At 35.6% G+C, this 72,089-nt stretch overlaps 1 protein-coding gene across 1 annotated transcript; it reads right to left on the bottom strand.

The window, feature by feature from the left end:
• Positions 1-27,263: 27,263 nt before the first annotated feature.
• LOC131859899 (protein LURP-one-related 5-like) lies at positions 27,264-28,665 on the bottom strand. The gene is made up of 4 exons (XM_059214156.1): positions 28,423-28,665; positions 27,800-28,024; positions 27,622-27,723; positions 27,264-27,293 (listed from the first exon to the last, which is right to left on the bottom strand). The coding sequence occupies exons 1-4, from the start codon at positions 28,663-28,665 to the stop codon at positions 27,264-27,266; spliced, it is 600 nt and encodes a 199-aa protein (XP_059070139.1).
• Between the last annotated feature and the right edge of the window lie 43,424 nt (positions 28,666-72,089).

Here is a 72,089-nt window from a genome sequence, read left to right as displayed (position 1 = left end):
TTCCTCTTTGCAATACCATTCTGCTGTGGTGTCCTCGATGTAGAAAGTTGCCACTTAATTCCATTGTCTTCACAATATCTAGTGAATTCATCTAAAGTAAATTCACCACCTTGATCAGTCCTCAGACACTTTATCTTCTTACCACTTTCCTTTTCAGCTAAGGCCCTGAATGTCTTGAACTTACTAAAGGATTATGCTTTGTCCTTCAAGAACGTGACCCACATCATTCTTGAGAAATCATCAGTGAAGATCATAAAATATCTATCACCTTGAATACTTTTAGTCCTTATTGGTCCACAAAGATCTGTATGAATCAAATCTAACAAATGTTCTGCTGAGAAAGATTTGCTCTTAAAAGTTGAGGATGTCATCTTACCTAACTAACAGTCCTTACATAGAGCATTCACCAGTTTGTCCAACTGAGGCAAACCTCTTACCGACTAGGACTTACTGACTTTGACAATGTTATCAAAATTTATATGACAAAATCTTTGATTCGAAAGACAACTATCATCTACTTTAGCAATTAAATAGTTGTTGACTTTAGGATTTAGGTGAAATAGGTTACCTTTTGTCTGTTTTCTGGTTGCAATTAGTTCACCTTTTCTCCCATATATTTTGCACATTCCATTCTTAAATTCCAATGGATAACCTCTGTCATTGAGTTGAGCTAGACAAAAAAGATTGTTCTTTAATCCTTCAACCCAGTAGACATCATCTCCACTGCCCTTTCCATTAAGAGAAATGGTTCCCTTTCCTTTTACCATACAGGGTGATTCATTTCCAAATGTCACAACTCCTCCATCAAATTCCTTCAAAGTAAGAAATTTACTCCGGTCACCGGTCATATGGTGTGAACAATCACTATCTATAATGCAATCATCAGAACTATCCATACGAGAAACTAATGCCTTCTGATCAGGTGACTCCTCTTTAATGGAAATAGAGACAATGTCTTCATTAGCATCTCCCTCAGATTCCTCATCAGTGATACCACCATCAACTGCAATGAGACAATCTCTTTTGCCTTTTCCTTTGTACTTCTTGTACTTCTCATGCTTATTCTCATTGTCACCATTAGGACAGTTAGCTGCAATGTGTCCAATCTTGTTACATGTAAAATAATTCAAAGGTAATTTACCTATTTACTTACTAGTACCTCTAGGCAACCACTTGGCCAACAATGCTTCAAGCTCAATCAGACTGTCTTCATCATCAACTTCTCTGTTGGACCTAGACTCATAACTGTGACTAACATCTCTCCTTTTCCTCATAGGTGGATTAGAAACTGAAGCTCTAAATACAGATGCGAATTTCTGAGCACTACCATCATAGCCATTTAATTCAAATGCAATAGGTTTACCAATGATGGAGTGAAGAGTTACCTTAGTTTTATCAATAGACTTTAGCTCCTAAATGGCTGCAACTCAGATAGAGTAGATCGGTAGAAGGGTTCTCAACACCTTACTAACCACTTTGGTATCCTCCACTTTATCACCAACACTCTTGATCTCACCAACTATCTCCTTGATCCTCTGACCATACAATTGAATATTCTCTCCTTCAGCCATATGCATGTCATCAAATTTACCTCTCAGACTCTCTTCTTTGGAAATCTTCACATGCTCATCACCACTATAGATTTACTCAAGTTTCTTCCACACATCATAAGCAGTCTCCAGACCATGGGCATCAACATACTCTGAATCAGACAAAGAACTGATAATGGCCTCCAATTCTTGATTATTTTCTTGGGTCTCTTTCTTTTGATCATCAGACATAGTCCCATTAGGTACAACATATTGAGTAACAACATGTTCCCAGTATTGACTTCCTAGACTCTTGATATAGATTTTTATCCTATCACTCTATATTTTGTAGTTTTCCCTATTAAACTTCGGACCTTCTTTCTTCATCATGTACTTCAAGATATTTACCTCAAGCTGTGAGGTTTAGACACTAGATGACTTGAAATGATCTGATACCAATTGATGGTATGATGAATCAATAAGGATCCGAATAACTACTGAGAGGGGGAGGTGAATTAGTAGATGGAAAACTAACTAAAATTTCACCAAACTCAATAAAAATCTCACAAGTCAATCTCATAACCAACTCGTTCAAACACTAACTACAAATTGCAATATCACTTTCAAGTATACCGGTTGACTGTCATAATAGAATAACAGTATAACAGCTCTGAAACTCTCAAACCTTATAACAAAAACATTCAAATAATTTACTAACAATAGTAAAAGCACATTTCAGATTACTACCGGTCATCTTATCATATCAAAGTGGATTTAGCAGTTAAGAAAATTAACCATAGCAAACATAACCACAAAAACCATTCACCACTTGACATAATGATTTTGACATGAAAACCCAAATGGGAAAAACCACAATGGGGATGAATACCCACAAGTATTCTGAACTCTTCTAAAGTTCACCCTGTTAGGAGCCAACCCTGTTAAAGCTTTACAAAAAGTCCTATTAGGAACAGGTCCTGTTAGGGACCGCCCAATTAAGGGATTGACTATAATGCCCTATTAGAAGAAATACCCTATTAGGAGTAACCTCGGTAGAGGATTTGAAATACAAGATAATGGATCACTTGGTTAGAGAATTTAGATAGCACTAAGCCTGTTAGAGCTTACCCGATTAAGGGATTTGACTGTTGTAATTGTTAGAGAACAACAGGGGTTTGCTGATCTGGTGAATAACACTACTGTGCTTGATCATATCCTTTTCATGCTTCTATTTTCCTTCACACATACTACAAATACACCTTTTGGTTCAGCAACCAATCACACTTACACTTAACCAAAATTGCCAACACTACAACAAAACAATTCATCGACCTTATAAGCAAAACAATAAGTCAATAACACATCACAAACCTAAGATCTCATAGAGATTACAAATAAATCAGTTCAAGTATGACCATTGGATTACATAGAAATCATTGCACATTATTCAAGACAACCTCAATCGCTCCTAGATCACCGCTTCATCGATTCCTGTAACTCATCACGTGGTTTCCACTTCATGCAATGTACTTGCTCATTCCCAAGATAAAACTGTTATCTCTATGCGCCAACAACCATTTGAAACTCTTCACATACAACATGCATATGTGGCATAATCATTACCACTCATCATTTGATCATAAACCAATACAACCGATTCACCAATCTCCATCAATTAGGGTTTAGCACATCAATAGGTAGGGTTACCGGTTGATCTCACTACTTCTCAAGTAATACTGGTTTCCTTCACTAGCTCACCTATCAGTTACAAAACAACATCATTACCAGTTATAATTGACATTAATGACAACACAATAGTTCATCAGTACAAATCTTCATGCAAATGCCAATAGGAAGTGATGGTTATATTACAATTCATTGAATAAACGAGACCTATTTAATAAGAAGACACGGTAAATGTAAAGATATAACTCACTATGATCTCAAGTAGTTCTAGGAAAAAAGTTGGTATTTGAATACAATTAAAAAATAAGTCACAAATTTTGGTTTCTCCAACTAACTGCTTGAAATATTCTAACCAATCATCAAAGACTTTAAGTAGTTGGCTAATTTATAAGTGATAGACTCACAACTATCCTCCTCTACACTTTATTATTTGTAAGATCTAGAGGGTTACCCTATTCTCAATATCACTAATTTACCAATAATTATAGTAGGATAATAGAAGAACATATATGTTTTCATCTATTGATAATATCTTTCCCTCCTACTACAAATCTATCCTATTGAGCTCGAGGTGTCTTCTATTGAGGTGGAGATGTGGTTTGCAGGAGATGGTGGGTGTTATCGTGGGAGTTGTTGCTTCCAGGTTGTGGTTGCTCTCCCTTTGTTCATCAGTCTTCATTTCCTTTTGAGGTGGACTTCGAGGGTGTATCTGTTTTGTTTGTTGTAGGCCTTTCTTATTGGTGGAGTTGTCTTCTATTGAGGTGGAGACTTGGTTTGCAGGAGATGGTGGCAATTGTTGTAAGGAGAATATGGTTGCCCTTCTTTTTGGCAACACTCCCCCTTTCCTATCAAGGTCAATGTTGAGGGTGTTTTTTCTTGTTCCTTGTGTTTTGGATTTCAAGGTTGATAATATTTGTTTGGACTTTCTTTGTAAAGTTATGGGATTCCTTTCAAAACCCATTTATGAAGGTTTGGGGAGCCTATTAAAACCCTCTTTTATTTTTATTCCAAAGGATTTGGGAGCCTTTTTAAAACCTAGTTACCCAGGGAGTTCCATCAAAATATGCATCTATTCTTCTAAGCCTTATGATTGTGGGAGCCATGTCAAAACCCATGGTCTAGGTTTAGGGAGCCTTGTAGAACCCTATGTCTATGTTTCTTTGAGGATGCCTATTTGATGGCTTTGGCCTTTTGGGTATTTCAACTAGATCTTGGATGTCTACTATATTGTGTTTGGTTCTTGGTTGTTGTTTTTAGTCTAAGTTTTATCTAGTTGCAACATTTTATCTGCGGGTTTAGGATCCTTGTAAAATCCTTGGTTTGGAGTTTTTGGTCCCTTCAAAACCTATTTTACCTAATGAAAAACATATATGTTCTCATGTTAAAAAAGGATATATAAGATTAATGAAAAAATGGCTAAATTTCTTGATTATTATCAAATACAAACAATGAGAATAGAGAATAATTATTAATAACTTAGAAAAATTAATGATTTTAAAATTTTAAGTTAACCAAACTGATTATTTAGATTGTTGTGTTACTTTCACTATAGAGTTATACAAATTATATAAATGTTCTTTAATAAATAAATAAACCTCATTACAATGGGGTTTGTATTATTTTCTTATAGTATTGCATCCTAGTTAACAATCTTTAAGATAACACAACATCCCCAATATTTCATTAAGACCAGTTAATCCATTACTTCAATAAAATAAATAAATGAAATTTTAATGGATAAACATGCATAAATGAGATCCAATGTCCCTGATCATTTCATTCACTATCAATGGTGTGTTTTAAAGAAGAGAAAGTTGCAACAAATACATGTTTTTCATATACGTACAATGGAAATAAGATTTGTTGCTACAAAAAATTTATTTACAAAACTTGAATCCTCTATTCACTAAACAAGACTTGACTTCTCTAAGAAAAAATATTGCACTCTTATTATTTTTTAAATCTTGTACAATGATGTAGAATTCCCCTTAAATAGAAAAGTTGAACATGCACGCTCCCTAGTTGAGTTACATATCTCATGTGACTCTTTAGAATCAACACATTATGTGATCTATTGAAAAAGCATTGGAAAAATCTAATTTCAAAATGATATTCACTTTTTCACATGGTAGAATGAATCTGTTGATTAGAGCATTCTTTTCGTAGTAGGAAATGTAGTCACGCATGTCCATGCCCAAAGAAAATTTTAGAATAGAGAAGGAACAAGAAAGGCATTTAAATTCCAAAGGGGAAGATGGGAAAGATGAGAGTTTTGTAAATCAGATTTGGAAATTAATTATTGAGGGGAGAGTTCACCAAAGCACAACCCTCCATGGGAACCAGTTGGGAGAGTTTCTAAGGGATGGATTACAATTATCAAACAAAATATTGCAAAAAAGGGATTTGTCAGTAGTGGATATTTTGTGAGAAGGGTAGCTAGAGTGAGTAGGGCAACCATTGCATGCATTCATGGGCAGCAACAAAGATTTTTAAAATTGAATATTGGAGGTCATGGATGAGAGTCCTTGATGAGAAAAAGAAGAAACATAAGGACAAAGCTAGAATGTTGTTCATGATATTATATTTATTCTGCAAACATGTCTACCAAACAATTGTGAAATCCAAAAAAATATATCTTTTTATATACTTTCATGAATGTCCATGTGCCCTTTTCCATGGCTATAATATTTCCACAAACTAGAAGAATGTTGGGAAGTTTGAAGTCAATCTTCACAACCATATATGGTATGTCTCTAGCCTCTAGAAGAACTAGAGCTTTGGATTAAGCTTCGGATATCCATCATAACATCATCAAAATAACATTTTTGTTCAATTTTGTGGTCACAACCATCCCGACGCACATATTTACAAAATGTAGAAGCATATAGTGCACACAAATTATTTCACAAAATTATTAAATAAATTGTAACTACATAAAACATAATGGTTGTAACATATGCACAAATTTTGTTTGAGTATTTTGTTGCAAAAAATCTCTAACTTCTACACAAATACAACTTAAAGCTATAGTGTTCTAGGCCTAGTTAAACTAGTAAAGGTATTGTACATTATGTTTGCAAGAGAATTGGAAGGTTTAAATGGTTTTGAGAGCCAATTTTGGAAATTAGTATAGTTCTTATAAACTTAGAAAACCCTACCATTCTTTTAAAAATATAAACATTTGAATTTGATACATGGGTTTTAGAAGTTAAATGAGGTTTCAAAATCTTAATTAGCCTTGATAAGGTTTTTCAAAGCCCAATATATGTTTAGAAAGTCTATGTAAGAATCATGTGAGAAAACTCTATCTGAGAATCATCCACCAAAGAGGGATTTTTTTGGATTCCAATTACTTTGGTTGGTCTAATGCAAAATGTGGAAGTACAAGTGCATAACTATTCATAGGATATACATTAGATGGATTTGTTAAGAATGCGATTGACATTTTCTAATGAAGGACTAATTAGTTTTCAGTGTGAGATTTATGTCCAACTCTTGTGACTAATCTATATAGCAAAGATACTATAAAACAAGGGTAAAAAATAATTTAATTTCAAATGGCAAGCCCTTTAGGGCTTTAACTAGGTTTTTTTGTTGCAACTATGCTAGTAGGCATGCATGCCAAATTTAATATTTTTTTTTGAATAAGGGTTTTGAAATAGCTTAGATGATACGAGCATGCCTGCCATTGCAATTGCATAAACACAAATGGAATTTGAAACCCCTATTATAGAGAGGGAAAGAAATCATTGATTAAACATAAGCATCCAAAGGCCTTCATGGGCCTAACAGGTCATATAGGGCTCAAGTTGAAGATTCTTTCAGGTGGGCCAACAATAGGAAAAATAAACACTGGGTAAAAACTAGACATACCAAGTGACGTACCTCAATATTTCGTACAAATTGTGTCATGTTTTCAATAATGCTAATATCTATAATTTATTCATTCTACTCACAATAAACAAATGGAGGCTTTCCAACTACTAAGCATTGAACAAGTTTCTAGAATAACCAAAATAAAATGTGGAAGCATAATCTAAAATCCTCACAAATTGCCCAGCTACTATGCTACAAATGACATGCAAGTAAATTGTAGAATCACATAAAAGTTATGAAAACTATTTTTAGAATGCCACCTGCACTCTAAATAAAAAATATTGTGAAACAACCTTTAATTTTCCCTTCTCCTTCCTTTTGATTGATTGGAGATTTGTTTTTCCTCAAAAACTTTCCCGAAAACCCTTGTAAACTATTGCTAGCCAATTAGGAAAAATAAAAAAGTTAGTAGAAAATAGTTTTAATGAAGAAATATCGCCAGACCATAGGTTAAATTGGTTGGCAGGATTTCCAGGGCATTAATTTAATTATAAATGGTGTGGTGAAAACATTAGTCTTTGCCTTATATAAGGTAGGAGCTAACAAATCAATTCAGTTGTTTGATTATTTTATGTATTTTTTTACCATCAATTTTACTTTTAGTATTAATAAATATTTAACAAATACATTAATGAAGCAAAAAATCTATTCTCTCTTAAAATAAAGTCATCAATATTTATCAACTATAAGCACCACAGTCTCCCCCAACATTGGTTCGTTAAAATTAAATTTTGATAGGCCTTCTAAAGGGAACCCAAGTCAAGCGGATGGGGATGGGGTCATTAGAGATCTGGGTGGCAAGGTCGTGGTGGCCTACATGGCTAAGCTAGGCATTCAAACTTCTAATGTGGAAGTGATGGTAGCTTCTTTTGTCATTTCTATTCCCAAGGAAGGGGGCCACTGAAATATCACCATTGAAGGTAATTCAAAATTTATGTCATCATGATGCTACAAGGAAAGGTGAAACCTAGATGGTGTGTGGTGGACCTTATCACAAAGTGCGAAGTTGTCATAGCCACCTTCGGCCACGTAAGTCTTCAAAACACCTTTTGGGAAGGTAATAGGTCTACAAACATGTTGGAAAATATTGGTCTTTTTTTCTAAGGGGCTTAGAATTTGGACAATGTAGCACAAGTTATCTAAAGATATTCATTCCATGATACTTGAAGACATTAATCCCAATGAAAACTAAAGATTTTAATATCGTTGTTTCCTTCATTATATTTTCCACATTGTACTTTAATCATTTATTGATATGGACTTGCCTTGTTAAATCTAGTGAAAGCTACGCTTTCTTCAATACCACCTTTTTCTATGATTTTCCCATAGTTGGTTTTAGCAACACTTTTTAGGTCCTTTTTATTGGCTCTATTGTGGAAACCATGGGATGAGGCAGAATTCCAAGTGGATGGGGTCCAATTCATGATGTCTATGGAAACAATTATAGTTGTTATGGGTTTGGTGGTGGAGGGAATGACCTTCCCAAAGAAACCTAAGGGTAATTACAAGGAGGATTTCAAGAGGTTCCTAAAGCTGAGCGAGAAAGATGCTTGTCTATAGAGTTGTTTCAATAGAAATTGAAAGATCCTCAAGAAGCTCATCAGTACAACTAAATATAGAAAAAAAAATTAACAAATTGGAGGACCTCGCAAAAGTATTTTCTAGAGCTTCAAGCTAGGCAATTGATAAGATGGGAAAGAATGGAGGAGGAATCAGAGGGGCTCTAATAGGGAGATTGCTAGGTAAGTGCTCAATAAGGATTTTTAATTCTAAAGGTTCAATTTGTTTCCCAATGACTTGTTTGAGGTTGTTGTGTGTGTTTACAAAATCATTCTTGTGGTTATAGTGCTAAGCACTTCATGTATCACTTTCCTAACAAACTCCCCTTTTTGGTGATACCTCATGCCCATGGTCAAACCTACTCAAATTGCTCATTCCACCCATCTACACATCCTCAATCTATGTTCTTTTGGCATTCAGGGTTTCAGAGTGAATTAGGAGTCTTCAACATGGAAATGTAGAGGAAGAAAGGTTTTGTTCAAGTTTGACACCCAACTTAGTTTAAGGCTCATAGCCCTTAGCTTACTCAAAACACCAACCAAAAGTCAAAATCTCCAAAAGGATTACACACTATCCAAGGGCATATTTAATGCTAATTTCATTTTTTTGGAGAGATCTCATAAGGTTTCAAAAACCCCAAACTCCTCCTTATAACCAGGTTTATGCATTTTGGCAAAAACAGTCAATTGTGTGTTATGCAGTCAAAAGGGCTACTAGCCCGTGGAGGCCTAATTGGTACTTTTTTGCTTATCCTGCTCTACGATGGGTATTTCCTCCCTCAAAATTGATTTGGATGATGTCTTAGGGGTATATAATCAAAGATTTTTAGGTTTTAGACCATTGTTAATGTAGATTGAGGACTGTCCACTTTTTGTGGCACTTTTGTAAGGTTTGGTAGGGTTTAGACCCAAACACAATTGGGAAATCATTGAATCTCCACTAGTCAAGCCTCCAAACTAGGTTAGAACCTCTGTCACATCAAAATGAAGCCTTCCCTTGCTACTGACCTACAAACAAAATGCCAAACACTTGGCAAACAATTGAAAACATCAATGTCACTGTTAAAACTGCCCCTTTACCAGTCAATCTGTTGCTATATCTTTGGGCCTACTTCAAAAGGTGTTTGAACTACAAATATACCTCAAGGAGGTCTAAAAAACACTAATCAACTTTCCTATTACATTTCCTTCTTAGTTACAAGGCTTGGATGATGCTTTTGAAGCATTCCATGAGCATTTGACAAATATAATTCACAAAAACAGTGAACTCACTATTTTGTTTACAAAATGAGAATGTCTAATAGGAACAAGATATACTAACAAGCTAAGGTGATCTTTGACACCCTTGGCCATATGTCCAGACCTCTGCCTCATACATTTGTTCACTCCAAATTACTTTTGGGTGCAAATCTTGAGTTTTGAACATGCTACTAGTCAAGTAATCAATACTTGCCTAGAATTCACTCAGGTCCTCCTTCCAAACACAATTTTGGCATAAATTAAAGCATATGTACATTATATACATGAATTACAACTTGACTAAATCCATTTTGTGGGATCCCAGACCTGGTTTAGTCAAGTTGTGGCATTTTCCTACTTCAAACCCTTAACAGGGCAGTGAGCACACAAGAGTGAAAATAAATTTGTACAAACAAATTGCCAAAGGAATCCAGTAATACAATCAATTAGAAAGAATTGTACAACCAATTTACACACTTTCCCAAAGGTACAGTATGGACTATGAAGCTATAGTATGAACTGTTACACCAAAAGAGGAAAAACCAATGAATAAAGCCAAAATATCATGATTTTTATTAGGAAACTCTTTCTCATACAATAACCAACCATCTCCAAGGAAAAGGAAGGACTTTTATAGTTTTTATAGTTGGTTATCAAGCCTTAGTATGGACATGAGGCTTCCATAACTTCATTTTGCAAGAAAATGACAATTTTGACAATTTTACAAGCCCAAATGGCAACTTTTCTTGCTCCAAAAGATATTTTTGACACTGTAACCTTATCAACTTGTCTAAACAGCTTTTATATGCCTAAAAACACTTATCAAACATATTTCAATACTTTGGAAAGCATTAGAAGACCTTTTTGGCAATCTTACATATTTTTGCCAAAAATTGTCAACTCAAAGCTTGAAAGGCAAAACATGATCTCTTGAGCCCAAAATGAGATCAAAACCACTAAAAAAGACACATAAAAACCTAAAACAACATAAAAAACATAACACAAGACCTTACAAACATGAAAGTATTAAATACTCAAAAATGGGAGTTTTACTCAACTAGGTGCTCATGCACCATACTCCCCCAAAAACAAAGAAGTCATGTGACTCCTTGAGGCAGAAAAGAAGAAGAGATGTCAAAATTCTATAAGTCAGATTTAGGTATCCATGTTGCCTCTAATATAGGCTTATCCTTCCATTTGATTAGATGCTCCATGTAGGTGTGATTCCTTGTTTTTTTGAGAATCCTGGAGTCTAGAACCTGTTCTGCGTGGGGAATAGAAATAGAAGGGAGAGATAGATCAGAAAGGGATTTTGCAACATTTGAAACTCTTTGAATCTCCTCAGGTGGCTACCCTTTGAAAGCAATCAGATCTGCAACATTAAAAATGGGGGACAAAGAAACATTAGTAGGCAAATCAACTTTGTAAGCATTAGACCCATACTTAGCGAAGATTTTGCAAGGGCATATTCTCCTCATCTAAAGTTTGCTTGGAACTCCCTTTTTTAGCCTTTCCTCGTTCAAATGAACCATCACATAATCACCTATGGAAAACTGAACATCTCTCTTTGTAGCATCCACTCTTGCCTTGACTTTTTGGGAGGTATCTTGAAGAGCTTTTCTCACTTGCTCATGAACCTCCTTCATGGACTAAGCCATGTCATCTATTGTTCCACTCTTACACTGAAAGTTAGTGATATCCCTCAACTCCATTATACCCCTTGGATGCATACCATAAACAACTTCAAAAGGGCTTTTACCTGTAGACCGGTTAACACTATCATTGTAGGCAAATTTTGCTTGATGAATGAGTTGATCCCAACTTTGCCCATATTCCTTTGTCAAGCACCTAAGCATGTTGCCAAGAGACCTATTCACAACTTTGGTTTGACCATCTGTTTGTGGATGATAAGCTGAACCAAAAGAGAGATTAGTACCCAATCTCTTCCACAATGTTTTCCAGAAATGACCAAGAAACTTAACATCCCTATCTAAAACAATGCTAGTAGGCAATCCATGTATTCTAACAACTTCTTTGAAAAATAACTAAGCAATATGACTTGCATCATGTGTTGTCTTGCAAGGAATAAAATGAGCCATTTTGCTAAATCTGTCGACTACTACAAAGATGCTATCAAATCCTGCTTGATTTCTAGGTAATCCTACCAATCCATACTAATGCAATCTCAAGGCCTATGTGGAATGGGAAGAGGCTGATATAAACCAGCATTGGAGGAATTCCCTTTTTCCTTATGACATACCAAAAACTGCACAACATACCTCCTGATGTCTCTCTGCATCTTAGGCCAAAACCTTTGAACCAACTCTAAGGTCTTGTTGAGACCGAAATGTCCACTTAAGCACCCATTGTGCTTCTCCTGAATGAGGTTCTCTCTCATAGAACCCTTTGGAACACACAATTGTCCACCCCTGAATAACAAACCATCCTGCAAAGTGAAATTAGCATATGCACCATGGAAATTATTCTCCAAATCTTGACAAACTTTATAAGCTTCAGCAAAATCATCATCAGTAGGATACATCTCTTTAAAACTATCAATACCAATGCTCTGAACTTGAATCTCATGAATAGTTAACAACCTTCTACTCAAAGCATCTGCTACTCTATTCAACTGGCCCTTCTTATGCTTAAGAGTAAAATTATAATCTTGCAAGTATTCTACCCATTTAACATGCCTATGATTCAGTTTATCCTGTGACTTCAAGAAACTTGGTGCCTGATTATCTGTGTATACAACAAACTCTTTAGGAAGAAGATAGTGTCTCAATTTCCTAAGTGCTTGTACTAATGCATAAAGTTATAAATCATAGGAAGAATACTTTTTCTTGGCATCATTCAACTTCTCACTAAAGAATGCAACTAGTTTATTTTCCTGACCTAAAATAGCTCCTACAACAATATTACTAGCATCACATTCGATAGTAAAAAGCTTATCAAAACTAGGTAAAATGAGCACTGGTTGAGTAGCTACTTTAGTTTTCAATAATTCAAACCCCTTATTGGCTGCACTTGTCCACTGAAATTTTACCTTTACACCCCCTTTGATGGTGTCTAACATTGGATCACAAATCTCACTGAATCCCTTGATGAATTTTCTGTAAAATTGTGCCAAACCATGGAAGCTTCTGACATCACTGGCTGTCTTAGGAGTTGGCCAACTAGTTATAGCTGCAACTTTAGATTGATCCATTTTTCATATTGCCTCCTGATACAACAAAACCAAGATAGACCAATTCTTGCTTCAAGAAATCACATTTTTCTAAATTAACGATTAGTTGTTCATCAGATAATTGTCTCAAAACAATAGCTAAATGCTTCAAATGCTCTTCCTTAGTCTTACTAAAAATAAGAATATCATCTAAATACACAACAACAAACTTGCCAATGAAATCATGTAAAACTTCATTCACGAGTCTCATGAATGTGCTAGGAGCATTAGAGAGTCCAAAAGGCATGACAAGCCACTCATAAAGACCCTCATTTTTTTTGAAAGTTGTCTTCCATTCATCCCCCTCTTTGATTCTTATCTGATGGTAACCACTCTTCAAGTCAATCTTACTGAAATACTGTGCACCCCCCAAACAATCTATCAAATCCTCTATCCTGGGTATGGGAAATATGTATCTGATGGTGATCTTGTTTATGGCTCTAGAATCTGTACAAAGTATCCATGTTCCACCCTTCTTAGGTGCCAACACTATAGGGACTGCACAAGGACTAATGATTTTCCTAATCAGCCCTTGCTCTAAGAGTTCTTGTATTTGTCTTGCTACCTCTTCATTTTGTTTAGGGGTCATCTTATAGGCTGCCTTATTTAGTAAAGAGGCTCCAGGTATGAAATCAATTTGATGGCTAATGGCTCTAGGAGGTGATTATTGCTTTGAAGTTATCAAGGATTTGTTGCACCTCATATGGTATCTCAACTTTCTTTTCTACCTTTTCTTCCTTGGGCTTCACTATGAGTGCAAATCCTACTCCTTCACCTTCTTCTAGTGTTTTTATGAACTCTTTCTCATTCACTAACAAGATGTTAGGCACTTTATTGATGCTCTCTCCTTCTTCATTGAGGGATTGAATTTGATAGGTTACTCCATCTTTCTGAAATGAGTAGGAGTTTCTTTCCCCATCATGGTGTGCTTTTCGGTCAAATTACCATGGTCTACCCAATAGTATGTGGCAAGCATCCATAGGAAGGATGTCACATAGGATCCTATCTATATATCCACCTATGTGGAAATCTACCCAAGCTTGCTCATTTGCTAACACATGTTATCCCTTATTTAACCATGTGACTTTGTATGGCTCCTTGTGTTGTATCCTAGGTAGTTTCAATTTACTCACTGCTTCCTCTGATATGATGTTATCTGTGGACCTTGAGTCTATGATAACCTTACACACCTTTCCCATGATTTTACACTTAATCCTGAACAATGCTCTTCTCTGTGAGACCTTTGTATTGTGTGGCTTCTTCATTAACACTCTCTTGATCATTAAACTCTCACCATCTTCTGAAGCTAGGTGGTTCAATGTTGAAGTTCTAGTATTACCTCCATCTTCCTGAACATAGTTTACCCTCTTTTCACCACCATAGGATGAACTAGGCTTCTCTGGGCATCTATAAGCCAGGTGGCCCAACTTTTGACAGTTATAGCAAGTACGACCCTCTCCCTGGTCCATTAGATCTACCCCTACTCGGGTTGCTTGATCCCCTACCCCTATAGTTGGGTTTGCTCTGAGAATCCCCACTTTGCTCTACAAGTTTAGACTCTCCCTGGGATCATTGATCTATGCTCCTTCCCCCAAAACTGCCTCTATGGCCTCTTCCATCTCTTCCCCTACCTCTACCTCTGTTGTTTTGTTCTTGCTTTCTCCTACCTTTCTCTTCCACCTTAAGTGCTAGTTGATAACACTTGTGTACTATTTGTGGGATAACAAGCTCATCTCTTCCTGGATGTTCCATCTTAACCCATTCAAGTACCTTGCCACTTTTATACTCTCATCCTCTACTACTCTAGATCTCATGCACAGTTTTTGAAACTCCTCAGTGTAGCTACTGACATCTAGGTCTTTTTGTCTCAAATTCTGTCTTTTCCTGTGAAGTTGTACTTCATAGTCTTCAGGAAGGTAGGTTTCTTTTATTTTGGCTACCATTGCTTTCCAGGTGGCTATTGGTTGCTTACCTCCTTTCACCCTTTCCTCTTGGATGAACTTCCACCAAGTTAAGGCTACCCCTCTCAGCCTTGATTTTGCTACTTTAACCTTTTGTGCTTCAATTACCCCATCACATTCAAAATGGTTTTCTAGACCTTTGATCCACTCTATAAGAGCATCTGGATCCATCTTCCCATTGAAAAGAGCCACTCCCTCTAAGGTTTTACAACTCATATCTCTCAAGGATTTCAAGAATGGTTCTTGCTTAATGGCAAGGTCAGGCATGGGGACCTCATCCTCTATTGCCATCATTTTACCCTGATGTCCAACCTTATCATGGACTTCTTTAGTTTTGACTTCTACTTCAGCCAGTTTCATTGCTAGTTGATCTAATCTTTCTCTGAGTGCCCTACTTTCCTCTTCTTGGTCCTCAACCTTCTTGGCTAACTCTGCATTAGTCACCATGTTTTCCCTAATGTTCCTTTCCTCCTAAATATTTTGTTGGCTCTGATACCACTATGATAGGGAGATTGCTAGGTAAGTGCTCAATAAGGATGTTTAAGTCTAAAAGTTCAATTTGTTTCCAAAAGACTTGTTTGAGGCTGATGTATGTGTTTGCAAAATCACTCTTGTGGTTATAGTGCCAAGCACTTCATGTATCACTTTCCTAACAAATTCCCCTTTTTGGTGATAGCTCACACCCATGCTCAAACCTACTCAAATTGCTCATTCCATCCATCTACACATCCTTAATCTCTATTCTTTTAGCATTCAACCCTCTGTTTCAGAGTGCATTAGGAGTCTTCAACATGGACATGTAGGGGCAGCAAGGTTTTGTTCAAGTTTGACACCCAACTTAGGTTAATGCTCATAGCCCTTAGCTTACTCAAAACACCAACCAAAAGTCAAAACCTCCAAAAGGATTACACACTGTCCAAGGGCCTATTTGATCCTCATTTCATTGTTTTGGAGATATCTCATAAGGTTTCAAAAATCCCAAACTCCTCCTTATAACAGGGTTTATGCATTTTGACAAAAATGGTCAATTGTGTGTTATGCAGTCAAAAGGGCTACTAGCCCGTGGAGGCCTAATTGGCACTTTTTTGCTTATCTTGCTCTACGATGGGTATTTCCTCCTTCAAACTTGATTTGGATGGTGTCTTAGGGGTATATGCTCAAAGATTTTTAGGTTTTAGACCACTATTAATGCAAATTGAGAACTGTCCACTTTTTGTGGCACTTTTGTAGGGTTTGGTAGGGTTTAGACCCAAACATAATTGGGAAATCATTGCATCTCCACCAATCAAGCCTCCAAACTAGCTTAGAACCTTTTCCACATCAAAATGAATCCTTCCCTTGCTACTGCCCTACAAACAAAATACCAAACACTTGGCAAACAACTGAAAACATCACTGTCACTGTTAAAACTGCCCCTTTACCAGTCAATTTGTTGCTATATCTTTGGGCCTGCTTCACAAAGTGTTTGAATTGCAAATATACCTCAAGGAGGTCTGAAAAACACTAATCAAATTTCCTATTACATTGCCTTCTTAGTTACAAGGCTTGGATGGTGCTTTTGAAGCATTCCATGAGCATTTGACAAATATAATTCACAAAAACAGTGAACTCACTATTTTGTTTACAAAATGAGAATGTCTAATAGGAAAAAGCTATACTAACAAGCCAAGATGATCTTCAACACCCTTGGCCATATGTCCAGACCTCTGCCTCATACATTTGTTCACTCCAAATTACTTTTGGGTGCAAAACTTGAGTTTTCAACATGCTACTAGCCGAGTAATCAATACTTGCCTAGTATTCACTCAAGTCCTCCTTCCAAACACAATTTTGGCATAAAGTAAATCATATGTACATTATATACATGAATGAAAACTTGACTAATTCCATTTTGTGGGATCCGAGACCTGGTTTAGTCAAGTTGTGACATTTTCCCACTTCAAACCCTTAACAGGGTAGTGAGCACACAAGAGTGAAAATAAATTTGTACAAACAAACTACCAAAGGAAACCAGTACTACAATCAATTAGAAATCATTTTACAACCAATTTACACACTTTCCCAAAGGTACAGTAGGGACTGTTACACCAAAAGAGGAAAAACCAGTGAATAAAGCCAAAATATCATGATTTTTATTAGGAAACTCTTGCTCATACAATCACCAACCCTTTCCAAGGAAAATGGATGCCTTTTATAGTTTTTCCATTTTTTTATCAAGCCTTAGTATGGACATGAGTTTTCCATAACTTCATTTTGCAAGAAAATGACAATTTTGACAATTTTACAAGCCCAAATTATAACTTTTCTTCCTCCAAAAGACATTTTTGACACTCTAACCTTATCAAATTGTCTAAACAACTTTTATATGCCTAAAATCACTTATCAAACATGTTTCAATGCTTTGGAAAGCATTTGAAGACCTTTTTGGCAATTTTGCACATTTTTGCCAAAAATTGTCAACTCAAAGCCTGAAAGGAAAAACTTGATCTCTTGAGCCCAAAATGAGATCAAAACCACTAAACAAGACACATAAAAACCTAAAACAACATTAAAAACCTAACACAAGACCTTACAAACATGAAAGCGTTAAATACTCAAAAATGGGAGTTTTACTCAACTAGGTGCTCCTGCACCAGGCTCTATGATAAGATGGAACATAAGGAGGACAAGAAGGAGATAATGAAGGAAAATGAGGTTCTATAGGACAACTAGGTGTCCTTAAAAAGTAAAATGGAGGAAACAATTGCCCAAAATAATGAAATGTCTAGGAATAATTATGCATTTCTATAGGCTATTCAAGAAGAAATCAACATGAAGCAAGCAAGAAAGAAGCATAATTTATATTCCACCCTTGCTACTAGTTTAAAGATATAAGGGTCTAAGGTCAAAGATACCCTAAATTTCCCTACTATTTCTTTGAATAAAGGTTCAAACAAAAGGCTCTCCTTCTCTGATAAAGTGAAAGCGATGAGCTAAGATTGGAAAATTGAGAAGTCCCCCACTAGATAGGACATTCCTTCATTGCTTCAGTGGGGATGTGTTTGTTATTTTTTATTTTCTTTATTTATTTAGTCTAGTCTAATCTTTGGGTCTTTCGGTATCTAATTCTAGGTGTCTATTGGGTTTTGTTCTTTTTTATAGTTGCCACTCTATTTTTGGTATCTCACTCCTCGCGAGTCCCTGGGTTTCTTTACAGTAGTGGCTATTTAATGGTTCGAGCCTCTCTTGGTTTAATCTAATTAGAACTATAAACTCATCAATCTACAAATCAAATCCCACTTAATATAAACTCATCAATATTTTAACAAATTTTTATTCTATCATTCGTGATTTAGTCTCAATTGGTATGCATTTAACCTTAAAATAAATATGGAAGGAGCATGCGTAGGAGATGGAGGCATTAAAATTATATACTAGAGTGATGGTGATGGTGGTTTGGATGATGAAGACCCTAGAGGTGGTGTTTAAGTCTTGCATTCTAGAGACCCTTTCTCTAGCATTTCCATGGGCTCCTTCTCTCCAATTGGCAAGATAATATTTTTTGTAGGGAGTCCTTTCCGACCCTACTCTTCCATGAGTGGTCAAATGTTTGATTCTAGTGATTATATTGGATAATAACCCTTATCTACGGTGTATAGTGTGGAAGATGATGCAGATACCTTAAGTTGATCCTTGGATGTTAATAATTCTAGTACAAGGTTTTCCAAGGGATTTGTTGTGGAAATTTTTGTCATTGTCTCCTCTATCGACAATGCAGATTCAAATTTGGTGGAGCTTGCCATGGTGGATTATTCCTCTAAGACATCTAAGTTGGTGAATGGGGTTTATTCTAGTATTGATAGTATGGTTGAAGGTGTGGATGGGTTTTGTGGGGAGAGGAAAAATATCTTCCTTCCTCCATGTTCCCTATGTATTTTTCTCCCTTTGATGAGGAAGACCTAAATGAGGATGAGCTCCTCATGAATATCCACTTGGAGGTCCATTCAAAATAAAAAGAAGGATGTTTGAGGTGTCTTTGGTGGAGGACGAGGAAAGTGATAAGTTTTTTGGTATGTGAAAGGGTCCCTTTCCCCTTCTCATGGTCCTTTGTCTTCCTTGATGGATCATAAAGTTAAAGGTCCTCCAAAAATCCTTAATCCTATCTAGAATGTAAGGGGTTTTCTTGGAATTTGAGAATATTGTTTCTCCTTTTAACAAGACGGGAAATTGCTCTACAAAGGTTTCTAAGGTGGTTACTCCTCTAGAGAGTGCGAAGTTGGTTTCTTGTTCTTTATTCTTAGAAAGTGTTTCTAGTTTGTTTGTAGTTCTTGAGCCCACTCATATTGTGGGTTTTTTCCCCTTATGGTTGTTTCTCTTAACCCAACCCCTAACATTAGCTATGTTGGTTTGTTAGCTAAGGCTTCTTCTCTTCTTTATATTCCTCCCACTCTTAGCATTAAGGATGTGGCCAAATGCTATACTATTGGAAGTTTAGTATGGGACATCTCTCCTATGGATATGGAGAATGCACAAATCTAATTTGGTGTTATTGATTCTTTTCTTGTTGATTTGATGGTTTGGATGAGGAGTTCTCTTGTTGGGAGATTTTGTAGGAATCAATCCAAAATTCATAGCATTAGTAGATGGATCCATCAAGTTTGGAAACTTTGTGTTGGGATTGAGGTATTTACTATGATAAATGGTTTGTTCCTTTTTTCCTTTTCTCGCCATGAGGAAAACTCTTGGATTCTTAATGATGGCACTTGGTTTTTTGGTTTAACCTTTCTTACTCTTAAAATTTGGTCTCTTGGTTTCAAACTATGGAAGGAAATATTCTTGTTTAGGAAATATTAGTGTTTTCTATTTGGGTTCATTTTCCTGGGTTGCCATTGGAATTCTATAATAAATTTCTTTTCATGATTATTGCCAATTGTTTTGGGAAATATAGTTCTACTGATAAGATTACAGAATTTATGAAATGCTTGTTATTTTCTATATTTTGTGTCCTTGTAAAAATAATTAGGTTCTACCTACCCAAATCACCCTATGCTCAAAATTTGGGAATTGGGTGCACCACATAGAGTATCAAGACTCTCCAATTATTTTTCATACATGCAATATAGTGGGTCATGCCCATAATTCATTCTTGAAAAATGATAAACTGCACTTTGTCTCAAAGAAGAAGGACCAAATTCCAGTTCATAAGGATAAGCCTATTCCTATCTTTCAAGAAGTTAAAAAAAAACTGACCTTATTAAATGGAATTCCCCTTTAGATTGTTCAAGGAAAGAAAATGCTTTGGGGTTGATAGAAGGATGTGTTTGTGATTTTATGTCTCCTCCTTGTCTTAAGAAACTAAGATTGGGGAGAAGGATCATACTACTACAATCAAGCAAAGAGCTTTAGATCATTTTTTAAACCTCCTTGATTTAGGTTATTTATTGTTTGTTGTAGTGTTTTTGTGTCTTTTTGTTGTTGTTGTTGTTGTTGTTATATTTTTGTTGCTATGTGATTTGTTGTGCTTTATTCTTAATCTTTCTCTTTGTACAAGGGATCAGAGCCCTTTCAAAATCACAAATATTTATTCTAAAGCACTAACAACTTCAATTTACTAATAATTGTAAGATTTGTTCTCCTTATAAGATTTTCGCCTCTAGACAAAATAGCAATATCTGAACACTCACTTTTGGACCATCTACACCATCTACACTACACACAGTAACATCAAAGACAACACCAGAAAAGTTGACATCAATGACAATATAAGCAGTGCAACTCAAGTTTCAAATAGAGTTGTCTAGTAATGATGATTTTTTTATGGTAGATGAAGCCATTCATCTCAGGAGAATCATCCTTTGTGACTCCTAAAACATCTCCTTGGCAAAGATTAGTCAACACAATTTATGTTTTTGGTGTACCACAAACTAAACATGTTATTAATATTTGAGGTATTTGAAACTCATAGATCTCAACCTCGTGGTTACATCCTAAAGTTTGCAAATTAACTTACTCAAAACAATAACATTAGTCTAAATTGACAAAAGAATAAATCAATGGAAATGCACAAAAAAAGTCACACATACAACACTTTAAAGATGCTACCACTTGCAAAATAGTATGTTAGAGCTTCTTCTATTCCTTGCAATAGGAAATTCAAAGCTAGAAATAGATAATTTATATGATATGCATCTAAAGATATATAAAATATATTATGTTTGTCATGGATAAACAATATAATTTAATGAAAGAAATAGAAGGTATAAGAGAGTTCATAGATAAATTTAGTAACAAGAAGGTATAAGAGAACCTAGACAAAATTAAAAAAAAATCTTGCACAAGTGGCCGAAACCCCCATAGCTTAAGAATGACACTTTTATGCGACACAATAAAAAGATTAGAAAGGTTGAATTTGGGATCCTTGGGATTCCAAATAAGAGACCACAAACCACAAGAAGATCAATAGATTGTAAAGAAGAAAAAAGAAAAGATTCTAATAACCCCACCTAAAAATGTAATACAAGAGGAACCCATTATCAAAGAAGACACTAAAAAAGTCATGCAACTTAATTTATAGAAGAGAAGGAAGAAAGAAACTAGGAAAAATAACAGAAACTTATCAATGTATTAGATAAAAAGTCTTATAAGGAGGAGCGAGAAGAATAATTCATAAATATAAATAACTAGAAAGAAAGAAAACAAAATATGACAAGCAAGTGCCATCAAAACCACAACTAAGAAGAGAAAGAAGAAACATTGAAAGAAGATATTATGGATTTTTTTTATTATATAATATTGAGTGCTAAGCAATGTAGGTCGAATTCCATTTAATGAATTTTTTAGATAATCTCTCAGTTACCTGCAGTTTTCTAATGGCTTTCATCCAACTCTTTGTTTGTCTAGTCAATAATGTCTAGTGCTAAGGAATGTATGTCAGATTTAGAATTGATTATTCAAATGCTACACACACTTTTTTCTTGGACCAATATATATTTAATCAAAGAATATCATTTTACCAATATGCTTGAATCTCCCAATAACAAATGGTTCTCTGCAAGAAATTTTCTATTCAATTCTCCATTTCTTATTTCATTAAATTGTTAGCTCTTATGTTTTTTATATATATTTTACAAGCAAGTTAAAATAGTACATTTTAAGTTTTGACTTCTTTAGATTATTCATATTAACTTTCCTAGTAGGACCCCTCTATATGATTCTAGATGAGCCATTACTCATATATATTACCATGATAGCTAGTGTTGATATGAATTTTATTCAAAAATCTTAAGTTCTTTTAAGATAAATGTGTGAAGGTTACAAAATTGTGTATAGTGATATAAACTACAAACAATAAACTTATGTATCTATTATTCACTAGAATTTCCTTGCTGATAGTTATTATTTTTATAAATCAATAACTTGTATAAATATTAAAGTTTAAAGTTATATACAGAGTGGTGGTTCGTTTTGGCATGTGAGAACGGGTCGTAGGGATCGAGTTGTATCTCAACAAAATGACACTTTGAACAACATTCCCTCACCATTTTTCAACTTCTCACAACTCCAAGAATCTTTTGCAAGCAAAGGACTCGGCATCAAAGACCTTGTTGTTCTCTCTCGTACACAACAAATGAAAAAAATAAAAATTATTGAACTATTGATTGATCCTCAACTAATATTGTAACATTATTATCATTGCTATTGTGAATAGGTGGGCATACAATTGGAGTTGGTCATTGCAATTTATTTAGAAATGGACTTTACAACTTTACAGGGAAAGGAAACACGGACCCTTCACTTGACCCCACATATGCCCAATTTTTGAAGAGCAAATGCACTAGTCTGGCAGACACTACAACTACTGTTGAAATGGATCCCAATAGCTCCGTCACCTTTGATAGTCATTGTTTTTCTAATATTCAAGAAAAGAAAGGCCTCTTCCAGTTTGATGTTGCCCTACTCACAAATTCTATTGCCAAAAAGCAAGTTGAGAAGCAAATGAAGGGTAATAGCTTTTGTGAAAACTTCAAGAATTTCATGCAACAAATGTCAAAAATCCAAGTTCTCACTGGAACAATAGGACAAATAAGGCATAAATGTGAATTCATCAACTAAATTCATATGAAGTGTAATAGATTCTATATTATTATTTTTTGAGGGGCATGGCAATTCTATTGTAGGAAAATAAAATAGCCATCAACCAATAAAACTAAGAAAATTTAGACTAGGCTAATCGATGTAACGCTAAGCTGGGTGGGTTGGTAGTTACAATTGTGACTATATTTGAATTTTATTTTAATAAAACATAATGAAGTTTTTCATTATTTATGTTGTGTATTTCACAAGGAAAGTAAATAAGCTAGTGTAAAACTATCAGTTAAAGAAATTTTGGTTATTAAATGACAGCGTAAAAATGAAGACTAGATTAATTATTGATTTGGTTGATGATTCAACTAAGATGATATTACCATCCATAGAATTGGATTTATAAACCCTTATTTTATCTAGCCATAGGAGCGTTACTTCCCAACTGCCTAGCTATGAGTTTTGTAAACTAATATTTATTTTATTTAGTATAATTTAGTTATTCTAAAACTAACCTAATTAATGTAAAAATCCACTGGTAAGAAATTTTTATTTGTTAATCTATTTAAATAAAAAAATTTATATAAATCAATAAAAAATCATATCAATAATTAAAAAATTAATGTAGATCTTATTTTTTCAAATGTCACGAATTGATTTGTGATGCAGGAGCATCCCCAGTTCTTGGCAATCTTCCATCAACCAGAAATATTTATTTTTTACTTGTTTTATGTTTTGTAGCTTCAACATTTCTTTTTGTATTTTGTTGCATTGGCCAACCAGATCTTGTGGAGCTGGGTTTTTCTTGAGGACATGATCATCTTCCTTATTCCTAAACCATGGAGCATTTGGATCATTTTTCGACAAGTTATCGATTCTGGATTCCAAGACAATGTTTTGGAACCGGAACCGCTTGAACCTATTTGCATTGGTGAATCTACTTAATCCTTTTCATAGCTTACGGACCCTAGTTCGTTGATTCCGATGTTCCTTGGTGTGTGGCCCACCTTCCCTTTGATTCGCACTTCATCCTTTGGATTTTTCGGAGGAATCTCTTTGGCAAGGGCCAACCTGTTGGTTTTACAGTCTCGATCTTGTTCTTCAGCATTTCATCCCTTTTGGCCAATCGGATCCCCTTGGATCGTATAAATCAATGTAATTAAGCATCATAATTTAGTGAGGGGAACATATTGATAGATCCTAAGATTTAGAGGTCTAGAGGACCAATTCTGTAATTGAGAATGTATGTAGCAAGCCAGTGAGATGAATCTTGTAATCCGAATGTTACCAGTTATCTATAATCAGTTTTCATGATCTAATTCATTTAGTCCTGCATTGCCTCCATCATATCCTCTTGTTTCCATTGTGTTTACTCTTGCGGCCCGGTCTGGATTGATCTCTTTGAGGTCCCTCCTAACCAGTGACTGTACCAAGTGGTATCAGAGCAAGATTTTATTCCAGAGATTGTGTTGTCTTGAGAATATTGTTGTGGGGTAGAAAATTGTGGATCCGACCTATAGCTGCAAAGGACTGGTGTGAAGATGATGCGAAGAGGAAATAGGAATGGTTGAGCACATGGGAATATAGACCTTGTTGTGATAGAAATGTTGCAAGGAATTGCAGCCTGATTGGAAGCCGTTGAGATAGCCCAGAGAAGAGGCCGACCTATTGAAGATGTGAGTGAAGATGAAGAAGAAGCACTAGCAGAACAAGTAGAAAACCCACCAGTGATTGATCCAGATGAAGAAAGGTTCTTGAGGGTTTTAAGTAGGGCGAACACTAAACCATATTTTACCCCACCGGAGTATGATGGAAAGTTGGATTTGAATGAATTAATGGATTGGATCTCGGAGATGGAAAAGTATTTTGATTTTAAGAACACTGCAGAGGAAAGGAATGTGAAATATGCACGTACTTGGTTGAAAGGTCATGCATGTCTTTGGTGGGAATATTTGCAGGTTGATAGACAAAGAAGAGGTAAAAAGAAGATCAAATCATGGGAGCGGATAGTTGCTAAGTTAAAATCAAAGTTTATGCTAGTTGATTATCAAGTAAATTTGTTTTGGAAGTTCCAGAACTTGAAGCAGAAGGAATCTAGTGTGAAGAGTATACTGAAGCATTCTACAAGTTGAATATCAAATCTAGACATGTCGATGATGAAATTGAACAAGTTGCAAGATATTTGAATGGATTGCGGATGTCTATATAGGATGAACTTAGGTTGATAAAGTTGCAGAGTGTTGAAGAATCTTACTAATATGCCTTGAAAGAAGAAGAGAAGCTGAACAAAAAATATGATCAAATACAAAGAGGTAGAGGTAGAAGATTTTCTAGAGGAAGATTTCAAGGTGGCAGAGGAAGAGGAACCTATATAGATCAAAACAAGGACAAGGAAGTAGGCAAAGAAGGTAATTCATACTAGAAGGATGACAGAAACTTCTACCGAAGGAGAGAACCTAATGGTTACTAGAATGAGGGTTTTGGAAAATAAGACATAAGACAAGATAAGAGAGTGTTTAGGGGTACCTTATATAAGTGTGGAGGAGAAGGACATCATGCTTTCGAATGTAAGAAGACATAGAACACTGGAGAACAGCGTTGGTGGAAGAAAGCCCCACTAGATCAACTAACAAACTGGAAGATGAAGAATTGTTTATGATGAGGAGAGCCCTGTTCCATATCGAAGAAGATGAAGAGCCCTTGTAGAGGAGGAATTTATTCAGGACCAGGTGTAAGGTATTCAGTAAGTGTTGTAAAGTTGTTATTGATAGTGGTAGTTTGGATAATCTTGTTTTAGAAGAGATGGTGAATAAATTGTAGTTGGAAAGATTGAAACACCCCAATCCTTATTAGATAGCATGGATTCAGGATGATCATAAGTTGTCAGTAAGTGAGTAGTGTTTGGTAAAATTGAAAATTGGGAACTATCATGATGAAGTCTTGTGTGATATTATGCCTATGGATATTTGTCACCTTTTGTTGGGTAGACCTTGGTAGTTTGATACACAAGCAATACATGATAGGAGAAGAAACATATACACTATTGTAGCGAATGGAATGAAACAGACCTTGTTACCCTTAGAGGATCCTTTGAAGAGTGAAGTCTGTACGAATGCCAAAATCTATTTGGTGGATGGAAGGAAATTCGTGGATGGGATGAGACATGAGAGTGTGTGCTTTGCCTTAGTTCCTAAGAAAACCGAGAATCTAGAGCATGAGGAAGAACAACCAGAGGAGATAAAGGGATTGCTAACAGAGTATGAAGACATAATTTTAGATAATGTGTCTAATGGATTACCACCTGTGAGAAGTATCAATCACTGCATGGACCCGATTCTTGGAGCTAGTTTCCCTAACAAAGTTGCACACCGGATGACACCGAAAGAGAATGAAGAGTTGAACACACAAGTGCAGGAATTGTTGAAGAGAGGTTTGACCAAAGAAAGTTTGAGTCTTTGTGCAGTACCAACAGTGTTTGCATCTAAGAAGAATGCAGAATGGAGGATGTGTATTGATTCCATAGCAATAAACAAGATCGCAGTGAAGTATTAGTTTCCTTTACCTAGAATAGATGACATAATGGATTGTTTGAGTGGAGCCAAATACTACACAAAGATAGACCTAAAGAATGGATATCATTAGATCCGAATCAGAGAAGGAGATGAGTGGAAGACAACGTTCAAGACAAATGAAGAATTGTATGTAGAATAAATACTCACTCGTAAATGTTTGCCTCTAAATCAAAAGATATTGATTATTCATATGACTTATATCCCCCTACCAACAAATTAAAGATGAAAAAATTAATAATGGGAGAGGACTTGGTAATTAGTTGAGTATGTTCCAACAGAACATTGTGACAATATTTGTTGATTTAATACATATTATTTTTAATAATATAACACTAGTAGTTGTGACTTTAAAGTTGTTAGTGTTGATTATGAATACTTATAATTGAAGGAAATGTGTTCTTTAGATCTGAAAAGCTATATATCATGTGATGCTACATCAGCAACTTAGCGCACAACTATCACCGAGCTTTTTCTCTTACCTTTCTATACACCTCAACAAAAAAGCATGTTGATTGAGCATTATATTTGATGGTTTGAACCTAAAACTTTGATTATAAACAAGAAAGTTGCCGCATAAATTGCTGTAAAAATTTAAGAATAATTTAAAATTGTCATATAAAATTTTGAAAGAACATAAAATTAAGAACTCAACTAATGAATCCTCTCCTTAACCTATTTGAAAAATCATGTTGATAGATATGTACGCACTGCAAGTCGTGCATTTGTGTACTACATCACTAAAAGTTTCCAAACCATGATCAGGATGGCTTATAATGTTCTATATGTCAGATCTCCAAACTTAAACTAGGCACACAATAATCTAGCACCAGCCCAACGTGCTGCTTGCAGATAATTCACCCACATACTTTTCTGATTGTTACCCAATCAGCGGATTTGATAAAAAATTACAATCAATCCCATAATAAACGCTTGATCTACTTGAGGCTGCACAAGCAGGGTGAAGACATCGTTGCCCAACATCAAATCAGATTTTGCTTCCTTCTGTTTAAACTGCAAACAAAGTTGTCCATGTTTTAAGATCTCATCGAGATTTTCCTGATAACTCGAATCAAATATTTGATCTTACCTGTGCAATAATGTCTCGAGATGCACTGAATATTGTACATGAAGACTTGCACGACCATCCCTCCATCTGGTAATCACAACGCTTGATTTGCCTCGCAAAATCTAAAAACACATTAGCCCTGATTTTGTTTGAGAAGAAAGAGGACTTTGTAACGGTAAATATGGGCTTCTCACGTTGAACTGTGTCTCCTCTGAACCCATCCCATCTTCTGTGAAGGTTCCATCTCTACAAAATCAAAACAAGATGACAGACATTATTGATAAACAGTCTGTGTATTGGAGTCAATTCATTAGCATTTCAGATCTTTTCTTATCAAAAATAGTCTGTGCATTGGAGTCAACGAGCTAGTGTGTGAGACTCTTTCCTACCATAAATAATGTGTGCACCGGAAACAATACAGTGCCGTGTGAGACCTTGTCTTACCATAAATAGTTTGTGTATCAGAATCAAAACACTAATGTCAGAGACATTTTCCTACCGTAAAAGGTCGTTCATGCATTTGAATAAACAGTACACTAGGTGTGAGACGCTTTCCTAACACAAATAGTTCATACATAATATGTTGATCAATTCCTATATAAATAAATAACTGATATGTTAACCAAAATGATAGATGGAAATACCTTGCGAAGCAATGTAATTAGAACGTTTCCTACATCATCCATAAGAAGTATTTCGCTTTTGGCATTGGATGCATAGTTATCCACTCTGAAAGCCAGATTTCCAGCTGAATCAAAGACGGTGAAGCCTTTGCCATTGAATATGAGGGATTTCTTCCAGACTGTGAAGGTGGTGGACTTGATTGAACAAAATTTATCATCGATGACAATGTGGGCCGGAGAGGAGAGTGAAGGCTGGTTATGCATTCTTTCTTCCACCAAAGCAATCCCACCAAATAAAGAAAACAACATGATGATGAGGTAAGAGCATATGAAAGGCCTGTAGAAAGCTTCTCAATGGGTTGAATTATATCCTGATTCTGGCTCATTACTCGTCACTCAAAAGCATGGATTACCTTGAATGGGCCCCGCTTATGTAGATGATTTGTAGAACATGGTGATTACAGAGTTTCCATCGCTGTTGTTCAAATCACATGCCCTTCCATGATGATTACAGAGTTTCTGCAAATAGTATGAACAAGGACAACATACTACCAGACCCGAAATATAAATTTCACTGAATTAATTTTCAGGTACGTACTACGGGGACTGCAATTGGCGTCGCTCATAGCTGTATCCTGATCAACTTTAATGAACATTTGTACTTTCATTATTTTCCTTTTAAAGCGTTCTGTAATTACAATTTAAAGCTGTATCAGAATTCTTTCGCTCGAGTTTTTCGTTGTTCTAACATTAGTTCAATATTTTTATCCGATTAAACATTTAAATCCACGAGTTGCACGAAAGATTCGATTGCCCTTTAAACAAATCCCAAGCCTTTCATTTATTGCTTCATCATTATTTTAAAAGTTCTGACGAATCAGACGAATTAAATGTTGGTACCCTGCATTTATACAAGGAATTCCACTTGGTACCTGAGTATTAGTTTTGAGATTCATCTCCATTCGCATAACGTGACTTCTCTCAACTTGCGTACTAGTTTTGAGATTCATCCCCATTCGCATAATGTTGCTTCTCAAAACTTGCGTATTTAAACTTTTGCCCTTTTTGTTTTGGATTTATTGTGATTTGTTTGTTTTTAATATAATGTTTGTCTATATTTTATGTATTTATCATCTTAATTTAGACTTGTAAATTGTGGAGTGATTTATACCAATCTCATTTTTTAAATATCCAGTTTAAATTGTGAGATCAAATATTTCCTTCCATTTGATCATTATGAGTTAATTTGTGCAAAACATGCAAGTTATATTCTATGATATTATATTTAAGCATGAGTCATAATTCAATGCGACCATTAAAATAGCTCACACATCTAACATTTAGCAAGAAGCTTTATTATAAATACACTATCTTTAGCACCCATATCTATATACCATCCTTAAATATTGTATGATGGATTATTGTATTTAATTGGTGTGCCATGTAATTAAATTGTTATCCAATAGGTAAATGAAAGATAGATTCTCAGTCATTTGCAAACTCCTTTGTGCACACCAAAGTTTGTACACAAGTTATCGGGATCAAGAAAAACAAGTTTTAAATTAAAGAGTCAAAAAATATATATCTACAATTGAAATTTAGATCGATAGTTTATGTTATCGATTCCATGGTTGCAAGTGGTTTTGCATATCATGGAAGTTGACTACATAATTAGACATAAAATTTACAAATTGACATATAATTGATTAATGTCTCCTTATTTTCTAATACAAGTGCAAGTAGATTGGGAACATCAAGTAGAGCTAAACCATCATTGAACTAAAAGCTAAGTATCATTTATTGTTTATTTAAATTTAATAATTATTTGAATACAATATTCAAAATAGTTAGTCTTATCATGCGTTCTTATAGTTTATTATTATTCATGTTTAGTTAATTATTTTAGATTAGGACATTTATGTAAGACTGCCTATATTTAATTGCATTCCCACACCCTTAGGGTTTTTCCCTTATGGTTTATTTATTCTCCTTTAATGTTTTCAAATCTAAAATTTCTATGATACATTTTTACATTAAATTTGATCATCATGGATCTTCCTTTTTCTTCAATGGTTCTCCCTTTTCTTTCATAATAATGTAGCAAACAATGACTACCTTTCTTACATCGGATCCATGTGTGATCTTTTACATAGGGTTCTTTGATACCAATATATTTTAATTGATGCATATATGATTTCTTAAATATATTCAATCTATGTGCTATGGTTTTTACATGTGGATATAGTTTTAGGCGTAGCTTTCATTTGCATATATATGATGCTTGAAGATTTACTATCAATGTGATGATTTTCTTTATTATGCTATAATATATTAGTACATAACTCTATTTTCATATGGCCTAGGATGATGTGTGTTGCACTAGTTTTCGTCCCCCATTTCTTAAAATCTCATTTTACCCATCATATTTTTTAGTCTAATTTTAGGAGCTTTTTTTAAACCTCTCTATGTCTCTATAATTTCACTAAAAATCTCCCTTAGTCGTAAAAAAATTAGCCTTTTTTCTTAACTTCATCTTTTTGAGATGGTTTTGAAACCATCGTCAAGCTCTGAAAAGGCTCTCACAACCCATCTCAACTCCTTTCATCAAGTGTGAGCCTAGAATTTGTTTTTCATCTCTTTCACGATTCATCGAGGTTTTCAAAACCTTGTGCCCTTCTAAAAATTTATCTTTGAAAAATAATGCCTTCTTCAAAAATTCAAGTTTCTATCATAAGGTGACTTCTTCACTCAGTTCTAAACCCATTGTTGAGAGCCAACAAGGTTCACACAACCTTGTCAGCATTCAACACCAAACTCTAAAACTTCAAAATCTTTGGCCACCAAAGAGAAGAAATAAAAAATTTAAAACCTTCAAAGAGTTGTTAGTGAGTTTTGAAAACTACTATGGGGCCTTCAATGAGGTTTCCACTACATTGTTGCCACCCGATGCCAAACTCAGAACCTTCTCTCTACTTCAAGTTATAAAAGTTTCTCAAAGTCTCTCAAACATAAAAAGAAAGAAAGAAACAAAAGAGAAGAAAACATATAAAGGAGAATAGAGTGAAGATAAAATGAGGTTTCAAAGCCTCTATTGGAATTCGACAAGGTTTTGAGAACCTAACCAAAGTTTGCTTCTTTGTTCCAAAAGGCTTTTTTTTAAAATTTGGCACCTACATTGAATGTTGTCAAGGCCAAATAGATGAATTAACTCCATAGTATAATAAGGCAAAAAGTGATCAAATTAAATCATTTCAAAGAATTTGCAAGGAAGTGTTAAGGGTTTTGGAGCATACACGAGTAAAATTGTGAAGAAGGGATCAACTACAATAGAAATTGAATTTGACTCAAATGTTTTATTAAAGACTATAAAACTATTAATCTCATTATCTAAGCACTCCAATAGTCACATTGTTCACTCAACTTGAGAAATTTTCAAGTGATTTCTAGAGCAAAAGTAGTGTACCCTGGTTGTTACTCTACTAAAATTTTCCTTGAGTCCAAGAACATAAATTTGAGATGCAATTTATTCAAGATGAAGTAATTGAATATGTTGGATATGTGTGCATGTTCGGTTTAACTAGTATGTTGCCATAAATTGGTGACACAAGATTACAACATATAAATTGAGGTAAGTTTTAGAAAAGGTTGAAAAGACAAAGTAGAGCACCAAAAATCCAAATCTTAGTACAAAATGGCCTACTTAGAGTAATTGTCTTCCCTATGGTTGTGCAACACATAGACCTAGTCCCCATTTACCTTAATAAAAAATACATAGACTTAGTCTTTGAGTGCAAAAAGTCCTTGAGTGCAAAAACCACTACAATCTTGGCACTAGGGAGATAAGAACAAAATCACAACAATTTTGTCAGCACCTTGGATAGAGAAGTATTTGCAAATTTTGATTTCAGCTCATCCCAAGTGCAATTCAATAGAAATACGGGATATTATAAGAACAACATTACTAGGAAAAGGTTTGTTATTAGGTAAATCTCAATTACCAAAAAATATCTACAAGTCATATTTTAAAGATGAAATTTTAGATATGATAGTACTACTACATAAAATAAGGGGCAATATGAATGCACATGACTTTGGCAAGTGGATGTTCCTCTTTGTGCAAATTATTATTATAGGACAGTATCATTTGTATTGGCCAACCCTTATCAGTGATAGGTTACAATACATGATTTCAAACTTTTATTTGAAAACAAACATTTCTATATGTATTCCTACCTCTTCTATTCCCTAACATGCACAAGGCATTGGATAGGTTTTTGTCCCATAGAATTGTTTAATGATCATATTTAAAAATATGATTATTAAATAGACCTATAGATAGAAAGGAACCACCATAAGTTTAGGAGGGTGAATGATGCATTCACCATGGAAATAGTTAGAGAACTATAGGGAGATTCGAGCAAAGCATTCCTCCTCAGGCAATTCATTTGTAAACAAGTATGAAATAAATTTCATCCAGTTTAAAAGATTCACTTATATCAAAGTTGGAGTTTATGATGGACTTCCTCATAAGCTACACCAATATGTAATGGATAAATTTGTACACATTGAAATTTGTAGACAAGATGTTGAGGTCAAGAAGAGGTGTGATTAAAGGAAAATGGTAGGTATCCAATTTCCCATTAGACATGGACATTACTCATGCCAATCTCAGTTAGATGCTCTCAACATTGAGAAACATATTGTTACTTGTATACTACTTCAACATATGAAATGAGATTATTTTTTGAGCGTGAATACTTTGTTAAGGATAATCTACAACTAGATCCCAATTTTCATTATATTCCTCACATGAAAACTAATGGGAAGAATGTATTGATGTTTGTGAGGTCAATAAAAGGAATTAGATGAGGATGAACCAGAGGTAGATTGTAAATTTTAGAATGAGCTAGATTATTCATGATGTTGAATATGATGAACCTAACCTAATTGACTCAATCTAAAATTGTCACACTCAAATGCAATCCATTGTGTGAATAGATTGGAATGTTGATGATTGAAGGCATTGAATAAGCAAGTGTTTGGCTGAAATTGCTATAGCAATTGAACGAAGGTTTTTAGTTGTTGTGTAGAAGATCCCAAGGATTCTAAAAACGATGATTTATAAATCACAAAAGTCAAAGCTATTTACAAAAGTTTGCGACTTAGTTTCAAGGGAGAACAAGAGATTGAAGGGTGTAATTTTTTATTTTTTTGAGCTTGGTTGAGATTGGGCATATCGTGGGAGAGAAGTTTTTGCTGGTGGATGTGAAACTGCGACTAGACCCGCCGAGTCATTATTTGGTTGAGGGAGAGAAAAAGAATCTAAGGGAATGTTAATAGTCATTGAAGAAATACGATAAATCCACCAGAGATTACTGTTAAAAAAAAAGGTTTATAGAGGTCAAAGTCCCCTAGGTAGTGATAGCTACAGTTATTAATTTTTGAAAGGAAAGTCACCCAAACAAAGCAGCCCATAGATTTGAGGTGTAAGATTGTTAGTTTTGCTAGATTATGAAAGCGGATAAAGTATAAGTCACGGTCAAAGCTAATCTGAAAATTCTGCTAGTCGATTCCAGTCTAGGGTGAGAATAAGGTCAGTGTTAACAAAAGTTGAGTCTAGTTGGATTTGAGGCCCGGGTATTGGTCTAAGTTAATTCTAGTCATTGTCATTGTAGAAGTTGTTGCATTGTCAATTGAAAAAATTTGTTAATATTTTATTTAAAGAAGATCATTGATTTTAAACGAAGCCAAGGAAAGAGAGTTTAAATCAGCTACAATTGATCAAGGAGATCTCAAAGCTAGGGTACGAGCAAAGAAGATCTTAATACCTTCGTTTGTCACTGGAGGATCGGAGTCTATATCTTTGAGGTTGTCAAAGGAGAGAAGGCAAGTTGTGTGATCTGAATGGCATTTGTATAAAAGATTAGTGATGGTGTAAGAAGCTTGAAGAGGAGATTTACCTGTTGTTGAAGAATATGCCACTTAGAAGATTTGCAAAGAAATACCCAAGGTTGTCCACTGTCTAAATAAAGAAATTTACCTGTCGTTGAAGAATATGTCAAGACAAAAAGATATCACTTCACTTGAAGTGTACAAATTAAAAGATAGAATAGAGTTGGAGCTGCCTGTTGTAAGTTGCGGATAATGCTAACAATATTTGACTGAAGGCAAATAAGAGTGCAAAGTATTGGATTGGAGGGAAGTTAAATTTTAGATTTACCATGGTGCCTGGACTAGAGGCCAACGATGATAGTTAAAGGGAAAGTATTTTTTTCCACAAACTACGTGGTAGATTTATAAAGTAAGTCATTATATATTTTTTAAAAGAGAAGTCGCCCACACTTATAAAGATGTCCAAAAGTCAGTGCTGCAACACAGTATGTTTTGTGATTGTTATTTTTATCAGTCTTCTAGTTGGTTATGTAGAGTGTAGAATGTTTGAAAATATGTGTGGTTATTTGTCTAGGTTGTGAGAGAATGAAAAATGGTGAAGAAAAGAAATTTTGATCATATTTAATGTAGAACAAAGAAAGATGATTAAATAAAAGAGATCAAGATTAGAGAAGGATAGAAGTTGTCTAGGTTGTGAAAATACAATTGAAGTTGTCAATAAATTAAGGAGGTAATATTATTGAATGCTGCAACATTAAATTTATAGATGTAAGAAATATTTGAGACTAGCAGAGTCTATTGAAATTGAGATCCATGAGCATGTTGGCAAAAGACACTATTCCAATGACGCTCCGGTGGAGATTGATAATGTTAGATGCATGGAGATTACTTAGGGGTTTTCATTGATGGCAACTCAGCCTAGTAATCCTATCTAGTATATGGAGATTGGGATCACCTGAAGCCTTAAGTAATTTTGCTTACTCATGAAGCATAAGTCTGGTTGGTGGAATACAGTGTATGGATCCGGTAAGCATTATTTATTTCCAGTGACTATGTTCTTGTTGCAGTAATTGGATTAGTTGATTGGATGTGTGAGGCATCTTATCATTCAATTCTAGCCTCTGGTGTTGATTCTTGAGCATGTTTCTTGGTCTGGTATCTGTTATTGCAAGAAGAATAGGGTTATCCTCATGTTTGATGGTGTAGCGTGTGGTCTGGATTATTTAGGATGATTCTAGTGGATGTTTATGAGTTCGAGGTGATTGGGCCATCTTATGGCAATCTTTTGATAACATGTTTTAGGTCTGGTATATGGATTTATACAAGGTTTGAGCTGACATGAGACTATATGTTTCATGTTTTGCAGTTTTGTGAGACCGACTTGATGAAGATCTATTTTGGTTATGCAGATATATAAGATCAACTTGAATGATGATTTTGAGTGAGTGAGAGCATGCAATATTGCATTGGAAGCGATTGAGCACGGTTTTGCATGCACATCTTTTAAGTTTTCATGATCTGGTACATGGTAGCAGAGTAGAACAAAATAGTCCTTTAGAAAAGTGACATTGGATCATTCTTGAGCCTAACCGAAACTAATTCCTGGAATTTGTAGATGCTATATTTCATTTCAGACATTGTATTTTCTTATAAATCTCATTTGTAGGACAGTGAATTCTTCAGGGTTGCAGCCCTATTTTGTAATTGAACAGTGAGCTCTAGGCAGTGTGCCTGAATGCAAGTGCATTCCACTTTTGTAATATTGTGGGTATTCAATCCCATAGTGGTTTTTTCCTTTTCGGGTTTCCACATAAAAATCTGGTGGTATGGATATGTGGTTATTTGCTTTGTGTTTCTTCATAATATTTGTTGTTCTTTGCATCTGGTGGTTAAAGAATCAGTGTAAATTAATAAGTTGCAGAACACTCATTAACCCCCCCTCTCAATGTTCATTGATTCCAACAATTTGTATCAGAGCCTTGTGCCTCAGAAGAAGCCTAACAACTTGAGGAAGATCCAGAAGATTGAATCAATGGACTCTGGTTTGCAAAGACCGATTAGTGTGAACTTGAAGATCTTGATACAATGATGAAGGAAAAGAGTAGCCTGAAAAGAAATTTGAATGCAATTGAAGACTTCATTAAGACATTGAAGGATCAATTCAACACCTCTAGAGAAAAGAGAAAGGAGCTGATGGATAAGATGAACAAGAAAGAAGAACAAAGTGTTGACAATCAAATCCTACAAGATAAGACAAATGAATGTGAGAAGTTGGCCATAGAGAACGTAGTTTTAAAGAATGAGATGTAATCCATTGTGATGAAGCTGACAAAGGAGATTGAAGACAGGAAGAAGAATGAAGAAACTCTAACTCAGACATTGAAGGACAGATCTGATGAATGTTAAAGATTGACATATGAGAATGATTAGTTGAATCTTGAATTGGTGAAAGCAAAGAATGATAGACAAGAACTTGAAAGACATATCATAATTCTGAGAGATGAGATTACTACTACTAATGAGTACAATGAAAAGTTCAAATCTAGTTCAGCTCGGTTGGATGAGTTGCTAGAAATTCATAGACATGGGAAAGACATGTGAGGACTTGGATTTGAGAAAGAAAAATACTTTGATTCAAAGAAATCATCAGCAGAAGAACAAGAAACCTCTAGTAAGACAGCCTAATGCTTATAAATTCAAAGGTAAATATTTTGTTTGTGGTAAATTTTTGTTATATGGTAAATCAATGCAGAAGTAGGATGAATAATGGAATGATGAATGGGTAAATGCACAAAAATGGGGGACCAAAAATGGGTCTTAAGATGCCACCTTTTTTTTTGAAATCAATAAAGTTTGAACTTTGATGAGAAATTGAAGATAGGTACACTCAAAATTTGAAGATGCAACAAGAACAAAAGTTAAAGTGCTCTGAATCTACTTTCTAAACTACAATTTTTTTTTTTAAATCGAGGAGATTAAGGGTTTCAAAAAGAGGCACCACATTTTTTGGTCCTATTTTTCAGAAAAAATAACATAGCACGAAATATGGTGCCCCTAAAATGTCAACTTTTTTTTAGAATTTTGCAAATCACCCTAGTGAGAATGTATCTAACACATTGAAGTTTATGCCAGATTTTTTGGCTATTTTTTTAATGAATATTTGAATTTTTACGAATTCCCAAAGTGGACACATCCTAAAACACAAAAATTTGAGTGTGCTCCCCCCCCAAAATTTGTGAAAACTAATCAAAAATCAGATATTTGTTTTCTAAATTGTGTAGAATGGAGTCTAGTTTCCAAAAATGTAATTTTTTTCAAAATTCGATAAACAAGTAAAAATCTATGGCCAAAATACAACATGTTGGTTTTTGACAAAAATCGCACACATTAACAAAAGAAATTATGGATGAAGACCTAAACATTATCAAAATTTGAAAAGAATTATATGGTTGGATATCTAAGAGAGAGCTTGATGATTGTATGGTGTGTTTTTTAATTACATTTAAACACGTGCAAACCTGATGGAGAGAGAGAAGAAAAAAGAATTTTCAATATTTGTTGGAAAACATGTCTCAGGCCTGAGAAGGGCGTCCAAGCCTTTGGCTTAGATTCCCAAGGAAAATCCAAGCCTTTGGCTTGGTGTTTTCCAAGGCAACATGTTTGGCGTGCGCCAAATGAAAAAAAATTAAAAATCATTTGGCGCATGCCAAATGTATTTCATGCAATTTTTTCATCGTTGAAAGCACAAAGTTTTCTCTCTTCATATATATACATTATATATATATTGTCAAGATGTTTGAGAGTGGTTCCAAATCTCTAAGAGCTATAATGCAAACTCTAGTTTTTAGGGTATTCATATAAATTTCAGACGTAGTCAAATTTTAGTAATCATCATGCTCATATCAGCATTATCTCTCTGGTCTCTTTCCTGCATTCCCCCTCTCTTTCTAACCCTTTCCTCTCTCTCTCTTAGGTCTCTCCCTCTCTGCTTCCTTCCCTCTCAGGTATCTCTCCCTGTCTTTCCCATCTCCCTCACCCACTCTCTCTTTGGTCTATCCCTCTCCTTCCCTCTTTCACTTGATATCTCTCTTTCTCTCCCTCTCTCAAGTATCTCTATCTCTCACTCTCTCCCCCTCTCTTGGGTCTTTCTCTCTCCCATTAGCTCCCTCTCGCTCCCCCTCCCCGTCTCTTCCTCTCTCAAGTCTCTCTTTCTTTCCCTCTATCACTCTTTCTCTCTCTCCCTCTTGTTCCCTCTCTTTCTCTCAATTCTCTCTCCCTCTCTCTCAAGTCTCTCTCCCTTATCCTTTATCTCTCTATCTCTCTCCCCTCTCTCAAGTGTCTCTTCCATTATTTCTCTCTTTCCCTTTAACTTTAAATTCCCTCTATTCATCTCATTCCCTCTCTCCCTCTCTCTATTTCTCTCTCTAACTTTGTTTCCCTCTCTCTTTCTCTCGCATTCTTTCTCTTTAAAGTCTCCCTCTCACTTATCCTCTATCTCTCTATCTCTGTCCTCCTTTCTCAAGTGTACCTCTCTCCCATTCTCTCCCTCTGCCTCCCTCTCTTCCTCCCCCTAACTTTCTCTTTTTATCTAAGTCTCTCTCTTTCCTTCTAACTCTCTTTCCCTCTCTCCCTCCCATTCTCTCTCTCTAACTCTCTTTCTCTCCCATTCTTTATCTCTTGGATCTCTCCCTCTTAGCCTCTATCTCTCTATCTCACTCTCCTCTCTTAGGTGTATCTCTCTACCATTCTCTCCCTCTCTCCTTCCCCTCCCTCTCTCCCTTTCTCATCATCATCACTCTTTCTCCCTCTCTCCCTCTCTCCATCTCTTCACCTCTCTCTCTAGTCTCTTACAATACATCCCTTCCTCCCTCTCACTCAAGCTCTATCTATCTCTTACTCTCTATTTATCTCTCTCTCTCATCATCCCTCCCTTAGCCTCTTAGGTATCTCTCTCTCACCATCCCTCCACCTCTCTCTCTCTCTCTCTCTCTCTCTCTCTCTCTCTCTCTCTCTCTCTCTCTCTCTCTCAATCCCTCCATCCAACTCTCAGATCTCTATATATCTCCCCCACTCCCTCTCTATCTCTTTGTCCCCCTCTCTCAAGTGTCTCTATCCCATTCATTCCCTCCCCATCCCTTTCTCTTTATCTCTCAATTCTCTCTCTCTTTCCTTCCACATCTCTCGCTCTCTCCCTCTCTTTCCCTTTTTTCCCTCTATCCCTCTCACCATCTCTCTTTCCCTCTTTCCCTCTCAAGTCACTCTCTATCTCTCTCTTTTTGTCTTTTTCTCTCCCTCCCCTTCCCCCTCCCTTTTCCCCTCTTTCCCTCTCTCTTCCCCTCTCAAGCCTCTCCCTATGTGTCTCTTTTCCTCTCTCCCTCCCCTTCCCCCTCCCTTTGCCTTTCTCTCTTAGGTGCCTCTATCCCATTTTTTCCATTCTCTCTCTTTGCCTCTCTCTCTCTCTCTCTCTCTCTCTCTCTCTCTCTCTCTCTCTCTCTCTCTCTCTCTCTCTCTCTCTCTCTTTCCTTTAACTCTCTTTCTCTCTCAAGTCTCTCTTTCCCTTTCTCCCTCTCTCATTCCCTCTTTCCCTCTTTCCTTCTCAAGTCTCTCTCTATGTCTCTCTCTCTATTTACCTCTGTGTCCCCTTCCCCCCCCCCTATCGCTCTCTCTCGGGTGTCTATGTCCCATTTTGTCCATTCTCTCCCTCCCTCTCCCTTTCTCTCTCAAGTCTCACTCTCTCACACAATCCCTCCATCCACCTCTCAGGTGTCTCTATATCTCCCTCACTCCCCCTCTCTCTCTATCTACCACAGACACATTATTCCTCTCTCTCTCTCTCGCAAGTGTCTTTGTCCCATTTTGTCCATTCTCTCCCTCCCCCTCCCTTTCTCTTTCTCTCTCAAGTCTCTCCCTCTTTCCATTTAACTCTCTCTCTTTCCTCTTCTCCCTCTCACCCTCTATCTCTATTTCTCTCTCCCCCTCTCTCGAGTGTCTCTCTCTCCTATTCTTTCCTTTATCTCCATTCTTTCCCACTCTCCCTCTCCATCTCTCTCTCTCTTTCTCTCTCTCTCTCTCTCTCTCTCTCTCTCTCTCTCTCCATTCTCTCCTTCCCCCTCCCTTTCTCTTTATCTCTCTATCTCTTTCTGTGCATTCTCTCCTTCCCCCTCTCTTTCACTCTCTCTCAAGTCTCTCTCTTTTCCTTTAACTCACTTTTTCCCTCTAGTCTCTATCTCTCTCTCTCTCTCTCTCTCTCTCTCTCTCTCTCTCTCTCTCTCCTTGTCCCTCTTTTTCTCATTTTCTCAGCTATCTCTCTCTCTTTCCCGCTCTCCCTCCCACTCATTTTCTCTTTCTCTATCAATTATCTCTCCCTCTCACCCTCTATTTAGATGTCTCTCTCTCTCTCTCATGTGTCTCTCTCTCCCATTCTCTCTCCCCCCTCTCTCTCTCAGGTATCTCTCTTTCCTATTCTCTTTGTTTTTCCCTCCCTCCCCAATCCTCTCTCTTCCCTCTCCCTCTCTCCTTCCCATTATTTCCCTCCCCCCTCCCTCTCTATCTCTCTCTCCCTCTCTCTCAAATGTCTCTATCTCACATTCTTGCCCTCTCTCCCTTTCTCTTTCTCTCACTTTCCCTCTAAGACTCTTTCTTTCTCTCTCAAGTATCTCTCCCTCTCTTTCCCTCTCTTCCTCCATCCTCTCTCTTCTCTTTGCCTCTCTCCCTTCCAAGCCTAATCTAAGAGAGAGAGAGAGAGATAGAGCCTAAGTGAGAGGGAGGAAAGGATGGAAAATTAGTAAGAGACTAGAGAGAGAGAACAAGTGAGAGAGGGGGGGGAATAGAAGGGTTCACGGAGAGAGAGGTTGATGGAAAGAGAAGAAGAGACTAGAGATAGAGAGAGCCCATGTGAGAGAAAGGGAGGGAGGAAGGGAGGGGTTGAGAGAGAGAGTTGAAGTGAGAGAGACGAGGGAAGGGAGAGGGGGTGAGAGAGAGGGAGGGAAGAAGGTAGGGTTATCTCTCTCTCTCAAGTATCTCCCTCTCTTTTTCTCAACCCCTACCTTCCCCTCTCTCTCTTTCCCTCTCTCTCACTTAGGCTCTCTTCCTAGTATATCCCTCTCTTTCCATCAATCTGGGCTCCCTTCCTACCTCCATCTCTCTCAATTGGTTTCCCTCTCTCTCAGGTCTCTCTCTCTCTCTCTCTCTCTCAACCCCTACATTCCTCCCTCTCTCTCTTTTACTTTCTCTCTCCCTCTCTTTTCATAAAATTATCTTCCTTTTTCTCTCTCACTCACTCTCTCTCATAGATCTCTCCCTCTTTTGTCATCAACCCCTACCTCCCTCCCTCCATCTCTCTCACTTGAGCTCACTCTTTTCATCAACCCCTCCCTCCCTCTCTCATTTAATCTCTCTCCCTCCCTTGGATCTCTCCCTCTCTTCGCATCCCTTCCTCCCTCTCTCCCTAATATGTCCCTCTCTTTAAATCAACCCCTCCCTTCCTCCCTCTATCTCTCCCAATTGATCTCTCTCCCTCAACCTATTCCTTCCTCCCTCTCTCTCTCCCTAGTATTTTCCTTTATTTCCATCAAGCATAGAGAGGGAGATAGAGAGATAGGTGAAGAGAAGGATGGAGGGATAGAGTGAGAAAGAGAGAGATGGAGGAAGGTAGGGGTTGAGGGAGAGAAAGCCCAAGTGTGAGAGAGGGAGGGAGGGAAAGAGAGGTAGATACCTTAGAGAGAGAGAGAGGGAGAGGAATATAAGGAAAGAGAAGATGAGAGAGAGAGAGAGAGAGAGAGAGTTGAAATGAGCATGCTGATTACTAAAATTTATATGAATACTCTAAAAACTAGAATCTTCATTATAACTCCTAGAGATCTAGAACCACTCTTAAACATCTTGATAATATATATTTACAGAGAAAGGAGCTGGAAGAGAAGGATAAATTGCAATTTCCAAAATGAAAATGCACTTGTCAAAATGCAAAATTATTTGGCGCATGCCAAATTTGGTGCTCTTCTTATTTGGCGTGCCAAAACCTTAGGTTCAGCATGCCAAGCCTATTTGGTTCATGCTAAATAGGGCGCACGCCTTATTTGGCATGTGCCATAGGGCTTAATGGGGGCCAAAAAAAATTGGCACCTTTTTGGTCCCCCATCTTGGTGCACTCGCATGAATAATATGAAAAATGATCCTACCTTTCCTAGACAGTGTTTCATATGCAACAACTTTGGCCATAAGTTAAATATGTGTAGAACAGTGATAAATAATTTTCATAATGAGAGATGTTTTGCATGTGGAATGTTTGGATTGTTGGAATGCACTGATACCAATAGTAAACTAAGAGGGGGGGTGAATAAATTTACTAATAATAACAACAACCAATTCAATTATAAACCTTATACCAGAGCACAACACAATGAAAGATATATCATGAAAGCACAACACACATAACACCAATATTTTGGCATGGAAAACCCAGAAAGGGAAAAACCAAGGTGGGAAACCCTACCCACAATCAGATGAATACTCTAGAGTAGTATTATGAATAATTAAAATGGAGTATGCACTTGCAGAAAGGCCAACAACCTAGAGCGCACTGCTCATCACAAAGGGAAGTCTCACTGACTTACATAAACATCGGACTACAATCCGAAAAATAATGAACTATGAAAGTAGCATCTACTAATGCCTCATACAGTTCCGATTAAGCACTGATGTCTGCTCTGCAATACAAAACCTTTCCAACCTTCTCCTCAATGATATGAATTTATTTGCACATAATTGTTTCCCTAATAATGCATACTTAACCAACCATAACCATCTAACATCATACTATCACATGAATAAGTCACTTATAAATACAGATTAACAACCTTATTGACAAGGTCGGCTAAACCCTAAACCCATAAACCCATAATTACAAAAATTACATCACACGATACCACCGGACCAATATTATGATTTGCATTACATAGCATGGACCTAAATCAAGTAACCAAACAATTGTATCTGTCGAAAATTCTGTTAAGACCAAAATCCAACATGCTTCACTTGTCGGTAGAAACCCTCAGTGAAAGTTGACCGGATCCAAAAGGACCACCAAAATAGCACGCCATCCAATGTAAAGTCATCAAACACTCAGTTTATAATCAAGAAACACCTTCAACATGAGAGAAACTGATTCCATAAGCCGGACCCAAAATCCACTGACCAAGTCACCAAAATAGCATATCAGTAAACCTAACCAGGAATGCCAAAAGTCGATAAAGCCAAAAGCTAACCAGTAAAGGCACAAATCAATCGGTAACTAGAAATACCAAAAGTGATAACTGAATCATGAAACCGCCAAAATATAGCAAGCATATAACAACCAAAATAAACATCCAAAATTGATTTCAGAGATCTAATCATACCGGATCAGAATCACAACCAGAACCAAGAAGATCACCAAGATTAACCGGGATAGTCTCTAATTGGGATACAATTTGACATCAATAACAATAGTTAATGAAATCCATCATATTTCCAACAATCTCTCCCTTTGGCATTGATGGCAACACTGAATGTGAAAAACATGCAAGTGCTAAGGAATGTCAACAATATCCCAAAGAGAAAAGACCATCAAAAGATCTAGCAGTTTATCACATGAATACCTTCTCCCCTTTTGACATCAATAACAAAGGATGGATACTAAACCAAGAGTACTGAACCAAACAACTGACTACTCTCCCTAAGTAGTAGCACCATCTTCATCAACCCGAATCAGAAAAGTATGTCTAATAAGATCGCTGGATTGATGCATCTTTGCGTCTCTAAGTCTCTTCCAGAGGGTTGGTAACCCCCAACTGATCTCTGAGATATTCAAAAGTGTCTTTAGGCAATGGTTTCATTAGAATATCTGCAATTTGTTCCTTAGTAGGCACATAAACCAATTTGACTTCCTTTGCTTCAACCTTTTCCTTCAAGAAATTATACCTTATAGAAATGTGTTTTGATTTGGAATGAAATACCATATTCTTTGACATATCAATAGCAATAGTATTATCATGGGGAATAACAATAAGCTCATCATAACTTACCCTTATATCCTTTAACATTTGTTTCATCCATAAAATCTTAGTACAGTTGGTAGCAGTTGTAACATATTCTACTTCAGTCGTAGACAATGAAGTGCATGACTGTTTCTTACTAAGCCATGAAATCAACTTCTTCCCAAGAAAGAATGTACCACCAATAGTGCTCTTTCGGTCATCCACATCTCCTGCCCAATCAGAATCTATATATGCACATAATGTGAAGTCATCATTCTTTGGATACCATAACCCAAAGTCTGTTGTACCTGCCAAATATCTGAATATCCTCTTGACAGCAATATCATGAGTTTCTCTAGGATCTACTTGAAATCTAGAAGAAATGCAAACAACTTTCATTATATCAGGTCTTGTTTGAGTTAGGTACAACAAACCACCAATCATTGATTTGAATCTGCTCGGGTTCACTTTAGGTGATTCATCATCCTTTGACAATTTGCAACCAGTTGTCATAGGAGTACCGACATGTTTAGAATTCTCAAGTCCAAATTTATTAATTAACTCCTTCACGTACTTAGTTGGACAAATGAAAATACCTTTATCAATCTGAGTAATTGCAATCCTAAGAAAAATTTCATCTCACCAATCATAGACATTTCAAATTCATTTTTCATATCATTAGCAAATTTCATGCATAGACCTTCTTCTTCTCCAAAAAAGATATAATCCACAAACATCTCAATAATCAATATGTCATCATGCTCAATTTTGTAATATAATTTACTATCAGCGTTACCTTTACTAAAACCAAGCTTTGAAAGATACTTATCCAATCTAGTATATCATGCTCTAGGGGCCTGTTTTAGTCCATATAAAGCTTTCTTCAATCTGCAAACCATGTCCTTGTCTTTTGATAAATAAAATCCATCAATTTGTTCAATGTAAACTTCCTCTTCAATATCTCGATTCAGAAATGCACATTTAACATCCATCTGATATACTTTATAGTTCTTGTGTACAGCATAAGCAAAAAAAAGTCTTACCACTTCAATTCTAGCAATCGAGACATAAGTTTCCCCATAATCAATTCCTTCTTCCTGTCAATAATCTTTGCAAACTAATCTAGCCTTGTTCCTTAAAACTTGACCTTCCTCATTCAATTTGTTCCTAAAAACCCATTTAGTTCCAATAATGTTCTTGTCTTAAGGTCTAGGTACTAGTTCCCATGTCTTATTCTTTTCAATCTGATCTAATTCTTCTTCCATTTCTTTTATCTAATTTTCATCCTTACTTGCTTCAATAAAATATTCTGGTTCAATTTTAGAAATTAAACACACCTCTTCAGTAGCTAACCTTCTCCTAGTCATCACACATTTCCTTTTATCTCTAATAATTTGATCTTCAGAATGATTTAGCTTTACATAACTGGGATGCTTTGAATTTTCTTGATTCGTTGACTCATTTTGTTGTTCCTCTGTCACGGTTGAATTTTTTGATGCTATCAATGTCACTAGTTCACTATTCTGAACTGATTCCTGCATTACCAGTTCAGGTCTGATAAATTCATCTTCTAATTCATAATCATATGCTTTGATCTGATTACTATCATGCTCATCCACCTTGACATTTATTCTTTGCATTATCCTATTCAATCTTTTGTTATAACATCTATATTCTTTGCTCTTAGTATAATAACCCAAAAATAATCATTCATCACTTCTAGGATCAAACTTTCCTAATGCATCATCTCTTATAGTATAGCATTTGCTTCCAAAAATTTGAAATATCTAATTGTAGGAGTATGACCAAACCATAATTCATAAGGAGTCTTACCAATATCACCTTTAATGTGTACTATGTTGAAAGTGTATACAACGGTATTGACAGCCTCTCTCCAATAGATATCAGGTAATTTAGCTTCAGTCATCATAGTCCTTGCTACATCCAAAATTGTTTTGTTCTTTCTTTCCACCAATCTATTTTGTTGTGGGGTTCTAGGTGCAAAAAGTTGTCTCCTAATACCATTCCTTTCACAAAATTTGTTGAACTCACCGGATGTAAACTCACCGCCATGATCTGATCTTAAGCACTTTATCTTCAATCCCTTTTGACATTCTCTACACAACAAATTATGAGGTTTAACAATCTTGGGCAAATCTCGGACAACCAGTATTGAATTGATCTTTACTCTGCAATCAAAATTTGTATGACACGTCCTCTTATGTCATAACCAACTTTCGTCAATCTGAGCAATCAATCAAGCCTTCTCACTGGAGTTCAAATGAAAGATATTACCTTTAGACTGAGTTCTGGAAGCAATCTCTTATCTAGATTTACTAATGATCTTGCATTTTCTATCTTTGAATTGCAAATGAAATCCTCTATCCACCATCTAACCTACACTTAAAAGATTGTGCTTTAATCCTTCTACATAATAAATATTATCTGTATTAGTCTTACAATCCAATGATATTGTTCCTTTTCCTTTGATCCTACATGCCTTGTTGTCTCCAAATCTGACCAATCCACCATCAAATTCTTCCAATGATAAGAACTTTCTTCTATCACTAGTCATGTGATGTGATCAAACATTGTCTATAACCATGTGATGTGATGTGATGTGATGTGATGCAATGATAAGTATTATTTTTGAGATTCATGTCCATTTACATAACGTGACTTCTCTCAACTTGCGTACTAGTTTTGAGATTCATCCCCATTCACATAATGTGGCTTCTCAAAACTTGCATATTTAAACTTTTGCCCTTTTTGTTTTGGATTTATTGTGATTTGTTTGTTTTTAGTATAATGATTGTCTATATTTTATGTATTTATCATCTTAATTTAGACTTGTAAATTGTGGAGTGATTTATACCAATCTCATTTTTAAAATATCTAGTTTGAACTGTGAGATCAAATATTTCCTTCTATTTGATCATTATGAGTTAATTTGTGCAAAACATACAAGTTACACTCTATGATATTATATTTAAGCATGAGTCATAATTCAGTGCGACCATTTAAATAGCTAACACATCTAACATTTAGCAAGAAGCTCCATTATAAATACACTATCTTTAGCACCCATATCTATATACTATCCTTAAATATTGTATGATAGATTATTGTCTTTAATTAGTGTGCCATGTAATTAAATTTTTATCCAATAGTTAAATGAAACACAGATTTTCAATCATTTGAAAACTCCTTTGTGCACACCAAAGTTTGTACACAAGTTATCGGGATCAAGAAAAGTGAGTTTTAAATTAAAGAGTCAAAAAAATATATATCTACAATTGAAATTTAGATCAATAGTTTATGTTATCGATTCCATGGTTGCAAGTGGTTTTGCATATCATGGAAGTTGACTACATAATTAGACATAAAATTTACAAATTGACATATAATTGATTAATGTCTCCTTATTTTCTAATCCAAGTGCAAGTAGATTGGGAACATCAGTAGATCTAAACCGTCATTGAACTAAGAGCTAAGTATCATTTATTTGTTTATTTAAATTGTATAATTATTTGAATACAATATTCAAAATAGTTAGTCTTATCATGAGTTCTTATAGTTTATTGTTATTCATGTTTAGTTAATTATTTTAGATTACGACATTTATGTAAGATTGCCTATATTTTATTACATTCCCATAGCCTTAGGGTTTTTTCCTTATGCTTTATTTATTCTCCTTTGATGTTTTCAAATCGAAAATTTCTATGATACATTTTTACATTAAATTTGATCATCATGGATCTTCCTTTTTCTTCAATGGTTCTCCCTTTTCTTTCATAATAATGTAGCAAACAATGACTACCTTTCTTATATTGGATCCATGTGTGATCTTTTACATAGGGTTCTTTGATACTAGTATATTTTAATTGATGCATTTATGATTTCTTAAATGTATTTAATCTATGTGCAATGGTGTTTACATGTAGCTATAGTTTTAGGCATATCTTTCATTTACATATATATGATGCTTGAAGATTTACTATCAATGTGATGATTTTCTTTATTATGCTATGATATATTAGTACATAACTATATTTTCATATGGCCTAGGATGATGTGTGTTGCACTATTTTTCATCCCCCATTTCTTAAAATCTGATTTTACCCATCATATTTTAAAGTCTAATTTTTAGAAGTCTTTTTTTAACCTCTCTAGGTCTCTATAATTTCACTAAAAATCTCCCTTAGTCATCAAAAAATTAGTCTTTTTTGCTTAACTTCGGCTTTTTGAGATGGATTTGAAACCATCATCAAGCTCTAAAAAGGCTCTCACAACCCATCTCAAGTCCTTTCATCAAGTGTGATCTTAGAGTTTGGTTTTCATCTCTTTCAGGAATCGTCAAGGTTTTCAAAACCTTGTGCCCTTCTAAAAATTTATCTTTGGAAAATAATGCTTTCTTCAAAAATTCAAGTTTCTATCATAAGGTGACTTCTTCACTCAATTCTAAAAACCATTATTGAGAGCCAACAAGGTTCTCACAACCTTGTCAGCATTCAACACCAAACTCTAAAACTTCCAAATATTTGGCCACCAAAGAGAAGAAATAAAAAATTTTAAAACCTTCAAAGAGTTGTTAATGAGTTTTGAAAACTACTATGGGGCCTTCATCAAGGTTTCCACTACATTGTTGGCACACGATGCCAAACTCAGAACCTTCTCTCTACTTCAAGTTATAAAAGTCTCTCAAAGACTCTCAAACATAAAAAGAAACAAAAAAATAAAGAAGGATAGAGTGAAGAGAAAATAAGGTTTCAAAGCCTCTATTAGACTGCGACAAGGTTTTGAGAACCTAACCAAAGTTTGCTTCTTTGTTCCAAAAGGTTTTTTTTTTTTAAATTTGACACCAACAGAAGGAACCTACATTGGATGTTTTCAAGGCCGAATAGATGAATTAACTCCATAGAATAATAAGGAAAAAGTGATCAAATTAAATCATTTCAAAGAATTTGCAAGGAAGTGTTAAGGGTTTTGGAGCATGCACGAGTAAAATTGTGAAGAAGGGATCAACTACAACAGAAATTGAATTTGACTCAAATGTTTTATTAAAGACTATAAAATTATTAATCTCATTGTCTGAGCCCTCCAATAGTCACATTTTTCACTCACCTTGAGAAATTATCAAGAAATTTCTAGAGCAAAAGTTGTGTACCATGGCTGTTACTCTACTAAAGTTTTCCTTGAGTCCAAGAACATAAATTTGAGATGCAATTTAGTCAATATGAATTACTTGAATACCTTCGATATCTGTGCATGTTTGGTTTAACTAGTATGTTGCCATAAATTGGTGACAAAAGATTATGACATATAAATTGAGGTAAGTTTTAAAAAAAGGTTGAAAAGACAAAATAGAGCACCAAAAATTCAAAGCTTAGTACAAAATGGCCTACTTAGAGTAATTGTCTTCCCTATGGTTGTGCAACACATAGACCTAGTCCCCGTTTACCTCAATAAAAAACACATAGACCTAGTCTTTGAGTGCATAAACCACTACCATCCTAGCACTAGGGAAATAAGAACAAAATGACAACAATTTTGTCAGCACCTTGGATAGAGAAGTATTTGGCAAATTTTGATTTTAGCTCATCCCAAGTGCAATTCAATAGAAATAAGGGATATTATAAGAGTAACATTTCTAGGAAATGGTTTGTTATTAGGGAAATCTTAATTACCAAAAAACCTCTACAAGTCATATTTTAAAGATAAAATTTTAGATATGATAGTACTACTACATTAAATAAGGGGCATTGTGAATGCACATGACTTTGGCAAGTAGATGTTCTTCTTTGTGCAAATTATTATTGTAGGACAGTATCATTTGTATTGGCCAACCCTTATCAATGATAGGTTGCAATACATGATTTCAAACTTTTATTTGAAAAAAAAAACATTTCTATATGTATTCCTACCTCTTCTATTCCATAGCATGCACAAGGTAATGGATAGGTTTTTGTCTCGTAGAATTGTTTAATGATCATATTTAAAAATATGATTATTAAATAGACCTGTAGATAGAAAGGAACTACCATAGGTTTAGGAGGGTGAATGATGCATTCACCATGGAACTAGTTAGAGAACTATAGGGAGATTCGAGCAAAGCATTCCTCCTCAGGCAATTCACTTGTAAACAAGTATGAAATAAATTTCATCCAGTTCAAAAGATTCACTTATATCAAAGTTGGAGTTTACGATGGACTTCCTCATAAGCCACACCAATATGTAATGGATAAATTTGTACACATTGAAATTTGTAGACAAGATGTTGAGGTCAAGAAGAGGTGTGATTAAAGGAAAATGGTAGGTATCTAATTTCCCATTAGACGTGGACATTACTCATGCCAATCTTAGTTACATGCTCTCAACATTGAGAAACATATTGTTACTTGTATACTACTTCAACATATGGAATGAGATTCTTGTTTGAGCGTGAAGACTTTGTTAAGGATAATCTACAACTAGATCCCAATTTTCATTATATCCCTCACATGAAAACTAATGGGAAGATTGTATTGATGTTTGTGAGGTCAATAAAAGGAATTGGATGAGGATGACCCAGAGGTAGATTGTAAATTTTAGAATGAGCTAGGATATCCGTGATGTTGAATATGATGAACCTAAGCTAATTGACTCAATCTAAAATTGTCACACTCAAATGCAATCCATTGTGCGAATAGATTGGAATGTTGATGATTGAAGGCAAATGAAATCTGAAATTGCTATAGCAATTGAACGAAGGTTTTTTAGTTGTTGTGTAGAAGATCCCAAGGATTCTAAAAATGGTGATTTATAAATCACCAAAAGTCAAAGCTATTTGCAAAAAATTTCAACTTAACAAGAGATTGAAGGGTGTAATTTATTTTTTTTCAGCTTGGCTGAGATTGGGCATATCATGGGAGAGAAATTTTTGCTGGTGGATGTGAAACTGCAACTAGAGCCGCCAAGTCATTATTTGTTTAAAGGAGAGAAAAAGAATCTAAGGGAATGTTAATGGTCATTGAAGAAATACGATAAATCCACCAGAGATTACTGTTAAAAAAAAGGGTTTTTAGAGGTCAAAGTCCCCTAGGTAGTGATAGCTACAGTTATTAATTTTTTAAAGGAAAGTCACCCAAACAATGCAGCCCATAGATTTGAGGAGTAAGATTGCTAGTTTTGCTAGATTATGAAAGCGGATAAAGTATAAGCCATAGTCAAAGCTAATCTGAGAAATCTGAGCTAGTTGATCAGTGTTAACAAAAGTTGAGTCTAGTTGGATTTGAGGGGGTATTGGTCTAAGTCAATTCTACTCACTGTCATTGAAGAAGTTGTTGCATTGTCAATTGAAAAAAATTGTTAATATTTTATTTAAAGAAGATCATTGATTTTAAATGAAGCCAAGGAAAGAGAGTTTAAATCAGCTGCAATTGATCAAGTAGATCTTAAAGCTAGGGTAAGAGCAAAGAATATCTTAATACCTTCGGTTGTCAAAAGAGATAAGGCAAGTTGTGGGATGCCACTTAGACGATTTGCAAAGAAATATCCAAGGTTGTCCACTGTCTAAATAAAGAAATGTCGCTACATAATAAGTTGAAATTGTAGGTTTTCAAGAAGATATTGATGGGCACTAAGGGAAGAGAAAGAACCACCACAGAAAAGTGAGATTTCTAGTTTGCACGTTGCCTAGGAGAAGAAGAAGATGTCAAGACAAAAAGATATCACTTCACTTGAAGTCTAAAAATTAAAAGCTAGAAGAGAGTACAAACTAGAGGCCAGCGATGATAGTTAACAACATTTGACTGAAGTGTCTGAAGGCAAATAAGAGTACAAACTAGAGGCCAGCGATGATAGTTAAAGGGAAAGTAATGTTTTCCACAAACTACGTGGTAGATTTATAAAGTAAGTCATTATATATTTTTGAAAAGAGAAGTCGCCCACACTTTTGAAACCGTCCAAAAGTCAGGGCTACAACACAGTATGTTTTGTGATTGTTATTTTTGTCAGTCTTGTAGTTGTTTATGTAGAGTGTATAATGTTTGAAAGTATGTATGGTTATTTGTCTAGGTTGTGAGAGAATGAAAAATGGTGAAGTTTTTTATCATATTTAATGTAGAACAAAGAAAGATGATTTAATAAAAGAGATCAAGATTAGAGAAGGATAGAAGTTGTCTGAGGTTGTGAAAATACAATTGAAGTTGTCAATGGATTAAGGAGGTAATACTATTGAATGCTGCAACATTTTATTTATAGTCGTAATAAATATTTGAGACTAGCAGAGTCTACTGAAATTGAGATCCATGAGCATGTTGGCAAAAGACACTATTCTGATGACGCTCCGGAGGAGATTGATAATGTTAGATGCATGGAGATTACTTAGGGGTTGTCATTGATGGTAACTCAGCCTAGTAATCCTATCTGGTATATGGAGTTTGGGATTACCAGAAGTCTTAAGTAAGTTTGCCTACTCATGAAGCATAAATTTGGTTGGTGGAACACAGTGTATAGATTCGGTAAGCATTATTCATTTCCAACGACTCTGTTCTTGTTGCAGTAATTGGAATAGTTGATTGGATGTGTGAGGCATCTTATCATGCAATTCTAGCCTCCGGTGTTGATTCTTGACCAAGTTTTTTGGTCAGGTATATGTTATTGCAGGAAGAACAAGGTTATCCTCATGTTTGATGGTTTAGCGTGCGTTCTAGATTATTAAGGATGAATCCGATGGATGTTGATGAGTTCGAGGTGATTGGGTCATCTTATGGGAATCTTGTGATCACATGTTTTAGGTCCAGTATATGGATTTATAGAAGGTTTGAGCCGACATGAGACTATACGTTTCATGTTTTATAGTTTTGTGAAGCCAACTTGATGAAGATCTATTTTTGTGGTGCGGGTATATAAGATCGACTTGAATAATGATTTTGAGTGAGTGAGAGCATGCAATATTGTGTTGGAAGCGATTCCACACAGTTTTGCATAGGCATCTTTTAGTTTTCATGATTTAGTACATGGTAGCAGAGCAGAACAGAGTAGTCTTTTAGAGAAGTGACATCGAATCATTCTTGAGCCTAACCGAAACTAATTCCTGGCATTTGTAGATGCTATATTTCATAAATTGGACATTGTATTTGCTTGTAAATCTCATTTGTAGGATAGTGAGTCCTCCAAGGTTGCAGCCCTATTTTTTAATTGAGAAGTGAGCTCTAGGCAGTGTGCCTGAATGCAAGTGCATTCCACTTTTGTAATATTGTTTTTCTACTAGCCATAGTATATTAATATTGTGGGTACTCAATCTCATATTGGTTTTTCCCTTTCCGAGTTTCCACGTAAAAATTATGGTGTTATGGCTATGTGGTTATTTAGTTTGTGTTTCTACATAATAGTTGTTCTTCTTTGCATTTGGTGTTTAAAGAATCAGTATAAATTAGTAAGTTGTAGAACACTGATTCACCCCCCCTCTTAGTGTTCATTGATTCCAACAATTGGTATCAGAGCCTTGTTACTTGAAAAAAGCCTAACAACTTGAGGAAGATTAGGAAGATTGAATCAATGGCGTCCAGTTTGCAGAGATGGCTTAATGTGGAACTTGAAGATCTTGATACAACGATGAAGGAAAAGAGTAGCTTGAAAAAAAATTGAATGCAACTGACTTCAGACTTCATTGAGACATTGAAGGATCAATTGAACACCTCTAGAGAAAAAAGAAAGGAGCTGATGGATAAGATGAAAGAGAAAGAAGAACAAAGTGTTGACAATCAAAATCCTACAAGATAAGACAAATGAATGTGAGAAGTTGGGCACAGAGAACGTAGTTTTGAAGAATGAGATGCAATCCATTATGATGAAGCTGACAAAGGAGATTGAAGACCGGAAGAAGAATGAAGAAACTCTAACTCAGTCATTGAAGGACATAGCTGATGAATGTTAAATATTGATATATGAGAATGATCAATTGAAGCTTGAATTGGTGAAAGCAAAGAATGATGGACAAGAACTTGAAAGACAAATCATAATTTTAAGAGATGAGTTGACTACTACTAATGAGTACAATGAAAACTTCAAATCTAGTTCATCCTGGTTGGATGAGATGCTAGAAATTCATAGACATGGGAAAGACATGTGGGGACTTGGATTTGAGAAAGGAAAATCCTCTGATTCTAGTTAGAGCAATCATCAATAGAAGAACAAGAAACCTCTGGTAAGATAGCCTAATGCTTATAAATTCAATGGTAAAATTTTGCTTGTGGTAAATTTTTGTTATATGGTAAATCAATGCAGAAGTAGGATGAATAATGGGATGATGAATGGGTAAGTGCACAAAGACGGGGGACCAAAAACGGGTCTTAAGATGCCACTTTTTTTTTCTGAAATCAACAAAGTCTAAACTTCGACGAGAAATTGAAGATAGGTAGACTCAAAATTTGAAGATGCAACAAGAACAAAAGTTGAAGTGCTTTGAATCTACTTTCTAAACTACTAATTTTTTTTTTAAACGGAGGAGATTAAGGGTTTCAAAAAGGGGCACCACATTTTTTGGTCCAATTTTTTAGAAAAAATAACATAGCACGAAATATGGTGCCCCTAAAATGTCAACTTTTTTTTAGAATTTTGCAATAGCTCCAGTGAGAATGCAGCTAACACATTGAAGTTTATGGCAAATTTTTCGGCTAATTTTTTTATGAATATTTGAATTTTTACGAATTTTCGAAGTGGACACATCCTAAAACACATAAATTTGAGCGTGTTACCCCCCAAAATTTGTGAAAACTAATCGAAAATCAGATTTTATTTTTTTAATTGTGTAGATTGGAGTCTAGTTTCTAAAAATGTTTTTTTTTCAAAATTCGATAAACAAGTAAAAATCTATGGCCAAAATACTACATGTTGGTTTTTGACAAAAATCAGACACATTAACAAAAGAAATTATGGATGAAGACCTAAACATTATCAAAATTTGAAAAGAATTATATAGTTGGATAGCTAAGAGAGAGCTTGAAGATTGTATGGCATTTTTTTTTTAATTGCATTTAAACACGTGCAAACCTGATGGAGAGCACAAAGAAAAAAGTTAGAAAATTTTCAATATTTGCTGGAAAACATGTCTCAAGCCTGAGAAGGGCACCCAGGCCTTTGGCTTGGTGTTTTCCAAGGCAACATGTTTAGCGCATGCCAAATTTGGTGTGTGCCAAATGAAAAAAAAAATCAAAAATCATTTGGCACACGCCAAATGTATTTCATGCAATTTTTTCATCTTTGAAAGCACAAAGTTTTCTCTCTTCGTATATATACATAAAATATAACATTTAAGTATTTCTTATACTTTAAGTTATATTTTATGTATATATTTTCAAGATGTTTGACAGTGGTTTCAAATCTCTAAGAGCTATAATGCAAATTCTAGTTTTTAGAGTTCATATAAATTTCAGACAGTCAAATCAGCATGCTCATATCAGCATTATCTCTCTAGTCTCTTTCCTGCATTCCCCCTCTCTCTTCCTAACCCTTTCCTCTCTCTCTTAGGTCTCTCCCTCTCTACTTCCTTCCCTCTTAGGTATCTCTCCCTCTCTTTCCCATCTCCCTCACCCACTCTCTCTTTGGTCTATCCCTTTTCTTCCCTCTTTCACTTGATATCTCTCTATCTCTCCCTCTCTCAAGTGTCTCTATCTCTCACTCTCTCTCCTTCTCTTAGGTTTTTATCTCTACCATTATCTCCCTCTCCCACCCCTTGCCCTTCTCTTTCTCTCTCAAGTCTCTCTTTATTTACCTCTATCACTCTTTCTCTCTCTCCCTCTTGCTCCCTCTCTTTCTCTCAATTCTCTCTCCCTCTCTCTCAAGTCTCTCTCCCTTAGCCTTTATCTCTCTATGTCTCTCTCCTCTGTTAAATGTCTCTTCCATTATTTCTCTCTTTCCCTCTAACTTTAAATTCCCTCTATTCATCTCATTCCCTCTCTCCCTCTCTCTATCTCTCTCTCTAACTCAATTTTCCTCTCTCTTTCTCTCCCATTCTTTCTCTTTTAAGTCTCCCTCCCACTTAGCCTCTATCTCTCTATCTTACTCTCCTCCTCTTGCAAGTATACCTCTCTCCCATTCTCTCCCTATCCCTCTCCCTCCCTCTCTCCCTCCCCCTAACTTTCTCTTTTTCTCTCTAAGTTTATCTCTTTCCTTCTAACTCTCTTTCCCTCTATCCCTCCCATTCTCTCTCTCTAACTCTCTTTCCATATCTCTTTCCCTCCCATTCTTTATCTCTTATTTCTCTCCCTCTTAGCCTCTATCTCTCTATCTCACTCTCCTCTCTCAGGTGTGTCTCTCTACCATTCTCTCCCTCTCTCCCTTTCTCATCATCATCACTCTTTCTCCCTTTCTCCCTCTCTTCCTCTCTTCACCTCTCTCTCTAGTCTCTTATGATCCTTCCATCCCTTCCTCCCTCTCACTCAAGTTCTCTCTATCTCTCACTCTCTCTTTATCTCTCTCTCACTGTCTCTCCCTCTACCTCTTAGGTATCTCTCTCTCTCTCTCTCTCTCTCTCTCTCTCTCTCTCTCTCTCTCTCTCTCTCTCTCTCTCTCTCTCTCTCTCTCTCTCTCTCTCTCTCACACACACACACACACAATCCCTCCATCCACCTCTCAGATCTCTATATGTCTCCCCCACTCCCTCACTCTCTCTATCCCCCTCTCTCAAGTGTCTCTATCCCATTCATTCCTTCCCCATCCCTTTCTCTTTATCTCTCAAGTCTCTCTCTCTCTTTCCTTCCACATCGCTCTCCCTCTCTTTCCCTTTTTCCCTCTCTCCCTCTCACCATCTCTCTTTCCCTCTTTCCCTCTCAAGTCTCTCTCTATCTCTCTCTTTCTCTCTTTCACTCTCTCCCTCCCCTTCCCCCTCCCTTTGCCTCTCTCTCTCTTAGGTGTCTCTGTCCCATTTTGTCCATTCTCTCCCTCCCCCTCCCTTTCTCTTTCTCTCTCACATCTCTCTCTCTTTGCCTCTAACTCTCTTTATCTCTAAATTCTCTCTCTCCTTCCCTCTCTCTTTCCCTCTTTCCCTCTCAAGTCTCTCCCTATGTCTCTCTTTCTCTCTTTCTTTGTTTCCCTCCCCTTCCCCCTCCCTTTGCCTCTCTCTCTCTCTCTCAATTCCTCCATCCACCTCTCAGGTCTCTCTATATCTCCCCCACTCCCTCTTTCTCTCTCCCCCTCTCTCAGGTGTCTCTATCCCATTATTTCCCTCTCCCTCCCCATCCCTTTCTCTCTCCCTCCCCATCCCTTTCTCTCCCTCCCCATCCATCTCTCTCTCTCTCTCTCTCTCTCTCTCTCTCTCTCTCTCTCTCTCTCTCTCTCTCTCTCTCTCTCTCTCTCTCAAGTGTCTGTGTCCCATTCTCTCCCTCCCTCTCCCTTTCTCTCTCAAGTATCTCTCTCTCTCACACAATCCCTCCATCCACCTCTCAGGTGTCTCTATATCTCCCCCACTCCCCCTCTCTCTCTCTATCTAGCACACACACACACATTATTCCTCTCTCTCTCTCTCTCTCTCTCTCTCTCTCTCTCTCTCTCTCTCTCTCTCTCTCTCTCACACACACACACACACACACACAAGTGTATTTGTCCCATTTTTTCCACTCCCTCCCTCCCCCTCCCTTTCTCTTTCTCTCTCAAGTCTCTCCCTCTTTCCCTTTAACTCCCTTTCTCTCTAAAGTCTCTCTCTTTCCCCTTCTCCCTCTCACCCTCTATCTCTATCTTTCTCTCCCAGTCTCTCAAGTGTCTCTCTCTTCTATTCTCTCTCTCATGTGTGTCTCTCTCCCATTCTTTCCTTTCTCTCCATTATTTCCCTCTCTCCCTCCTCATCCCTTTCTCTCTCTCTCCCCCATATTATTCATTCTCTCCTTCCCCCTCCCTTTCTCTTTCTCGCTCAAGTATCTCTCTCTATCTCATTCTATGTATTCTCTCCTTCCCCCTCCCTTTCACTCTCTCTCAAGTCTCTCTCTTTTCCTTTAATTCTCTCTCTCTCTCTCACTTGGTCTCTCCCTCTCTTTTCATCAAACTGCCTTCCTCTCTCTCTCTCTCTCTCTCTCTCTCTCTCTCTCTCACACACACACACACACACACACACAGGTCTCTCCCTCTCTTTTCATCAACCCCTACCTCCCTCCCTTCATCTCTCTCACATGAGCTCTCTCTTTTCCTCAACCCCTCCCTCCCTCTCTCATTTAATCTCTCTCCCTTGGATCTCTCCCTCTCTTATCATCCATTCCTCCCTCTCTCTTGAATATATCCCTCTTTCCATCAACCCCTCCCTTCCTCCCTCCATCTCTCCCAATTGATCTCTCTCTCTCTCTGGTCTCTCTCTCAACCTATTCCTCTCTCTCTCTCTCTCTCTCTCTCTCTCTCTCTCTCTCTCTCTCTCTATATATATATATATATATATATATATATATCTCTCTCTCTCTAGTATTTTCCTTTATTTCCATCAACCAGAGAGAGGGAGATAGAGAGATAGGTGAAGAGAAGGATGGAGGGAGATGGTGAGAAAGAGAGAGATGGAGGAAGGTAGGGGTTGAGGGAGAGACTTGAGGGAGAGAAAGCCCAAGTGCAAGAAAGAAAGGGAGGGAAAGAGAGGTAGATACCTGAGAGAGAGAGAGAGGGGATGAATATAGGGAAAGATAATGAGAGACAAGAGAGAGAGAGGGAGGGAGAGAGAATGTTGATATGAGCATGCTGATTACTGAAATTTGACTATCTAAATTTATATGAATACTCTAAAAACTAGAATCTTCATTATATTTCCAGAGATCTGGAACCACTCTTAAATATCCTGACAATATATATTTAAATTTTATATTTTATGTATATATTTAGAGAGAAAGGAGCTGGAAGAGAAGGATAAATTGCAATTTCCAAAATGAAAATGCAAATGTATTTGGTGCATGCCAAAATTTGGTGCTTGCCTTATTTGGCATGAGCCCTATTTGGCGCACACCAATGGGGGCCAAAAAAAATTTGGCACCTTTTTGGTCCCCCATTTTGGTGCACTCGCCCGAATAATATGAACAATGGTCCTACCTTTCTCGGATAGTTTTTAATATGCAACAACTTTGGCCATAAGTCAAATATGTGTAGAACAGTGATAAATAATTTTCAGAATAAGAGATGTTTTGCATGTGGAATGTTTGGACTGTTGGAATGCACTGATATCGACAGTAAACTGAGAGGGGGGTGAATCAGTTTACTAATAATAATAGCAATCAATTCAATTATAAACCTTATACCAGAGCAAAATACAATGAAAGATATATCATGAAAGTACAACACACATAACACCAATATTTTGATGTGAAAAACCCGGAAAGGAAAAAACCATGGTGGTAATCCCTACCCCCAATCAGATGAATATTGTGCAGTAGTATTATTAATAATTACAATGGGGTCTGCACTTGCAGAAAGTACAATAGCCTAGAGTGCACTTCTCATCGCAAAGGGAAGTCTCACTGACTACATAAACATCATACTACAATCCGAAAAATAATGAACTGTGATAGTAGCATCTACTAACACTTGATACAATTCCGGTTAAGCACTGATGTCTGCTCTGCAATACAAAACCTTTACAACCTTCTTTTGAATGATATGACATTATTCACACATAATCATTTCTCTGATAATGCAGACTTAACCAACCATAACCATCAAACATCATACCATCACATGAATAAGCCACATATAAATATAGATCATCAACCTTATTGACAAGGTCGGCTAAACCCTAAACCCATAAACCCATAATTACAAAAATTACGTCACACGATACCACCGAACCAATATTATGATTTACATTACATAGCATGGACCTAAATCAAGTAACCAAATAATTATATCCATAGAAAATTCTACTAAGACAAAAATCCAACATGCTTCACTTGTCAATAGAAACCCTTAGTGAAAATTGACCGGATCCAAAGAGGACCACCAAAATAGCACGCCATCCAATGAAAATTCATCAAACACTTTGGATATGATCAAGAAACACCTTTAGCATGAGAGAAACTGATTCTATAAGCCGAACCCAAAATCCACTAACCAAGTCACCAAAACAGCATACCGGTAAAGCTAACCGGGAATGCCAGAAGACAGTAAAGCCAAAATCTAACCGGTAAAGGTACAAATCAACCAGTAACTGAAAATACCAAAATCGATAACCAAATCATGAAACTGCCAGAATAGAGCAAGCATATAACCACCAGAATAAGCATCTAAAACCAATTCCAGAGATATGATCATATCGGATCAGAATCACAGCCAGAACCAAGAAGATCACCAAGATTAACTAGGATAGTATCCAATCGGGATACAATGTTGACATCAATGACAACACTTAACTAAATCCATCATATTGTCAACAATCTCCCCCTTTGGCATTGATGGCAATAGTGAATGTGGAAAACATCCAAGTGTCAAGGAATGCCAACAATCTCCCAAAGAGAAAAGACCATCAAAAGATCTAGTAGTTTATCACATGAATACCTTCTCCCCCTTTGATATCAATAATAAAGGATGGATACTAAACCAAACAACTAACTACTCCCCCTAAGTAGTAGCACCATCTTCATCAACTCGAATCATAAAAGTATGTCTGATAAGCTCACTAGATTGATGCATCTTTGCATCTCTTCCAGAGGGTTGGTAACCCCCAACTGATCTCTGAAATATTGAAAAGTGTCTTTAGGAAATAGTTTCATTAGAATATATGAAATCTATTCCTTAGTAGGCACATAAACCAATCTGACTTCCTTTGTTTCAACCTTTTCCTTCAAGAAATTATACCTTATAGAAATGTGTTTTGATTTGGAATGAAATACCATATTCTTTGACATATCAATAGCAGTAAAATTATCACAGTGAATAAGAATAGGCTCATCATAACTTACCTAAGTTACATCCTTTAACATTTGTTTCATCCATAAAATCTGAGTACAGTTGGTAGAAGCTGCAACATATTTTGCTTCAGTCGTAGACAATGAATTGCATGATTGTTTCTTACTAAGCCATGAAACTAACTTCTTCCCAAGAAAGAATGCACTACCAATAGTGCTCTTCCAGTCATCCACATCTCCTATCCAATCAAAATCTGTATATGCACATAATGTGAATTCATCATTCTTTGGATACCATAACCCAAGGTTTATTGTACCTGCCAAATATATGAATATCCTCTTGACAAAAATATCATAGGTTTCTCTAGGATCTACTTAAAATATAGAAGCAATACAAACAACATTCATTATATCGAGTCTTTTTTGAGTTAGGTACAACAAACCACCAATCATAGGAGTACCGACAGGTTTAGAATTCTCAAGTCCAAATTACTTAAGTAACTCCTTCACATACTTAGTTTGACAAATGAAAATACCTTTAACAATCTGAGTAATCTGCAATCCTAAGAAAATTTTCATCTCACCAATCATAGACATTTCAAATTCATTTTTCATATCATGAGCAAATTTCATGCATAGACCTTCTTCTCCTCAAAAAATGATATCATCCAAAAATACTTCAATAATCAATATGTCATCATGCTCAATTTTGTAATACAATTTACTATCAGCACTACCTTTGTAGACACCTAAAATTAATATTTAATTAATTTAAGCCTATCAACATAATTAATTGACTTAATTGTGTTATCCTTATTCTTCTCAATGTTAATTAAATCTAATTTAATTAATTCTATTACAATTCTCCAATAATTAATTTATCAAATAAATTAATTATTCCCATATTCTTCCAAAGTCCCCTCCAATAATTATTTCCTCTAAACCCACTCAGTTAATTAATTTTAATTAATTAACCTATTCATGTGATTCCTACAAATAACTTTTTGCTAATCCCACTCAACCTAATTAATCCTTCTAGAATCTCTCATAAACATGCTTATCATTATTCTCCAATTTTTTAAATCCCACTCATGTCACATCAACATTTAGTCTCTCAAAGAAATTCAAATTTCTTTGAATCCCTCAATGCATCCTTGTTTTGGAATTTTTAATTCTTCATTTTGAATTCAAATTTCCTTTCCCCCGTCTTCTCAAGGAATTTTATATTCCTATTTATTTTTCCAAGGCACCCTTGATCCATGCCTTCTATCTCAAATCAATCTCAACCCTCCATAAGGAAATCAATCTTGGCCCTTCCTTGGCCTCCTCCAATCTATAAGTTGGAGATCGTTTCCTCCTCAAAGGATCATCTTCTTCATAGCATCCTCATTCTGCTTCTATCCTCTTTTATCTTTTATTATCATGCCATCGTAATATCTTCATGATCTTCTATCCAATCCTCTTCTAATCCAAATCCTCATCTATCTATTGCAATCTAATCCAAATATTGATCCAACAATCTTGTTGAAGCAAAGGAGAGCCAACTACATCAAGCAATCTAGGAGCAAATCAACATCAAGTTGGAGGCATTTAGGTGCACTTCAACTTCATCAAAGCTCCATTGAGGAAGAAGGTGAAAGCAAGGTATACTTGGGTTTTCTTGCATTGTTTGTGTTCATGCTTTATTGCTTGTTTATTTGCAATCTAACCATCTTATTCTCCTTCTAGGATTTTTTACCCTCTTCATTCTGGCACGCCCAGTGGGACCCACGCCCCGGCTTTTAACAAGAAGTTGAGTTTTTGTGTATTTTTTCTTGCAAGTTCAGGCATCAATGCAAGCGTCTGTCCTTTGGTGTGACTTCTTGCTAATCAGCGCGACTGTTGCAGCTTCGGCATGAATGGATCAAATTTGAAAAAAATTATGGTGCCTCACTGTGCTTCAGAACGACCGCATCAAATTTGAAAAATTTCCAACGCCTCACTATGCTTCAACACAATCGCCGCACTAAAACATTTATCTCCCCTTCTTCATTCTTTCACATTATTCTCACCTCTATCTCCATTTTTCTTAATAATCCAAATATCTACTAAAAAATTGTAAAATCTAATTAAAAAAACCAAAAAATACACTAGTTTGGAAATGCATGGGATATTGTTGGAATGTTTCAACATATTGCCCTGATGAGAAAGGATTTTGAATGAGACCCTCTGAATCATGACTTGAATTAGATTGGATTTGTATGATGGATAACCCTTGGGAGATTGTGTTATTGAATAGAGATGGCAGGGATTGGTCTTGGGTGACTTCAGAGGATGATGAAATGATGGATATATATGGTTGATTTGGGCTTTGGTTGAAAGGGATTTGATTTTGGTTTAAAGGAGTATGATTTTGGGTGAAAGATGTTTGATTTTGGTTGAATGAATTTTGATTTGGACTTTGGTTGAAAGGGGTTTGATTTTGGTTGAAAGAGGTTTGAATGTTGGCTTGGTGTGAATTTTTATTTGGACTTTGGTTGAATAGGGTTTGATTTTGGTTGAAAGGGGTTTGAATGTTGGGTTGGTGTAAATTTTGATTTGGACTTTGGTTGAATGAGGTTTGATTTTGGTTGAAAGGGGTTTGATTGTTGGGTTGATATGAATTTTGTTTTGGACTTTGGTTAAATGGGGTTTGATTGTTGGGTTGATATGATTGGTATGATTAATATAGTGGGTTTAAAGAAAAAGAAGGTTTACATGATTCTAATGTTGGTTGAACTGAGGTAGGAACGATTTTGTTGAAGAATGAAGGTTGGTATGTTTGAATGGTCTCACAAGAAGAAGAAGGTTGGTCTGATACTGATCCCTTTGTGGCCATCACTTCTGTCATCATTTTTTCTAACCAGCCCCTATGGTTGTCAGGACTAGTCATGTCAATCACTTGTTGCAAACTCTTGATCTATTGAGCTAAGGTTTCTATGGATGGTGATGGAATAGGAATGGAAGGGATGAATCCTCCACCTTATCTACAAAATGTATAATGCCAATCCATAATGTTTTCTTGATTGGTTTGGACCTAGGATCACAACATGTAAGATGTTTTCTCCATTTCTCTGGATGCGACAATGTTTGATTGAACTTGACCAACTTGTTTGAGTTGAGGTTCAGTTTGATTGATCCTCTGATTGGGGCAAATGTAGATTATGCAAATGATGATGGACTAAGACAAACATAGATGAGGTCTAGACAAGGACTTATATGAGGACAATGGATGATAATAAGGACATAAATGAGGACTATGCAAGGACTATGCGAAGACTATGGGCGATAATAAGGGCATAAATGAGGACTATGCAAGGACCATGGACGATAATAAGGATGTAAATGAGGAATATGCAAGGACTTGGGATGATAATGAGGACTATGCAAGGACTTCCTATGGTCACAAGTGTATAAACCTTTGAGTTTTGACGTTTCAAAAATGAACCCTTTTTTTCAGTAATTTTGTGTGTAGGATAAGTTTTGTGGTTTTTTTTTTTTTTCAAGTCTGAGAATAATTGTTTGGAGGTAAATATAGCTGACTGAACTAGTTTTTCAAACAATCTCAGAGAATTCAGAGATACATAGGATAGGGCCTGAAATAGCCCAAAGAACTGACTCAGTACTGGTCTAATACAATGATACATAAAAAAGCATAGAATACAATCTTAGGCTGGAAAGTGGACACCATTCAATGAGACCCCTACAGAAAAATACTGAAATAAGATGGACAGATAGAGAGTCTGGCAGCACTGGCTCCACTCTACGACACACACTTCTCAAGCATGCCAGTCTCTCTTATCGTGAAGATCCAAAAATCTTATCACTAAGTGATTTCTATCTCATAATGTAAGGTACATGAGGGGTATCTATGGGGTATGATCTGCACTCCCGGAATCACTAAATGTAGGATTTTGGGCTACTAAGTTGGTTCTTATTGTAGGGTTTCAAGGGGTCTCGATCCAACGACAGATTCTCAGAGAAAGCCACTTAAGACTTTAGTTGAGCTTATCGGTGCAAGGAAGGCCCCCACATACGTCGAATTCACTCAACACTCTAGCCGCTTGACTAGTATATTTATACAGCAGATTGAAAAACCCACTTGAGAGTACACTAGGAGAGATGATATCCCCAATGCATCCCAATTCTAAGTACCTCTGTGGGGTGATGAAATCCCCAGTCAAAGATACCCCTCACTACGTGGAATAAAATAAAATTGGATGTCGTTGTCACCTCCTTCCTTTCTCCCAAGACCCCAAAGGTGGGTGGAAAGTTAGTTAATGCAAAACTAGGTCCACCCCAAACACAATAAAAGTTCTTTCCCTTAAGAAAATCAAATGTGATTTAATCTAATGCAGCCTGATTCACGTTCATTTTAAAGCCCAAATTGAGGTGTTGAATACGCATGTGCATGTCCATTTTAAACACCAAATTGAAATATGAAGGCATGATTGTCCATTTTAACCATTATTGATTTTAAGCCCAAATTGAAGTGTTATACATGCATGTCAATTTTAACCAATGTTAATTTTTAGCACCAAACTGAAGTGTTATGCATGCATGTCCATTTTAACCATTGTTAATTTTAAGCACCAAAAGACGAAGTGTGAGATTATGCATGCATGTCCATTTTAACCATTGTTGATTTTAAGCACCAAAAGACGATGTGTGAGATTATGCATGCATGTCCATTTTAACCATTGTTGATTTTAAGCACCAAAAGACAAAGTGTTATACATGCATGTCAATTTTTACCAATGTTAATTTTAAGCAACAAACTGAAGTGTCATGCATGCATGTCCATTTTAAACCCAAAATCCAAAAGTGACTTAACCCTAAAGGATCCTGCAATCAAATTGTTAAGGTTGTCCAAAATAATCTGTAATGATCAAGCCTTCTCTGTAATTTCGCCACACGCTGCAAACAAACAATTAGTAAGAGAAATCAACATAACAACACTTAAAAAAAAATTTATTATTATTTTTTTTAACCCCAAAATAAAATTACAAAGAAGATACCCCTGATGAATTTTAGAGAGATTTCCAAAAATGTAAGAATATTAGAAAAGTACATTAATTTGCACCCTGGAGAGCAGATTTATGCAAAAACATGAATTTTTAAAGATATAGCTTTACGTTACTTATTTGACATCAAAATCAAAATTGTAAACAAGAAACCCCTTGTGAAATTTCATGAGCTTTCCAGAAATGTAAGAATTTTAGAAAAAAATTTTGATTTGTGCCCAAAGTTCAAATTTTATTAAAAAACTTAAATTGATCATATCTCAGTCAAAACAGATTGTACAAAACCAATTTTTTTACTGTAGACGTGTGTTAGGATCTTTAACCTTCTGTAAAAAAATCTTACATAAATTTATTTATTTATGCAAAAAATAAAATATTTATAAAAATAATTGAACCTATCATATCTCACTCAAAAACGCTGATCTAAAATTGATTTTTTTACTATAGAGCTATGAGATAATCATTAATCTACAATAAAAAAATCATGAAGATATTCACAATAATTTGGAAGATATGATAAAATCTGTGAACAACCTACAATCTTGCCTAGACCTTGATCTATACCTGCAGGCATACACAAAATTTAAAATCAGAGTGTTGTTGATTCATGTCGGGTTCACCAAAATCTATGCATGTAAAATTCATCTTATAAAATACCAATTAGAATCAAAGGGAAATCACAAACCCCTATCTAATCAAAGAATTCTGACAAACAAACAATGAAATAACACAATCAAGCAAAACAGGAACTATAAATGAAATCAATTAAAGACTCCCTATTCCATGACTGCATATAGCTTCCATTTCTCTTCTCTTCTCTTTGGTATGATGTCTCTCAGATATTGTGTTGGCAACTTGCAAGTGACATAAAGATTCAAAGTTCGTGATTGTTGAGAATGGAGATTGAATGCTCAATTTATAGATTTTTGGAGAAGATTGATTGAAGGTGGAACAGATTGATCAAGAGGTGGAACTCAGGTGAGCTTAAATGAAAATTGATAGTTGAACTGTTGACTTGGAGGTGAAACGGAATAGATTGAATAGATTAATTGAGTCAACTGATTGAGAAAAATCTAACTGAAAAAAGAAAAAGAATGATTGGAGGAAATAAAGAAGATGACAGAGTACTAGAAGATGAAAATGGAGACTGGAGAGATAATGATTTAATTAATTAATTGATTGAATTAATTAATTTAGCATGTGCTTGCACTTTGACTTAGATTTTGAATTTAATCTTTGCATGAGATTTTAATTCAAATAATTGAATTTAATTCGATTTAGTATTTGAATATATTTAGAACTTGACTTTGATTTTTAATTTAATTTTTGAAACCATGCACATGTGACTAGAAGAATTAATAAAATTAAATAAAATTAGAAGAATTAATAAAATTAAATGAAATTAGAATTTGGGGATTTGGAATTGAAAAATTAATTAGTTAATTAAATAATTTAAAGAAACTATTTAATTATTTAGAAATGGAAGAATTAATGAAATTAAAAGAAATAATTAGTTAATTAAATAATTTAAAGAAACTATTTAATTATTTAGAAATGGAATTTAATTAAATAATAAAGACTATTTAATTTAAACGATTAAATCATAATTAATTAAATAATAAATATTTGATTAATATTTAGAAGAGAGTTGAATGATTGGTTGATCAGAGAGATAGAAATTGAAATTGAATTTATTTAAATAATAAAGATTATTTAAATTGGGGATTAAAAATCAGAATTAATTAACTAATTAAATAATTTAAAGAAACTATTTAATTATTTAGAAATTAAATTTAATTAAATAATAAATATTTATATAACATTAGAAAATGGTTAAAATGATTAAATGATAAAAGAATAAAAGTAGAATATTAGTAAGATGATGAGGAAATATGAAATTAGAAGAACAAGATTAATTAAATTAATTATATAATTAAAAAATTATTTAATCAATTAGAGGAATAATTAATACATGATCAAAATGTGTGCATGTAAAATTCATCTTATAAAATACCAATTAGAATCAAAGGGAAATCACGAATCCCTATCTAATCAAAGAATTCTAACAAACAGACAATGAAATAACACAATAACATCAAAACCAAATCAATTAAAAACTCCCTATTTCGTGACTGCATATAACTTCCATTTCTCTTCTCTTCTCTGTGGTATGATGGCTCTTAGATATTGCGTTGGTAACCTGCAAGTGACACAAAGATTCAAAGTTCGTGATTCAGAGGAATGGAGATTGAATGCTCAATTTATAGATTTTTGGAGAAGATTGATTGAAAGGTGGAACTCAGGTGAGCTCACATGAAAATTGATAGTTGAACTGTTGGCTTGGAGGTGAAACAAAATAGATTGAATAGATCAATTGAGTCAACTGATTGAGAAAAAGCTACCTAAAAGAAGAAAAAGAATGATTGGAAGAAATAAAGAAGATGACCAAGAGAACTAGAAGATGAAAATAGAGACTCGAGAGATGAATAATTTAATTAATTAATTTAGCATGTGCTTGCATTTAGACTTAGATTTTTCAATTTAATCTTTGCATAAGATTTTAATTCAAATATTGAATTTATTTAACTCAATTTAGTATTGAATATATTTAGAACTTGACTTTGATTTTCAATTTGGTTTTTGAAATCATGCACATGTATTTAAATTTGGAAGAAATTAGAAGAATATGAAATTAAATGAAATTAGAAGAATTAATAAAATTAAATGAAATTAGAATTTGGGGATTTTGAATTGAAGAATTAATTAATTAATTAATTTAAAGAAACTATTTAATTATTTAGAGAAGAATTAATGAAATTAAAAGAAATAATTAGTTAATTAAATAATTTAAACAAACTATTTAATTATTTAGAAATGGAATTTAATTAAATAATAAAGACTATTTAATTTAAAGGATTAAATCATGATTAATTAACTAATTAATATTTAATTAATATTTAGAAGAGGGTTGAATGATTAGTTGATCAGAGAGATAGAAATTGAATTTGAATTTATTTAAATAATAAAGATTATTTAGATTGGGGATTAAAAATCAGAATCAATTAGCTAATTAAATAATTTAAAGAAACTATTTAATTATTTAGAAATTGAATTTAATTAGATAATAAATATTTAATTAACATTAGAAAATGGTTAAAATGATTAAATGATGAAAGAATAAAAATAGAATAATTAGTAAGATGGTGAGGAAATATGAAATTAGAAGAATAAGATTAATTAAATTAATTAAATAATTAAAGAAATATTTAATCAATTAGAGGAATAATTAATACATGATCAATGAGACATTTTTAGGTGTCTACACTAAACACCTTGTGCATAGTGGCCAAAAACCTTCTAGTCATTGGTGCAAGAGGTCGGACCTCCGAAGCTGCCCATATTTTTACGGCCCTTAGTAGAGACACAAAGTTCGCCATCAAGATTTTTCATGGGAACTTATGCTTGGCTGCCCTAGAGAAGTGAGTGTCGTGGAGGGGATCTAGTGGGGTCAAGCATCTAAGTGTCTACTCTGGGTAAGCATGGTTGGGAAACCAATTGGGATCCATTGACTATTGTCCTTTCTAGCCCTAGGAATATTGTATATGAGCATGAGTGTCTTTGAGTTCAAATTCATTTGACTATTGTGTTTTCTTTACTTGGCATCTCTTGCCAAGTCCATCCCACACAACCAATCAATCCTCCCTCTTTCCAAATTCCATCTTGTCATCATCAAATCTTTAATCCATTTCTATATATCCAATAAATTCTCCAATCCCCAATCCACTTTCATCCATTCAAACAATCATCCTCCCTCAACTAATATTTTTGTCCAAATCATTCATCCAACTTTGGGTACCCTCCCCCTTTATTCTCCCTATTATCTATCCATTTTTTCATAATCATTCTCCCTCTAATCCAATCAAATCTCCAAAATTCCAATCAATCAAATCCATCCATCTTCCTAATCCGATTATCCAATCCTCTATCAAGCAATTATCCAATCCTTTAATCCAATCAAATCCAATTCATCATCAATTCCCATCTACGTCCTAATCCAAGGACTAATCCAGTCAAATCAAGTCCTAATCCAATGACCCATTCCAATCCAATCAAGTCCTAATCCAAGGACCAATCCAATCAAATCAAATCCAATCCAAATCTAATACATCATCATTTGAAGCCAAGCCTTAATCCTCATATTCATCCAATTTCAATCTAATCCTTCATTCTCAAAATGGCTACCCAAAATTTTAAAGCTTGGTATGAGCAGATGCTCATGGAAGTTCATGAGCCATGTCAACCTGCCTACCAAGTCAATCTCATAATCTCCCAATCGCCTATCATACCTTCATCCATCCCATCTCAACACATTACACCCAATCCCAATCTATACCATATCTCTTATCCTTCCTCTACCTTCGACAAGGGAAATCCATCTTATTCCCCATCCATATCTCCATATTATCACTCATCCACATACTCCTCTAATTCAATATTTATACCTCCATCTCCTCCCCCCATCTACATCCCAATCCCCATCCTTCTACAGTGCATTCATTACCTCTACTCCCCATCCAAATCCTTTACTCCATATTCCTCCATGCATTAATCCTAATTCCCCAATCCATTATCATAATCCTCCATCCAACCCTCATCCCCCATCTAATCCCAATTCCCCATCTAATCTTAATCCTCCAAAATCCATATTACCCACATCCTCCAAATCCATCATCCATAATCTTATCCAGGACAGGCTAGCAAAGGAGACAAAATCCTCACCTCGAAGCAAAGTGGCCAAGTCTCCTCAAGTCCTCCATCTAACCCAATCACCTCCACCTTAAAACAAATCCCAATCCTTCGCACTTCATGATAACCCCATTTCCCCATCTACTCACATCAAAGCTTCCATATCTTCCTCCATCACACAATCCCCACAACTCCAAACATGTCAAAAGATTGTTCCAAAGCATGCTAGCATAGAATCCTCTCCATCTCATGATGCATCTCCCTCCACTCCATCTAATTATCCCATTCCCTCCACTTCCTTTCATGATCATATGATTCCTCTATCCAACCCTCTCCCTCCATTGCATGATCCTTTTCCATCTCATGATCCAATCACCCCTCCCACTCCATCTCATGATACCTCCCTAGTCAAGATCAAAGTATCCGTTCATCTCCATGTCATGATCCCAATCCATCTAAAGATCCTAATCTTCCTTCCACATCTCATCCCCCTCAAAATGGACTCGCATCTTATTTCTGAAATAATAAGGGTCCTCAAGCTAATGCTCAAGATGTTGGCACATCCTCTATTCCTCTTAAATCTAAATTTCCTTCATACAAATCAAAATCTCGTTATCCCCTATCATCCACATCCATTTTGGGACCTTATATTCCAAAACTAAATCCTCCATTCCTTCCATCCATTTTGGGTCCTTACATCCCTCCATCCACTATCCCTAAGCAAGATCAACAATGGCACACATGCTTGAATTCCTTCCAACTATATCCCTCCATCATCCCATCTACAAAATCCATAAGTCCTTCATCCCCATCCACCCATCCTATTGCTCTTGGAAGCAATTTGGATGCCAAATCTAAACAGCATAAAGCTCAAAATCCACAAAAATCAAAGGATCAACATCTCCCCTCAAAATGACATGCTCAAAAGAAAAATATGATCTGAAAGAAAGAAAAATCAAAAAGGCACCAAAAGAAAAATTCAAGAACTATGTGGATTCCCAAACTACTCAAAGAAGCAATGCATCCCAAAGTAAAATCAAAATTGGCATCCAAACTTGCTAATCAAAAAGCTCCATCCATTCATAACTCAAACACTCCTCCATCTTCAAAATCCATTTTGGGTCCTTACGTCCCAAAATCCGCCA

Source organism: Cryptomeria japonica, chromosome 2, assembly GCF_030272615.1.
Source record: "Cryptomeria japonica chromosome 2, Sugi_1.0, whole genome shotgun sequence".
Classification (NCBI taxonomy): domain Eukaryota; kingdom Viridiplantae; phylum Streptophyta; class Pinopsida; order Cupressales; family Cupressaceae; genus Cryptomeria; species Cryptomeria japonica.
The sequence above is the reverse complement of the archived record's forward strand: the minus strand, read 5'-3'. Positions and strand labels throughout refer to the sequence as shown.

What these genes read in the sequence shown, in the direction of transcription:
- LOC131859899 (XM_059214156.1), bottom strand. Translation starts at nt 28,665, where the DNA reads ATGCATAACCAGCCTTCACTCTCCTCTCCGGCCCACATTGTCATCGAT. An exon ending in CTCGAGACATTATTGCACAG is followed by an intron (nt 27,724 to 27,799) that starts GTAAGATCAAAT and finishes CTTTGTTTGCAG; the next exon opens with TTTAAACAGAAGGAAGCAAA. An exon ending in CGTTTATTATGGGATTGATT is followed by an intron (nt 27,294 to 27,621) that starts GTAATTTTTTAT and finishes AAATTTTTACAG; the next exon opens with CAATTTATGCGGCAACTTTC.